The sequence below is a fragment of the Symsagittifera roscoffensis genome, chromosome 8, assembly GCF_963678635.1.
Source record: "Symsagittifera roscoffensis chromosome 8, txSymRosc1.1, whole genome shotgun sequence".
NCBI classification, from domain to species: Eukaryota; Metazoa; Xenacoelomorpha; order Acoela; family Convolutidae; genus Symsagittifera; species Symsagittifera roscoffensis.
Window position 1 is genome coordinate 47,221,576 of NC_087069.1, and position 72,089 is coordinate 47,293,664.

Sequence of the window (72,089 nt, forward strand, 5' to 3'; positions counted from 1 at the left end):
GAGAGGATCAACTGTCACAGATTACAATGCAGTAGATGAGAATGATGAAGTCCACCGAGTGATGATGGAAGTGGAACCATTGCTGGAAGCTTCGGGAAAACGTAATTGGAGGAGCATCATGTTGACACATGACGAGTTTCCTTGCCATTGCTTGCTGCAGACCTGGTGGTATCCCAAGCGTAGTAATCTGATGTTGATCTGGGACTCTGGAGAGCTGCTCTCCATGGGTTTACCAGATTCATCACAGCCCGTAACAATAGTGATAGTGGGAGTTATGATGGCGATACGATGGCTGGAAGCTCATGTGAGAGAGAATAATAGACAGGAGGCACCGACGAGAGAACAGTTGCGGAAATTAGATTGTCTAAAAGATTTAGATCTTTTTGAGACAATGTGCAAAGTTCTAAACATTCCGATGGAAGTGAAGAAGATATGGGCAAGAAAACGATTGATGCCATGGTTCAGAGCTAACATGACTGCATGGTTGTACGAGTATGCGAAAAAGCATATGTCGAAGCATGGCAGAGTGTACAGTGAATATCAGCTGGCCATTGGGGCAGGAGCTTTCAAGCGAGCTCTCGTGACTCATCGGAATGCAATGACCACCGCTGTGAAAAGAATTTCCAGGACGAATGAGCGTAATGGAAATGAGAAGGCAGAGATGCTGAAAGAAGATTTGGAGAGAAACTTGACGTTGTGTCTCCACAACAGCTTCTGCAGGAACAGAGAATCCAACGTGGATCCCCTACCTTGCTGCAAACAGAGGGTAGAAGAGCAGAAGTGTTAGAGGACGGCTTCCAGCAGCGTCAGGATAGCTAAGGACGTGTTACAGGATACGGAGACTGAGAGTGCAGAGTCAGTATCACAGGAGGAAGAAATGGAGCATTGACGAATGACCGAAAGACAAGATGAGAAAAGAAACGAAATTAGAAGAATTTAGAAGTTTTAGAACTTCTAAACGACGAAAAAAGAAGAAAACAAAGGAGTGATGAAGAAAAGTTAAAACTCAGAATTGTTTTATGTGTGTGAAAAACTCAAGTGAGAAACCAAGCAACCAAGTTGTAATTGAAAACTGAAAAATTTAGTTGAGTTTTGAAACTGTTGCATTTATAAATTTGCATTATGATTTTAGTTGAGGTGGCTTTAGAGACACTCACTTACTATTTATTTAGAAAGGCTTAAGTGAAGGAGTATATTTAAATATTCCAGCCTGCATGACTGTTTTTAATCAGCTAGGAGAACTGATCACTTTGTGGTGAAATGGAGGGCTTGAGTAATCTCTCGAAGAGGGAGATTGTTTCATTATTCTTTCTAACCACAGAGTTTCTTAGTTTTAGTATTCAGGACAATAACAAGCAAGATTTCCGAAGGGACAAGCGTAGATGGATAATTTTAGCTTGTTGGTTGGCAGGACTGTCCTGCAAGCCAACACCTTTTAAATCTAAGAGAAAAAGTTTTAATCGGGACATTGACACTGGATGTCAGAAAATATGTTTTATCTTAGGTCATATCCTCAATGTGCAGATTGGTGAAAGAATTTGAAGGCTATAGTGATGTAGTGATGTAGTATGATGCCATTTATATTCTGCAGTGAGTCGATGTGACGTGGGTAAAAGTAATTTTGGGCATTTTGTAAATTCTGTTCGATGACACTGTAACCATTTTACGAACATTGCGCGATTCAATGAGGACATTGACCGGACTGTCCGGGGAGTATGTGACATTCGACCAGAATGTGAAAAATGCAATCTGAGAAACGTCAGAAACGGCCATTTTGGCTAAAACAAGAAAGAGGAACAGAACAACATTAGCTGCGCTAACAACAACTACGAAATCGAGATCGGAAAACGACAACGAGTTACAGAGTAACAGAGAACACTCCGAGTTGCAACTATTGTGCCGCTACAATAGTTGCAAGGCCGTTGCGAACAACGGTGAAGGGTGAGAGACGGCCTTCCGGATTAAGAGGAAATCAGGATTAACGAGCTTGATCCAGTGGATTCATCAATCCGGAAGGGTAAAGAACTGAAACTTTTATCCTGTTACATAAACTTTTAGCTTCCTGTCATGTCCTGACTTGAATTTAATTAACATCTAGATTCATTTTGATAAGGATGAGAAGCTAGGAGTTGGGGGAAAGGGTTGATCCATCTTCGAAGGAGATGATGATATTCATCTACTGAACAAAAACAATAATAATATAATAAGTAGTAGTAGCCCCGTTTTCAGGAGTGACCTCGTGGTCTGGGGATACTGAGACCCAGCCATGAGCTCACTATTTCTGCATGTAATTTAGTTAATCTGAGTGTTTTGACCGAAGCCGAAAGCAGTAACATTTTGTCGACCCGATGTTAGAAAAGACCACCGAAAAGTACTGGCTTGGTAGAGACGGTGAAAAGCATGCAAAGCTCTGTTTAGACGTTAGCCAGTCGTCTTAAGACTTAATTTTGTTTTCCGTCGATATGTATCTTCCGGGCGAATGTTACATTGTTTCCGTGTTGATTTGTCATTGTTAGATACTCATCTCAAACCGACTAAATCAGAAAATTGAATTTCGAGAAATGCGAGGCTTAAAGCGAAGATTGATACAGATGATGTGGAAGTTTTTCGACGATCAATTCTCAGAACATAACAAGTGCACATGGGTCCTCTTTGTGACTGCAACATGTGCCGAAATAACGACGAAATTTTGAGAACTTTGGGGATATCATCCCATCAGTATCCTACTCAAATTTCAGAACAACAACAACTAATCTCAAACTATTTAATAAGTTTATCACAACAATTAGGTATAAGAATTTACGAGTTTGACAGGTTTTATTTGTAGCGCCATCTATTCCATATTTATGATCAGCAGTTGCCGCGACAAGAGTAATCTGTAGAAAAAATCCTACTCGTTTTTTGTGCAGATCTCATTGATATAGATTAATAATTGTTATCAATTCTTGCTTTGTTCCAACCATATGAAAAATGTGGAGGAATTTTGTATTGGGGTGTGTTTTATATTTTTTATTGAACCGGTTTGAAATTTTTATTTTTTGTCTTAATTTGAGCGAATAAAGCAAGCTAGCAGGCCTACAATAGCTGATTTATGCCTCATTTAAGACCTTCAATTTTAAGTTTAAGCTAGTAAAACTATTTTTTGAATTTAAAGTATTTTTTAGTTTTTCTAGTAATTTTTCAAAATTTTTGTCCAATTTGCCTATACTACTATGACTATCCAATATGCCTAAATTGTATTTTGCGTCAGATCCTTTGATCACACCAAGCACAAAAAACTACACTAATTTGGAAAAGAAAACTTCCTAAACCGTAGTTTTCTAAAGACCATGGTCGGAACATTCTGTGCAACTTTTAGAGGTAACCGGCTATCCGAGTTCTATTCGACCCTTTTTCATTTGATCTTCTTCTAAATTACTTTAGAATTATAGAGAATCTACCTGGCCGTATAAAATGCAGTATTCTCATGCATACTCGGCACAGAATGATAAAAACTATTTTGATGCGATAATAGAGTTGACGTCCGGAATTTTGTAAGGAAAACTATTTCAGTCAGCAACCGAAGTAGTGGAGAGATGGGTGTTACTATGGTAGGGTGGTTCCTTGAAAAAAACCTGGTCCCTTGCGAGTAAGACACCTAGGGCTCTGAAATCATTTAATACTTGTGATTTTGCAATTCAAAAAGGTGGCGCAGTATATTTTCAAACCAATTTTCTGTTTCGTTACTTCGTAGAACCCTCCCTCTTGACCATTTAAAGTTGGAAAATTCAAAAAACCGCTTTCCTTGAGTTTTGATGACAAATAAGTCAACCCCATTGTGGTTGCTTAACCGTTAAATAAATTGAAGCGAGCATATTTCTTGATATTAACTAGATAGTATGATTAATCTGAACATTTTCTGACAGCATATTTCGGAGGTTTTTGAAATGAATAATCTATGCACAAATCAGTTTTCAAAATTATAACATGCGAAATGCATGCGGGACCTGTCGATCATAGTTACTTTTTCGTGGGACCACTCTATCGGAGTGCGGTCTGTATTTAGACAACCGCGTATTCATACTCGTCAGTAAGCAGACAAATACTAAATTAGCCAATCACAATTCGGCCAAAATTTAAAAGTTTAATTGATGCTTTCAGTGTATGATTTGCGAAGAGAACTCTTTGACAATTCAGGTCGTTTCCAATGCATAGTAAATGCCAGACGATCAACCCTTTGGTGACTCTAGTTTTGAGTAAACCATGGTTTTAGTCTCTTGTGTTCGGTCACAAACACATCCCAAAAGTTTTGAGAAATAAAACAAAAAATTCAAAAATTTTTTGGTATATGAAAAAATGCTTGTCCTAAAATTTCCATAAATGAAAAAATGCTTATATTAGAGTTTTCTTACATTTCTGTATCTATGGAATTTTACAAAATTGTATGATAAGCATTTTTTCAGATATGAAAATTGTATGATAAGCATTTTTGGTCAACCCGGGATTACAGAATAGTCAGATGAGAGTATTGTGCACTAAAGCAATAGACGGAAATAACTTCCGTTAACATAAGCATTTAAAAATATACAACTTGAATTTAATGGTTTAGTTTAGCGCAGTCTTCAGGAACGTCGTTTTTTTTGCTCAAAGCTTTGTGCCAAATTTTTTGGCTTAAGAAATCTACTCAAACCTTTGCTACCTTAGCATTGAGCATAATTAGAGACCGTTTTTTCAATCAAGTGGCATTCTTCTCGTTTTTTATCCGCTAGTTTGTCATCATAAGTGTTACTAAGCTTCGCTTCGCCTCTATGTGATAGCAGCAATAAAATTGAAGTTCAATCTGTATCTGGCAAGCTAGATCATTGACATCTCATTTTGAACGAAAAGCAACCCGTTTTCAGAACGTTTGATTCAGACCTCGAATCAGAAGTTCCCTTAGGTACTACCGTTCCAACACTCTGGATGTTCAAGATTCCAGAGGTAAGAGGAAGGGTCTTTGTGATATACATTAGTGTTCAGTTCATTGGGGATGGACCGTACCCGGCGGTAGTGTAAGACCGGGACAATCCGTGGACCGGCTGAAGCAAGCTTCCTTGCCGAGTCCGAAGATCAAAAATCAGTTTAATATTGGTGCCAGGCAATGCCCAGCATGCCAGATATTAAGCTGACAAGAACAGATACTACACATGATCTTAGCCAAAAGGCCGAGAAGCGATACTATCTACCAAACCATCGACTGCTCTATTCACAGTACCGGACTTAAATCATGAAAAGAGATCTTAAAGGTGGCGATCTCAGTTATCACGAAGTCTAAAAATTGCATTTTTTGAGATTTTCGAGGTCAAAACATTGAAGGGATACAATTATTTTTTGTTGCATTAATCGTTTTCTTACACTGGAAGTCGTTTCAGAAATCCAGTTTTTTTCTCAATTTGAGAATAATTTATACACAGCTTATGCTCAGTTCTGTATGCTATAAGCAAAGATTTAAAACTTGTTAAATGCATTTTATAAAATACAACTCGACTGAGAATTACTAAGACTGCGAGATTTGACGATAAAAGGTAGACTAATAAATGCAATGGTATTCGAGTTGTATGGTCGAGTCAAATTTACGAATTGATAAAACACATAGCGAGTACCACCAACTGATATATACATATTACTTCGGAGATATTTACAAAAGACAGTCACAGCGAATGGTTGGTCGGATTAAATTGACGGATAAAAAGACACAGAGAAAGAAATACTAAAATAGAATAGATAGAGCTATATAATAGTTTTGAAATATACAGCTTGAAAATATATTCCAATGTTGCTCCCTTGAATTGTATAAGCCTTTTCCCAAAGTGTAATAGGTTCGTATTGCAATTTTGAGACTACGCAGAGTTAGTCGGCGGCGGTCCGTATATTGGGAAAATATCGGCTATGGAATTCCATTCGACAAAACTATTCGTTCTAGCAGAAAAGTAATCAAAGAATTGTTAGACATATATTGAAGTTTTCAAATAATTTTTCCATCATTTTAAGCAAGAGCCATAGTTCAAGAGCCATGATCCGTTTTTTCAACGTGGGGGAGTGATTTTTTCGGTTGTGATCAAATTATTAATTGGAGATGTTTACAAGAAATTTGTTTGGATTTCTGTTGATTTTTGTTTTATTCCATCCACACCTTATGGTGTTTTTTCGATAACGTCATGTAGTCGCCTTTAAAAGAAACTAATCATAGTTTTAAGCTTAAGGTTTGTTTTTTTTTGAAATATTATGGCCTAAATAACAAGTTTTTCTTTATATGCAAGTACCACAGAGGGCATGAAGACGTTAACTTGATCCAATTTGCGGCTTCTTATAGCCACTGGCTGATACAAAAATTAGTCGTAGCTGACATTTTCTAAAAAACTGCAATTTTAGAATATACAAACCACCTTTTCTGAGGAGCTCAATTATCTGGGATAATTTCTGTTGATACTGTAATTGTTTTTTTTTCGTGGATTAGATGGAATATTTTCATTTGGCGGTGACCGAAAATGACAAAAATGAGCTGTTATTGCTCTACGATCAATCGTTCTGTAAGTTTCAGTTAAAATTGTCTGATTGTGAGTTAAGATTATATTTCGGAAATTATAGAATAATTTGATTGATCTGTTTTTTTTTAAAGAAAACTTATAAATTTAGCAAACTGGCATAGCTTGTTCGTCATTCTTCAGTCCATTGTTAATTGGCGGTAAGATTTTGAAGTGACTCAGAGTTTGAGGCGTACTGAATGCATCTGCTTGAGTGATGAAAATAGTTCCGCCGTCTTTGATGCTTTCGTCTTCGTTCCCTTCATCAATGGTAGCCAAATCAGAATTTTCCTTAGACTCGATTTTCTCCAATTCTTCATGCTTTAACTCGTCAATTATAGATCCTTGCATCATTCCAGCTAAGAATTTGGACATTTTGCCCAGTGCCAGCTCCATTTCTACCCTGACTTCTTGAAGTTTATCTTCGGCGATGTTTTGTTCACGTTTTATGTCTTCAATTTCAGCGCAGTAGAACAAATTTCGATACTTGAAGAATTCTTTCAGGTTTCTTATGAACCTCTCTTGCAAGAACTCAACTTGACGGAGACATCTTAGAACTTGTTCAAATTCAACTTGTTGTTGATAAACAGAGTTATAATCCGTTTTCATCGCGAAGAGTTGTTGCTTCAGAGCATAATATTCGTCGGCTAAATTTTCGTTTTCCGTAACACGGTTTTCTAGCTCAATTTGCATTCTTATGTGGAAGTTTTTGCGATCTTTGTGCAATGATTTGAAATCATCTTTGCTTTCTTTAAGTCGATCCGACATATCGGCAAGTGATTGTTCTAAACCTTTGATGATTCTCTTTTTTTCGGTGATTTTGATACTCGTTTCTGCAAGTTCAACAGTCAAGTCTTCGATACTATTTTTAGTATTTCTCATAACTTTGTTCAAATGAATTGAACCTAATTTCATTTCTCGGAGTTCTCCGGTCAATTTTTCAGTCGCGTATTCCATTTGATCAAGTTGTTTACTGACCTCTAAATCCTCGGCTTTCAGTTTTTCCAGTTTTGGTTTCAGTTTTGATTTTTTATCGGTTAGTTTTGTTTCCATCTCGTGGTGTTTTTTCTGCAATTCTTCCAAAGCGTCTTTTAGAGTCTGAAGTTGTTTTTGTCGAACTTCATTTTTTTCACGCATTTTTTCCACTTGACCCGTGACCTTGTTAACTGCAGCCTCGACCTCTTCCGCTTTCTTTTCCATTCTTTCCTCCTGTTTTTTCAAATCTAGTTCCAAATTTACCAAATTGTTTTTCTCAGCGTTGATATTTGTTTGAATTTGTCCGCGTTTTGAAACCTCGTCTCGAACTTGCGCGTTTAAACTTTCAACTTGCTCGTCTAAAATTTGTTCACGCTCTTTCGACTTTTCTTCAATTTCAGCGTGTTTTTGAGTCAAAGTTTTGTTATTTAGATCCAATTCGAAAAATAAGTCTCGAATTTTATCTCGTTCGGCTTCAGTTTTCTCGATTTCCTTGTAAAGTCGCTCCATATTTTTACTATCAGCGTCACGTGCAATTTTGTTCTCCTGTATTTGGTTTTCTAAGTCTTGGTTTTCGAATCTGATGTCTCTGCTTTCCGTTTTGAGTTGGCGTTGGCGTCGTTCATTGTTGACGATGTATGCTTCGAGAGTCGCTTTTTCTTGTTCTCGTTTGTTCTGCGCGTCTTCGGATTCTTTCAGTGTCGAATCTCTTTCGGCTAAAAAAAACAGTTTTTTGATACTTTTTTTAAAAAGCAAGAATTTGTGTTGCAAACAGGTACTAGGCTATTCCCCCATAAATATCTTTGTTCGCAGGACTCATTTTCTCAAAGCCTATTTTGGCAGCAACTTTACCGCAACCGACTTATTTTGTAAACATTAGAAATTTAAGTATCTGTGCTATTCGAAGTATGCTTTTATGTTGGTTGTAAGTTTATTAACTCGTTGAAATTTCCTTTGTTTTTTTCTTGTCTTTTTTTTGGAGTTTTATATGTTTTGGGCTATTTGATATCGGCTTATTACTGGCATCGTATTGCAGCGTTAGACGAGCGGAAATTTTTTTTTGTGTATGGGTGTGTTTTGAGGTTGAGAGGAACTTAAGAACTCTTAAAGTTTAAGACTTAGAACTTTTGTCTTTTTGTCTGTTTTTTTTCTTTTTTTTGTCTGTTTTTTTTTTCTTTTTTGGCTGAGTTTATTTCAGCTTATTTTTTATCGGCTTAGTGGCGTCATTTTGCATCGGTCGATGAGCAATATTTTTGCGCCCGCGTGTGTGTGTATGCTGCGGGTGAGGAAGACTTGAGAACTTTTTAATTATTCTTAAATCTTTGATTTTTTTCGTCTTAAAGGGTTTTTGCTAAGGTGTTTTTTTTAGCTTTGTTACAGAGCTGGGTAATTTTTCTTCCTGTGCAAAATTTAATAGCATCAAATGCATTCTAATGTCCTGGTTTGGTTGTTCCAAATCTAGTTGTGTTCATTTTGATAGAGCTAGTTTTCTTGACATGTTTGAGTTTTATTTTGGACTTAGTGGTTCTCTTGTTTTGAAAAACTAATAACCAGTCGATGTTTTTCCAATAATTGGGAGGGGGTATTCACAGAGATCTATTCTTTTTTTTCTAGAATTTTTTAACAACTTGTTTGACGACAGAACCACTGAAAAAATTGTGCTGGCATGCTAGATATCTGCAATTTCAAACTTTTCCTACTAGGTGTCATTACTTGTAACTCTGGCTTAGTAAGTCTTCGTTTTCTTCATACTTTCAACGTTAGTACATATTTTAGTACCTATAATAGAAGCTCTAATTTGTATCTTAAATGTTACAGAATACTCAAAAAACTTTTTGAAGGTCCATTTCAATTTTTGAGGATTTGTGGCTGTTTTTTATACTGCTTTCTTCGCAAGACAAAAGTTATTTTTAATTAACCTAAAATTTTAATTTAGTTAAGTTTTTGTTCCGACTTTCGATACGAAAGTAACGGAATATTTGTGCTCGGGGTGGGTTTTTTTTTTCTTCAGACAAATTTCGACTTTTTAACTAGCCATTTTTGACGGAATTTTTTAATATCATTCAAAAGGTATTGTTGTCCTGAGCTTAAATTTGAAAAGATATTTCACCTGTGATCATTTTTCGTAAAGTTATGAGGGTTTAAAGATTGCCATTTTGGCCATTTTGAACAATTTGTGTCAATTAACGCGCGATATAATTCGCGCTATTAACGCGTAAGCGGAGGTTTAATCCGTCTTATAAATCGTTCCAAATTGGTTGAACGAAGCTTATTTGTCATAATTGATTTGTTACAAGGAACGAAATCTATCTTTTTGTACTTTATATGGCGTGTGGGGGGATGGTTTTCATAAAAAGTTCAAATTTTAGAGAAAAAAAATGTTCATTTTTTTTTATTTCATTTAATTTTTTAAATGTTATTACTGCTGCTCCATAAACCTTAAAAGGCAGTCGGAACATTCAGGGCTTCGCCCTGATACGAGCAGTCTTGTTGTACTTGGTTAAGAAGTTCGTTATTAAGTATTACAGTATTAAGCAGAGATATTGATTTTGACTCAATAGCTATGGAATGTAGTTTAGAGATTTTCTAATTGTGCAATTTTAGGGCTGTGATGAGTTTGAAGTTGCCAGATAATGTTCTTGAAATTATCGGCCAATACCTGGCGAAGGACTTCTTTGATGATGAGTATGATAGATTTCAAAATCGCGATATTGTTTCATTGATGCTGACGTGTAAGAAATTATATGCGATCATGAAACGACTAACATTGAAGTTTGCTATGAAAGATTTTGAGTCCTTGTCATGGGAAAAAATAGCACTCTTTGCAAACAAACCTCAGTGGAAAATAATCAGACTTGAGATGTATTATTGGACCGATGTTTTTAGTTTTATTTTTGAAAAACTGGAAGAATTGGACGCTAATTTATGGGGCCATTTGAAATCAGTTGTTCTGAGAGTTGAAATGCATGATGAATCTATGGACGATGTGTATCAGTATTTTATCGAACTGATTCAGATTTTATCATTGCTAAATAGTGATGTGAAATTTTATATTGTTCACCAAGATATTGATTTTGAATACCCAGAAGATTATTACGACCAACTGTCATTGCTGAATGTTACAAGTTTCCAATTTTTCCATAATAAATTTGTTGATATGCCGCGTAGTTGGCCCGAATATTTTACGAAAGCAGGTAGATTAAACCAACTCATCAATTTTAGCTCTTTTTTTAACGTTTCGTTCGCAAACCACTTGAGTAATTTACGCGAATTAAGGGTTCAGAGTTTGGTTATTCTGGGTACAAAAACGACTTGTAGCCTTCCAAGTCTTCAAAGTTTGAAGATTTCGAACCAAGAGAAATTATGCGAAAATTTCGGAGATTTTATTTCTCAAGTGTTCCCAAATTTGAAATTTCTCTCTGTTTTCGCTGAGTTGCTTCGTGAGCCTGTGGATATCGGCCTGGATAAATTGCCAATTTCCTGTTCAAAATTAGCGATTAACAATGATATGCTAACAGCGAATTCAAAGCTAGACAGCGTTTCTCAACTTTCGCTCCGGTTTCGCCCACATAGCAACTTCGAGTTTACATATCTTGAACAAAATACATTCGCAAATTTAGAAGTCGTGGAGTTATCTCGTTTTTATATGTTTTCCGGAAGTCTACGATTAAATCAAATGCTTGATCTGATAAAAAATGTTCTGGAATGTCAGCCGAAATTGAAGATTTTGATGTTATTTTCTACATTAGACGGGGCCATAGCAGCTCCAGGTCGTAGAGACCGTTTGATTTCGTGGCTTGATGAAATTGAGCCGCTATTCGAATCGAGTGAAATTGAATTAATCAAAGTGGGAAAAAAAAATATTTACATGAAAGATTCGTTGGGGTTCAGAACTGTTGGATTAGCGAAGGAATGGGAAAAGATGGAAACTGATTCTTGGCACATGGAAAGTCGGATTAGTTTTATCAAAGACGACGAATTTACTCCTAGTATCGTTACGAAATTCGCCAAATTGAGCCTTTCTGATGCTGGGAAAACGAAGAAAGCGTTGGAGGCTAATTAGAAGCAGCAGCGACCTTTGCTGCTGAGAAACTCAACCTTAATTTGAATTTGTTTTAAACGCTCGTTTAATTCATTAGCCGATTGTGAGAACTTCAGAAAAATAATATGTCTATTAATTTATAAAATTTATTTGAACAAATGCGAAGTCTGTTAATTCAATCTATAAAAATTATTTGAAAAAATATAAAAATAATTTGAAAAAATGTGAAGTTTGTTAATCTATAGAAAATATTTGGAAAAAATGTGAAATACATTAATCTATTAACTTGATAATCTACCAAGTTCCAGTCACCTAATTGTTTTAAATTTTGAATTTGAGTCTATGTTTTGTTTTTATTTACTTTTATTTTCAAAATGATTGATTTCGATTGTTTGTTTTTCTGTAATTGTTTTTAAAGCCTATGTAAGATAATGAATGATTTGAATAAATTGAATGACTTGAAAAAATGAATGATTTGAATAATTTGAACTAATGAATGATTTGACTAAATGAATTGATATGAATATTTTGAAGAGAATGATCAGAAAATGATGATCGAACAATTAAATTATGAATAGAATGATTCCATAAATTGTTTTCAATTCTCATTCAAGCGCAGAGTTCATTAGAAGTCCTAGTGATAGTTCATGATGAATATCTTCGATGAAGGAGAGATAGCTCGTTATAACTTAAAATAATCAGACTAATAAATTGTTTGCAATATAGATTCCACTCACTGTAAATTTTACTACATTTACAACCAAATGAAATCTCATTGCGAGAACGCCGTGGAATTTTGCAGCCCGTTTTCAGGCGCCTCAATTTGTCTTCTCGACTTTCAAATAATTGACAAGTGCAAATATTTGAAGATTAAAATCTTTTCTGCCGTTTCAAATTGAAAGGCTTGGTTGCACGTAAGTTCGAAGATAAACAAGACTGCTCGTATCAGGGCGAAGCCCTGAAAGTTCCGACTGCCTCTTAAGGTCTATGGAGCAGTAATAACTTGGAAAAATTAAATGTAAAAAATAAAAAAGAATTTTTTTTTTCATTTAAATTTGAGATTTTTCGTGAAAACATCCCCCCACACGCCATATTAAGTACAAAGGGATAGATTTTGCTCCTATTAACAAATCAATTATGGCATATAATCTTCCTTGAACCAATTTAGAACGATTTTAAAGACGGTTTAAATCTCGCTTACGCGTTAATAGCGCGAAAAATATCGCGCGTTAATTGTCCCGAAATGGCAATTTTTAAACCCTCATAACTTTACAAAAAATGATCACAGGTGAAATCTTTTTTTTCAAGTTTAAGCTCAGGAAAATAATGCTTTTCGAATGATGAAAAAAAGTTCCGTCAAACGAAAGCCGGAACAAAGATAAATGATAAGATAAGTTCGGAGATGAAGGCTTTTAGTCAAACAGTTGTGGTTTGTATTCGCAGTAAGTGTTTTTTATCTGCTGTTTTTAATGGGAATTGCAAAAAGCGTGTCATTAAAAATTCCAAAATTGGTTTTCATTAGAAGTTATTGTGATGTTCAGAGGCAAGTTTTGCCATACGAATTGATTTTTTTCAGGCTTGAAAAAGTTTTAAAGCAAATTTGAACAAAAAAAATCGAAAATTTCAGAGCGTCCTTTTTTGAAATCGTTTTTTTTGTCACATACGATGTCTACGAACATTCCACAATAATTTTTTTGGCTTTCATATCTTTTGAGAAAAATGGCTTTTGAGTTTAATAGAAACCCGGATTATATCATTGAACAGACCTGTTAAGGCCTGTTGATAACTCGTCTGTAATTCGCAGAAAAAAACAATTGTCAAATTAGCTTCTTGGTTTACTCAAACAAGTTGAATAACAGCTTTTTTATTTGATAATAAGGTAACTGCTAGGCAATTATTTCGTTTTTGAGTAAACTTGGTGCATTGGGTTTATCAAGCAAACTTGGTAAATTGCGAACCTTTTAAGATCATATTTCTAAGTGCCATATTGAACGAAATGCATACATATATTTGGTCGTGAGGATTTTTGCGTGAAAAGTGGTTCATTTTTTCTCGCTCATTTTTAGGAATGAATCTTTTTTTGATTTCTTAAGTTCAATTGAAAAGAAACAACGCTCTCCAATCACAAAGTTAAAATGGCGCAAAAAGAAAATGGTTTCTCTGATCGCTAGAAAAATTGAATGCATGCAGTAAAACCTGGCTTTTTCATACACGCAAAACTACTTTAAATCGCAATTTGATAAATTGATAGTAGATAACTGCAATCATTTGCTCTGTCGACGTAAAAAAATTGGTTCTTGAAAATGGGACATTAATAGCGTAAAATATTGAGTTTGTGTTAATCCTTCAAAAGGTTCTTTATGTTTCAAGAACGTTTACCTGATGCTTTTTTCATCGAAATTTGAAGGTTGAGTTTAACTTTTTCCATCAAATTTGTTCATTTTTTTTCAGTTTCTTCAAGTTTCTCGATTTTTTTTCAATTTTGTGTCGGCTATGTTTTTTTTTTATTTGAAAAAAGTGTATTATTTTCTTAGGTGTAATTTTTTTGTTATCATTTTTAACAATGATCCAATTAATTGACTTCCTTCTCATTTTTTATTCACTAGCTTGCACCTGTGATTCTTGTCAATCAATTTTTTTTCATCAATTTAACTGTCTGTCGGAACTTTATTTCCTAGGCTTATTTCCTACTTAAGATATTTCCTATGGTACTGGTTTTTTTGCAAAATTATGTAGGTTAAAAATTGCCTGTTTGGGATCATGTATGTATAGAAATTAAATTGACTAAGCTTTAGGGGGAAACCTGATTAATTTCTTTTTGTCTGCTTATTTTTTTCGGTTTCTTTTCCAGAACATGGATTTTTCTTCTGTATTAGGCAATTTTTCCTAAAAATGAAATTTGTTTTGTATTTCTGATTTTGTAAAATTTCCTGTTTATCAAATAATTTGGCTTATTTTATATTGGTTTGGTCGGCTTAAACGGTTGTCTGAAGGGGAAAACTATGTTCTTATGCTTTTGTATTTCAGGAGCAAGACGGTTCGGTTCGAGCATAAATGTCTCTAATTCTCTGTTCTGTTACAAGAATTTTTTTGGGATCGATGAGATTTTGGGATAGTTTTTGGCGTTAAGTGTTGTTGGCTTAATTGCAGCTCGATAAATTTGCCTGAGTGCTTTTTCAATGCAGGTATTGTATGTCTCGGTAGGTTGTCCTCTTGTTGGACATAATTTGAAACAAATGTTGAAACTTCTGCCGATGCAAATTTTTGAGCAGCTTTTTGACTTATTTTTATCAGTCTTATTTTTTATCAGCTAGCTTCTAATGGTATACTTTTAATTATTGTAAGTAAGGTGAAGCTCAACTTCTGTCAGTTTTTTAATCGAAATCTTTTTGATCGATAATAAAAAATCAATTAGAACGATGAGAAGGTTTCGCTCTGATACAAGCTGTCTTGATTGTTTTGTGCGGCAAATTTAATCAATTTTGCTATTTGAAACGTTTTAATTTAATTCATAACTGTAAAAATCATTTCCTACAGCAATTGGGATGTTTCAGCGAAAATCAAAAGAGCCGATAATAAAGCAAAAAGAGCTTATAGTAAGCAGCAAAGAAATAAAAGGAGTCAGTCTTAAGAACGGAACAATTTGCCTACAAAATAAATTACCAGTTCCCTACACTTGCGAGAGCAAGTGTCTTGTAACCGGGAACTAGATTTTTCATCCCGTAAACAACTCTTCTTATACAATTGTAATTGAAATTGATGTTGCTTTATTATCGAACCATCGCAACGTTGAGGCCCAATAGTTTTGAGCTGGAAGTAATGCAGTTTCTTTGGCAACTTATTGTCAGGGGTTTCAGTCCCGGTTAGACTCGTTTTTTTTCCAGTATGAAATTGAAATTTTTTTCTGGGAATTATTGATTTTGGGACTATAGTTAGTCGTCTTCTGTTTGTCGACCTATTTGCCACACTACGCTTGTTTTGTTTTTAACGAATTCCTATTGTAGTCTCAATTGTCGTTGATTAACTCCTGTAGTTTTCAAAGTTAAGCACCTCACTGTAGTTAAGCACCTCACTGTAGTTAAGCACCTCACTGGTATATTTCCGTTTTTTTCGCCTAGAAAGAAATTTTGTTCGGCGCAAGTGTTTCCGGCTTTTGTTTTGTCGGTTTAGTGAACTTATTTTACATCGATTTAAAGATGTAAATTGTTTTTTTTATTAAATCGGTTGTTTGGTAGTTTAAAAGATAGAAGTTAAAATATTTTTGATGTCAACAATTTCTTTTGATATTTTTGTGTTAGTGAACGCTTGAAAAATCGTAAACGCTTGTTTGATGCTAGTGGCTATGTCTTTCACCTGATTTTCTGAGTATTAGTTTTTAGTATATTTCCAAAAAAAAATGTTGATACTTGTTATGACCGCAAAATCCGTTGCCGTTTTTTTGTTCTCGGATCAGTTGGCTTCTAAAGACGTCGTTGGCTTATTGGATGCTCGAACAACACTTAGCTTGAATTTTTCGTATTTCCGAAAAAAATGCTTGATTTTTTCATGACAACAATTTCCTTTGGCTTTTTTGTTTTAGGATCAATTGGCGTCTTACAACGGGTTGTTGGCTTACTGCATGCTTGGAAATTACTAAAACATTGCTTAATGCTTGTGTTTGTATATCTCGTCTGTTTTTTTTAAACTTTCATATTAGAGATTAAACTTTCATAGAGATTAAGGATTTCATATTTCCAAAAAAAATGTTGATCTTTTCAGTTTTTTTATCGATTAAGTTATTTCCAACTCGCAGACTATGTGGTAGCTTGCAATGCTACGCTTTCGTTGCATCGCAAGTGTTTCAAAACTCTGTATAAAAAGCTTTGCCTCTGTATAAAAAGTTTTATCTTAGAAGAACACCAAAAAGGCAAGCCCTATCTACTGTCATATTTGAGCGATGTTTCTGTTTGTTGATATTACCTGTCAACTGCCTGTTGTCTTTCTGCGCCTCCTCCAACTTCTCCTCCAAGTCCCTCACTTTGGCCTCCTGCATCTTCTCGATCTCTTTGATCCTCTCCAACTTCTCAATCTGCTCATCAACCGCTTCCACTGTGTCGCTAATGGCACCTGAAACACGCCAAAAAATGACAGGTAATTGATTTCATCTTTCAAATTAAGTGCGGGTATTTTAAGAGTTGGCTTGAAAATTATGTTGAAAAATAACATGTCTAATTCCTCTGAAGACGTATAGTAGTTGAGTTTAATTTTTTACGGCCATAAACCATGTTTTCGCTGATTTTTGTTCCTTTGAAAAAATAAAATTGGTATGAATTGTAATTGGATCCAGTGTTCATCATGTCTAAAATGAGGTTTTGAAATAGTTTGTGAAAAATGTTAAAAACTTAATTTTGCAAATGATTTTTTAAAGCTTTTCTGCGCTTTTCAGCTTGCGTCCTTTTTTGGGCTAGCTGCCGTGCCATTTTATGTTGTATCGCAAGTGGTGCGAAGCTCCGCTTCGCTTCTGTGCTTCCTCTTTGATAGCAAGAGGGTTGCAACGGGTTACAATGCCGAGTTTTTTTGTGATGTAATTCTTTTTCATTTCAGTTGCAAGTGTTGTTGATTCACAACAAAGTTCTTTAACCCTGGTATAGTAATAGTATTTTATCTTTTCTTTTTTCCTCGCTTAAACTTCCTTCGGCCTAAATAGTTTCGACCTATGTTTTTTAAAATTATTTTGCTTGTTTTTTTTTCGTTCGAAGATCAAAAATTGTTTTTATAATAATCTAGGTCGATAGCGGTGTAAAAGTTCAAAATTTAATCGCTCAAACATTTTTTATAATAAATTCTTTTTTGTAGCATTTTGTGTTTTTTGGCTCAATATGCGTCTATCAACGTGTTGTCGAATTAGTGGCCGCTCGGCGAATACTCATTTCGTAGCATTTTGTGTTTTTTGGCTCAATATGCGTCTATCAACGTGTTGTCGAATTAGTGGCCGCTCGGCGAATACTCAAAGCTTTTTAACTGGTGTTTGCTTTTCTTATCTGTTTAACTTTTTTTTCGATTTGTTATTTTTGTTTGAATATCTATTCGTTGGCTTGCAAAGCTTGCTTGCGTTTATTGCTAGTGATGCGAAACTCCGCTTTGCCTCTGTGTTAGAATTAGGTTAATGCTTAGTAGAAAAACTTCACAAATTGTTTCACATACAGTTTCAAATTAAAATTTTAGTCCACCTGTTTTGAAAATTTTTGATTAATCTTTTAATCTTATTCAAGCGTTCTCTAGCATAAGCTAAAAGTAATGGAACAACAAATTTGCGTCAAATCATAGTTATTTTCACATATGATTTTTTTATGAAAAACGAAATTTCATATCTGAAATAGGTTATTCTGGAAATTATGTCACTAGCTTTTTCTCACACAATCCACAATACAACGCGAGATTGCTGGTACATTTCAGTCAGATTTCTACAAAAAGTTCCCCATAGCTCTTATTTTTGAATTGGTAGTGTTTTAATGGAAGTTACTGAAATATGCGACCAAACTGGGGTTTTAAACATTCGTACATTTTGATACGATGGAAATAAGCGTGCCACACATCAAGAAAATCTAATGAAATTTCGATGACTAGCATTTTTTCATGCTATGAAACTGTAAGACTAGCATTTATTCATAAATTTGTTTTATGAAAATGTATTACTAGCATCTTGTTTTAGAAATCATGGAATGAGTTTGCAATAAAGCTGGGTTGAATAAATAACTTTCTCAATGTAATTTTTGAGCAAAAAAGAAACTCACTTTTTGTGTCTTCGATATTTTTGATGTAGCGTGCATGAAGTTTCTCCGCTTCGCTTAAGTCGTCTCGCGCCTTTTGCAACATCTTTTTCACCCCGTCTATTTCTTTTTTCAAGTAAACTCTCTCTTTGTCCGCTTTTGCTTCGGCTTTATCTGAATCTTGCTCGCTCTTTTCTTGATCTTTCAACGTCTTCATTAATTCAGTTGCTGTTGTGTTATGTGCTTGGAGTAAATTCACTATTACTTGGTTTTCCAATTGTAGTTTTTGGCTCAACTTAGGGTCTGTATCTTGAACGTAAGTTAACTCAGTTTTGAGTTTTTCATTGAGAGTTTGAGCTAGCTGGAGTTTCGCTTTTATACGGGTTTCCTAAAGAATCAAAAGAACAATGAAATATTTACAAAAAACCAAACAAAGCACGAATGAGTGCATTCTGCAGTCTATTATTACTTTGATTTCGGAAATTAAAAGAGAGAAAAATAAATAATTAAAAAAACAGCCTGTCTCAAAAATTTCTATTTTCGTGAGTTGTTTCTTTACCTGTCGGCGTTTGAATGCGACATGCCATTGTAGTTCGACGATGTCCACAGAGCATGCCTCGTGTTCCCGTTGCACTGCAAATGGAAGTTCCTTCAGTCGCTTCTCAACAAAGTCGTCCAGCCGTTTTTGAAGTCTAAAGCAGAGAAAAAATAAGATTTAGCAGAGAAAAAATAAGATTTAGCAGAGAAAAAATAAGAATAAGCAGAGAAAAATAACATATGGAATAAATTATTTCAATGAGTAGAATGAGTGTTTATATTTTGGTTTCCAGATTTGTAAAAATGTTGTGTACAAGAAAAAGTACAAGTCTTGATTACAAGATACTTGATGGTTGTGCAAGTAGCACAGATTGTTCCGACAGATTTTTTTTTGTATTCCATTGTTCAATTGATTTGAAAAGCGGTGTTCTCTTATTTGAATTTTTCCTGGAAAACAATCCTTAATGTTACTCTACAATCATTAAAAAATCTCAATTTCTAATATTATTTTTTGACACAATTTTTGCTTGCTGCAATGTGTGAGAAATTAATTTTTGATGCCAAAAAGAGCAGTTTTGAAATAATTAACTACGTTGAGATTCGTTGACTAAACAATTTGTCATTAGCTAAATAATTCTATTGTTTTTTGTTTTGTTACCTTTGTACTTGTGATCTTTCCCGTTCTAAATCCTCTTTGATCATATGTTTGTCCTGATCCAGTTTCTTCATAATTGAGGCAATCTCAGTCAACACTGAGTGAGCATGCGTTTCAGCATCATCCGCAGTATTGGACGCACCTGAAAGAAAACAAGACTGCTCGTATATCAGGAAAAGCCCTGAATATTCCGACTGTCCCGCAATTCATATCGAATAGTTTTTGGGAAAAGAAAATATTGAAAACTTAAAAATTTTGGACAATATCCAAGTATGAAATGTTGAGTTGTACGAAATTAATACTACCGATTAGCTAGCCTCAATTCAATTTGGAACGATTTTGTTGTGCGGGATAAATCGCCGGTGACAGGACAAAGTATCCCATACGAAAGTCTCCCGTTACAAAATATCCCATACCAATATATCCCAATGGACACAATAGCCCATACCAAAATAGCCCACGTCAACTAAAATATCCCCTAGAGGATTAAAAATTAATTTACGATATAGATTACCAAAGATTGGTGCATATATCTATATCGCAATTAAAAAGAGATTTGATTCAACTGCCTCAATTATTTTGAGACCTCACATAGAGATGGTGCTAATGGTAAAAGACTCTTTTCTACGGATTAAATATTATTTTTCAACCTGTTAATGGAGTCATAATTGAGAAAATTTTGATCATGAAACACAACGCAAAGACACATCATTAAACACATAGCACCATTACAATGAACAACAATATGACAGAATTTATCTACGGTAAAACTCAACAAGGCAAAGCGTTGCTTATCTTGGACGGACACGAGTTCGCTGAAAAGCGAGACACCAAATCTACCAATCACTGGCGTTGTGCAAAATGACGTTCACATAAACGCCCAATGTCTCTAATAACTTGCGATGAAACCATTATTTCGTTCAATCACGAGCACAGCCATGAGTTTAACCCCGGTCGCGTAGAAGCAAGGCAGCTAGTTAGTCAGTTGAAAGAAACAGCAAAGTTGCAAATCAATCCTGTAAACAACCAGTTGATAGCAGCTAGCCTCAAGACTGTGGACAATAATCCGGCAATTCAGCGCTCACTTCCTTCACGTACAGCCCTGACAAGAACCCTCAATAGAAACAAAATGCAAGGACCACTCGAAGTGATTTCATCGACCGACCGTCACTTCGACATTCCCGATAAATATTTGCCTTTTTGTCTACATGATAGCGGAAAAGAAGACAGTGAGCAATTCCTTGTTCTCGGGGACATTGAAAATTCAACTCATACGTTTTTAGAAAAAATTCAGCTTGGTTCTTACAACCAGAAGTTCAATATTCTGAAAGCAACCAGCAGTACCACCAATCAAACCCGTAAAAAGTACCGAGAACTCATTGAAAAAGTCCGAATCATAACTAACTCTTATAAAACTCAGATATTGTAAATTATGTTCAAGCTCTGGCTCATTTAACACTCATCTAGATTTCTTTTTATCAAATTGTCGGCATATTTTTCACAAATCAAGAAATATATTTGATCAAGAGTCATATTCTTTAACCATATTGCCAAGTGAGCTTAGAAAGTCATATCTTTATGCTTTGATAGTTCAAAAGATTGGTAGAATTAAAATGTGCATTGAAATTTTCACGCTTTGAACTGAGTTTGATTTCACGCGTTTTTTCAAAAGTTAGCATTGCTTTGATCGGTTTGTTCAATTTTGGCATCTTGGTTTCAATTCCTTTGATTATTCTATTGCGATATTTTAATTGTTTCCATTCCTCAGATGGGATATTTTAATTAGCGTGGGCTACATCGTCCTGGGCTATTTTTACTTCTGGGATATTTTTGACTGGGATAACTTCGCCTGGGATAAAAAAGGTAAGGGATAAATTGTCATGAAACCAAATCGCCAAGCATTAATAATTCGCGTTACGCTCTCAGCAATATGAACAAATTCTTCCAAGCGCGCATAGTTTATTCCAGAACATGGTCATTTTGGCAATTATTAAACCCCCAGAACTTTACAAAAAATAATCGGAGGTAAAATATCTTTTTAAGTTTGAACTCAGGAAGTCGATATCTTCTGTGGGGTATCAAAAACTTACTATGAAAACTTTTATTTTGATCGGCAAAAATTGACTTAAAAAAATAAACCACACCGAGCTTAAGTATTCCGTTATCTTCGAAATTCAGAACAAATAGGAGTGATAATGTATTAACGGTAACATCCCAAATGGCAGAGTTCCCAAATGAAATAAAAATGAAATTTTTCCCAAATGGCATACATTTCAAGTTTTCATTGTAATTCAAACGTTTTCTATCAATTTCTAATTCTAACTTTTTGGCAGGAACGAAAACTTTTGTCTGAACAAGATTTGGAGTTAATTGCTTCCAAACAAATGTTAAGCAACAAAGTTGTCGGAAAAATTGACTACAAGAAGCTTATCAATAACCGTAAGCGTATGCTTTTCGCTTTTGATAAAAAATTCTACAATTTAAAATTAAGTCAAATTAGGTATTCTAATATGTTTTTTTTAACTAAATTCCTATTTTTGGCAAAATGTTACTAACTTGAAAAGTGTGTCGCAAGTTTTTGCCCTTGTGAATAATTGAATAATTCAAAGTTAAAAGTCTGGATTTATAAAATTAATTATCTTAATAAATGGTAATTTTACCATGTTGATGATGCTCGAGAATCAGCTGCAGCTGGTCAGCATAGTCTTTCGACCGCAACACTCCAGTCGCTGTACTCTTCAGAACCGGATGGGAGGCTCCTGAAATCAAATTAAAGCTGGTTTTTTGAAAATGCTTTGTAATGACGTAGGATTTGTCTGTTTCAATGCAAGGCGAAATCCAAAAACGACATATTTGCTCAAAAACATGACAACGTTTTTTGAGCTGAAAAACGGTTCCTGGCCCAAACAGATTTGCAGTGCTCATCGTAAGCTGCTCAGAGGCATCTCTCGATTTAGACTCTTGCGCTATTGTTTGCTATTGTTTCGCTATTGTTTGAGTGGCGTGTTGTGTTTATCAAATTATTTTCTGTAAAGATAATTTCGCTTGCGATTAGCAAGCGTTGTGTAATCAGATTTTAGACTTTTTTCGTGTTATCAACTAGTTCAACAGAATCACTTGAATCAATTCACCTTTGATTCAATTGAAATCAAAGCTTAATTTGAGCATATGGCGTAAATGTAACTCAACTGCCTATAAAGACAAAAGTGAATGGTTCGAATCCGGCCAGGATCATTTTTTTTTGCAAATGGAAAGTAGTTCGCGAGTTGAAAAATCTTAGTCGGACTTCTGTTTGTCTGCTTGTTTTTTTTTCGGCTGAGTTGACAGAGCAAATTTGCCTGAAGTTTAGACATTTCTTACTTGTATTGGGCTTTTTTGGTAGGCATGAAATTAAGTTCCAAGAAGTTTCCATTTTTTGAAGTTTTTTGCTTCTATTTAAAAAGTTTAGAATTTGTTTTCTTCATAAATTCAAGGTGTGTTCTGTGTATCTAGTGCAGATGTAAGACCATTGCTAGATACGACAAAGCCCGGAAATTCGATTACACCCGGGGTTTTTGCAAACCCTTGGTTGAGGTTGCTGGCTTTTTTCACATAACCATCTTTGTGTTCTCAGGTGTTTTTAAGTTTTTTGTTTTTTTTCCTCACAAACTCAGCTACCACAAATAAAAGTCTACCACAAATTTTCTATTTTTTTAATGAATATGTTCGTAGCATCTTGTGCTGCTAGCTTAGCAACCGGCTATCCTTGTTTTCTTATGGAAGCGCTAGAGTTGCCTTTTCAAATTATTAATTGATTTTAAAATGACGAGCAATTAAAAAAATTAATACCTGGAATGCTGCTGACATCAGATGACGCGTCATCATCATCATTCAAAGTATGTCTGGCGCCGTAGTACACATTCATACCATTATAGTCGTCGTCTCCATCATTGCCAGAAAACAGGACTTGTGGCAGCTTTTGGGTTGCAATTTGAGTCGATAATGAAGGCTGGCTGTAATCCGATTGATGGCTGAACTTAACATCTACTTCCATGGTTTAATGTTAGTTATAACCAGATTGATTTTTAAAAAATCAAAATTTTACAATATGTAAGTTTTTTTCTGAAATAGAAAAACTGGCTTAACGAAATTTTAGTCGGTCAGTTTAGGCTCAAACAATTAATGAAACAGCTATTTTTTCTTCAGTTTTAAAAATTAAGCTGATAAATTTGAGGTTCAGGTGCATTTGATATGTAAAAATCTGTAGCTTGCGTTTATTTTAATAACTGGATTTGTGCGAAACGCACGTGCCGGTTTGTATTACAGCTTTCTATTTTGATTAGTCGTTTTATCTTCGTTTTGTGGTACTTCGCTTCAGCCGTAAAAATTATTCTGTATTTTTACGCTTTTATAATGCGGCTAGAATGTTCTCTGTCCTGTAAAATATAAAAGTGAGCTTACCTGTTTAAAATAATCTTATGCGTACAGATTTTCTTACACGTGTACTAAAAATTGACTAGGATTTTTTTCTCTATATAAATGTTAGATCTTGAGAAACGTTTAAAAGGCTAAAAATCTACCGATTTAATAATCTCGATTGTGGTTAATAATATCATCATGATAAATAGTTTGTCTTATACATCAAATATTTTTACGACAGTTATTCGATGGTTTCTTTATTCGCGTCATTTATTTGATGAAAATTATCGTTATTTAAAATTCATTGCATCTTTTGAAAGAATAATGCTTAAATCAGACTGATATACGTAGAGACTTACACGTAAAAAGCACCTGTCGTATATTTCATATGTGAACATCGCAAACACTGTGCTTTAAAATTTTAAAATTGTACGTGGCATAATGTACATTGGTTAAAAATGTCCACCTTCTCATATTCTTAAATCGACATTTTGATTACCGATAGTTTGAATTCTTGGATGCAACAAATTAGCGCAACATTTTCTTAGCTGAAAGCATTCAGTTTTACCTGATCTGAACAGAAATCTTCCCTTTTAACCGACTTCATTAAATTTATTTATTGAAAATTTATTGATAGAAAACTATTAATTGAAAAATAGTTTATCAAAAAATTATTTGACAGATTTTTAATTGAACATTTCTATGATCTGGGTTACTTATGTTTCAAGGGAGCTGTAGTTCACTAGAAATTTTAGATTTGTAAAGTTGAATTTGAGCACAAATTTCATTGCAAATTTTTTTCTTTGTAATAACCAATTTTTGTTTTAAAACTGATTATTTGATTGGTGACCGCGATGGCTGATCGATACGAGAAGATTGAAAAGATAGGAGAGGGGAGTTATGGCCAAGTATGGAAAGTGAAATTGAGAGACGACCCAGCCAACTCCAAAAACAAGGTAAATTAATTTACTAACCGCTTTGACAAAATGGATTAACATCGTTTTTAATTATAAAAATGGACAGACAAGACAATATGGATTTAATTGATTTCAAATCGATTTTGAATTAATTGAATATTAAAGCTAAAAGATTGATTCAAGTCACCCGTTTTTTTTCTTTAAGTTTTAGTATATAACCATCTTTTACTCAATTTTAATCACTTTAAATTGATTCAAATGCTTTTTCGTTAGTTTATTTTATGAAAAAAAATTGAAATAAAATTCATTTAAATTAATTTAAAACCCATCGACTTGGATTTAAATCTATTTGTATTGATTTTTTCGTCCAACATCACTGAAAAGGGTTTTAATATCATGCCGCACTTGGATCCTAGACTTTCAAAATCAGACGGAAAAAACTCATCCAGTGTTATTTTTCTTTCCTACTTCGTGAAGTGGTTAGAACAAAAACCAGTATCAATGAACTTTTCCCACTAATTTTTTCAATATCCTATCGAAACTATTCCCACTGAGAATTGGCTATGTTCAGTCAGTCCTCTTGAATCTACTCTTTAAAAAATAATAGTTTTTTTTCGCCTCTAAAATCCTGCTTTTGGCTGCAAGTATTAATGAATGCAAGGAAAAACACTGAAAACCAAAAGTCGGAAAAGAAAATTTGATCTAACTTTACTTTGTATTTTGGAGTTTATTTGTTCTTTTTTAAAATTGTTTGCCTAATTTAATTCACATGAAATGCAAATAGTTAAAATGCAGATAAAATCAGGGGGAGGGGTGGTGAAGTGCTTAAATCTCCGTCTTTCAACTGAGAGTTCGAGACCCCATTGATCTGTGCTTTTTGCTTAAGGGTTACGCAACATTACACAGCCCAGAAAAACATTTAAAAACGAGCACAAGTGGTTCTGAGTAAAGAGCTGAACAGCTTGTAGATTGTTTTAACCCGTTTTTCCCTTATCGAAAGTACGCACTATCTTTAAAAAATTTTGAATATTTGCAGGTTCCGTGAAAACTGGATCCATATTTTGTTTTTAGTTCGTTCTGAAATTAATCAGGCTGGAGAAAGCGTCCAAGAAGGAAAGAGAGTATGCGGAACAAGAGGTTAAACTTCTCAAGACACTCAGTCACCCCAACATAGTCTCATTCAAGGTGGGGGTTTGATACATGCTTTGATACTAGTGGCAAAACAGAAGCAAGCTGATTTGTATGAAGACTGCCTTTGCTTTTTCGTTTTATGAATGGCTGTTTGTCTATAAAAGGTTTGAATGGTTGCGTTTACCTAGCGTTTTCGAATCGGAACATACTTTTTTCCCGTTAAACAAATTGTCTAATGTGATCCTTCAATCAATTCAATTGCTTACTTTAACAAGTAATATCTAGCGATAACATGCAGAGCAGGGGCGACAAAGTTCTCGAGTTCAAATCCCACCAGGAACTGTTTCGTTTTGCAAGCTGAAAAACTTGTCTTGAAAATTTTTTTGGGCATTCGTTTATCTGCTCACTTTGTCTGGGCATAGTTGCCACTGATGCTATTTCTTTTGGTTTGAGCAATTTTCACAATAATTAATTGTCATTTTTGATTCAGTCATGTAATTTGTAATTTTTCCAATCTGGTTTTGTATAGTTTCGTTTTTGGTTTGGTTTTTTGTTTTTTTTTGCTTCAAAGTTTTGTCTGAAATTTCAGCTTTCATTATATTACTTTAGTTACCCAATTTTGCGTTGCTTGAAAAAAAATTATTTTTCAAACTTATGTTTTTCCCGAAGAGGATTTCAAAACTTCTTAGCCCAAAATTTTGATTACAACATTTCTGTTTTCGGCTCAACTGGCGTCTACTCCAGTTTTAACGGCTTAGTTGCCGCTTGATTACGCTAGCGAGCAGCTAGTGTTTTTGTAAGAACTTTTTTTTCTAAACTAACTCGCAAAGAACTCACTTTTGTGCCTTTTTGCTATAATCACGATCTGTAGCATTGGAAATTTCATAAAATATGTTCTCGGATTTATTTGTGGCTAGTGTTAGTGATAGACTAAGCATCCGTCGCTGAGTGGTTAATGCGTGAGACTCATAACTTCTAGACCGCAGTAGGTCGTAGGGTCGAGGCTGATTTTTACTTTTTTTTATTGCACTTTTTAGAACTCTGGAGCTGCTTTTTGTCGAGTTCTCGCTAGTGTTTTCGAAGGGCAGCTTTGCCTTGTTCAAGTATTTTTGATTGATTTTTGAACGTTAACAAATGTGTTTGTCCATATTTTTTTTTAAATTTAAAATAATTCGAGACAAACGTATGAAATTTTGTAGATGTTTTTTTTGACATTTTGAAAATGTTTTAATCGATTCATTTTTTGTCCGGTAGCTATACTCTTGTGGTATCAATTTGCCTCAGTGTAAAAAAACTAAAAATCCTGCTAGCGATGTGTTGGGGAGCCTTTTTAGTAGAGCTGAATCGCAAAAATCCTTGACTACCTCACCGGCATTTAAAGGATAAAGTTTGATTATAGGGGAAAATTTTGTCTAAAATATTGTCATTTTAATTCATGATTGTTGCGAAATAAAACCATACAATCGATTATATTGTCATTGTTATCAATAATTTCTGCAACAAAAAAACATTAAAATCCAATAAAATGGATATTAATCCATTTTATATTTATTATACGTGATTATAATAGATAAAATCTCTATCTTTTTGCAAAATTATTTGCAAAACTTGCAACAACATCTGAATTACTCATGGCCTACTCGAAATTTTCGTAACGCCAATTCCGTCAGCTCTCCCTTTCTTCGTTTACGTTTACTCTGCCCTCAGTTTATTCTCCCCCATGTTTACCCCTATGTTATTTGTCCCCGCGTTTACCGCACCCACATGGAGGTGGGATAAGTGTGTGTGTGTGGGGGGGGGGGGGGGCTAAACAGAGGAAAGTAAACGAGGATGTGTAAGCGCGCGGTGGTGTAAACGTTGGGGATGCACGCGTTGAGGGGGTGGGGGGGGGGGGGTTGTCCCATGCCAAAAGGGCGACAGGGGACGTTAATTGACTGAAGTAAAGATCAGCAAATAATTGCGAATTTTAAAAATATATGAGAAAAAATTGTGAACCAAAAAACTGAAAGCAAGAGAACTATTTCCTAAGACAAAGTAAACCTAGTTTTGACTGATGTCACGTATATCAAGCCAAATTTACGAAATTTAACTGTTAGTTTTTGAATATACTGCATTGGGCTCGAAACTTTCAGAATAATTTTAAAACGATGATTATAATCCAATATAATTAATTCTAAAAAAATTAAGGTTATAATCCATTTTTAATCAATTATAATAGATTTTCTAAAAACTGTTTTTTAGAAACTGGCAATGAAAATCAAATCCAATCGATTTTTGTCCATGAACCAAACTGCAGTGCGAGTTGCGACCAAGAGATCTCATTTTTTGTTATTATGCCATTTGCTTCTGAGAAACACCCTCGTGACATCGAACAAAAATCTCTTTAGAACAGTTTGAGACTGTCGTTGAAAGATTTGAATGAGATGTGTAAATAAGTAGCCAACTCTTAGCGAGTACTTACAATTCAGGATCACTTCTGGTATGACTCGAAACAGACGCAGCTGGGGATAGTGATGAGTTTGTGTGAGGGGGGAGACCTCTACAAGGTGCTGAAGAGCAAGAAGGGAGGGGGAAAGTTAAGCGAACATGAAGTGATGCAGTGGTTCATTCAGATTGCACTCGCAGTTCAGGTAACAAATGTGACGTAATTAAAAAGGTTCCATAATATGTTACGTAACTAAAAAGGGATTCGTATTATAAGTTACGTAAGTAAAAAGGATTCGTTTGATATGTTACGTAATTTTACGGTTCTTGTAATGGTTTTGTACCTCTTTAATATGGAGTTTTTTCTCGTATTTCTAAATTATATTTTTCTTAACTTAACTTAAAATTTAATTCAGGTATCTTCAATGATGTTCTGTCAATATTCGATGATGTTCTTATAAAACGACTTGCTTGTAATTTTATTTTACTACAGGCGCTAAGATATAACAAATAAATTGAAACCGACCAGGAAAAATTTTAAGCAAAATTATAGCTTTTTTAAATTGCGGTAATTGATTTTTATTTACGAAAAAGATTAAACCGAACAGTTATTTTGTCTGCTGAAGATAAAATTAATACCATGCACAAAAAACCTTTAGATCATTTTCTCAGAAATACCTTTTTATTCATACAGTTTTATTCACGACTACACATGTTGAATGCTTTTATTAAAGTAGTTCAAAAAATATTATTAAGTTAAAAATTGATACGCCCATAGTGTTTTTACAGGCTCAAATTATTGTGCAACTGTGTTTTGACATGTTAGCAGTGACCGGCAAATACGGCGACAGCCGTCACGACGACAACCGTTTCTGATGGAACTTTTTAGACAAAGTACAATTCTGAGAAATACAAAACGCAAAATGGATTGTCTGAGAAATATAAAACAAGTTGTAACAATTAAGAACGCATTAACCATTATTTCCAGTTTTCTGGTCAAAATGAGGTCCGATAAGAAATTATCGGCAGCTAAATGTGAAAATAACTTGGCTAAAATTCTCGTTTTCAGGTGGTTCATTATCTGTAAAAATTTATTGGGGTATGGTATTGCTAGTATTTGTAGTAATTTTGGATGCCAATACATTTTTGTCGTCTTAATTTCCTGTCGCTTTATTTGCCCTACATCTTTAATTGCTTTATAAATCGGGTAAATTTTTCTTGTTTTGTTTGGTTATTTCAAAAAAAGTTACAATTCAAAAACTGATCTCATGTGATGTTGGATATCTTTAACAATATCCCCCTTTTGGAAAGGGCATATTCGTTATTAAGTTTATAATTCTCATATGCTTATCCGTTGATTCATTTTTAGTAGGGGGATATTCGTTTCTAGGTACCCGAGGGGGGATAAAGCTGAGGAGTTCCCAAAAAGTGACTTAAAAAACTGGCCATTTCAAACGAAGTGGTTAATCCGTTTTTAGGTTGTGTTTTTCCGATAAAAAATCTTAAACATTGTTCAAGCTCAGTTTTAATTTTTCGTGGTTCGACTTTTTTGGAAGGCAAATTATACTAATCATTTGACAGAAGTTCAAATGGCGGGAAAAGCGTGAATAGTTTATAGTTTAATTTTCGAATAAAACATTTACTATTGATTCTGTTTTCTTTGATTGGGTTAGTTTTTTTGATAAGAGTTTCAATCATACAAGATCGTGAAAGACGTAGTATATTGAAAAATGTTCAAATGTTTCCTCTAGATTTTTGACACTTATCCAGCTGTCTTTTGGCTATATTTACACAAGCGATGAGCAAGTTTTATCGAATCGAGTACTTGAATATTTTGTTCTTATTTGCTTGTCTAACAGAAAAGTATCTTCAGCTGTAACTTCTTGGTGTTACTATGTTAGAGTGGTCCCTGGAAAAAGCAACTATGATAGACAGGTCTCGCAAGTATTTTGCATGCAAGTAGTTTGAAAACCAATTTGTGTATAAAATATTCATTTCAAAAATCTCGCAAAATAAGTTGAGTCAGAAACATTTCAGATTGAAAATTGTAATTACTATGTTAATTATATCCAGAACTATGCTCTCCTCAACTTATTTTGCAATTTAACTACCGAAACTCGGGTAATTTGTTGTAATCAAAGAACAATCTTAGAATTTTCTTAATTTTCCAATTGAAAATGGTGAGGGGGGAGTTTTTACGCAAAAACTAATCATGAAATTTGTTTGAAAATAGACTGCAGCACCAGATTGGCAAACTTCTGTCCTCCTTCCGTTGACATTAGATGCATTGTTGGCTTGTATCACCGCTTATTGAATTGGCACGGAGCCATCTGCTTTGTTGTTGCATACTTTTTGGGGAACTTTTTTCTTCGTAACATAAACTTAATCAGTTTAAATACTATTTTAAGATACTCTAAACAACTGTTTTCTAGATAAAAAGAATTCGGCAACTGTTTTTTTTTGTGGTTCGTTGTTTGAGAATTTTTGCTAGCTGGAGATTTCATTTTTTTCTTGTAATTATGGCTGTTAAATTCAATTTGTTCACTATCAAGTGAACAATACTCAAAACTTTATTTGATTTTTAGCAATATTTGTAGACTCGTTAAAACTGAAAAATTGTGGCGAATATGTTTTTCGCTGACCAAAACGAATCACCTTTGGGTTGTAATATGTTTTCTCTGAGTTTTTTGGTTCATGAAGCGCAGTTTTGCGGACGGTTTTTTCTTCTCTTCTTCACTTTTGTTTTTCCTTTTATTTGGTTGCAGTCATACTCAATGTTTTATGTATCGCTAGTGGTGCGAAGCTCAGTTTCACCTGTGTAAAAAGTTGAAACCAATTAAATTTTTTTAAAATGAAATTTTTGTTATTACCAAAAACTTCAAGATATTTTTGTTTAATTATTGAAACTGTTGGGGCAAATTAAATTTTGAAAATGAGAAATGGTTGATGTTGAAAAATAAACAAAAATTTCGTGTATTGTGATATACATTAACAATTTTTATACTAAGATTACAGGCAGGGTAGAAATATAGCAAACGCGAATATGAGAAGACTTAATTGATTTAATTGAGTAAACAATGTTAGAAACAAGTAAACTTGAATGGTTTTTTTTTGAGATTTGATTTGGATTTTCCCCTGATGGGTTTTTTCCTTGATAGATTTTTTGACATTTGATTTGGAAACTTCATAAATGCTTCTAAAGAATTTTTTTTTCGCGCGTATCGGCTATTGAAGAAAACGGCGTAAAGGAAATTTTTAGTTCACTCATGTATATAGTGTTTTGATAATGTTAAATCGAGCCGACCTTAGTAACCAGAAACGCAGGTTTTTTTTACTGTTCCAGAAACTGGTCAATGTATAGTAATGATCTGTAATCAAGCAAAAACGAACAGGTAGAATTTTGGTATTAAGTTGTAAATTTGCCGAATATTGAAATTTAGACACACCGTAGCAGGGTTTAATATCCCAACTGAGTTGTTTTTCTTGTGTAACGACTAGATTTTCTGATATCGTGCTCAATATTCACAGCTGACTGATTGTTCTTCTCCAAGTATAATTAGTTGGTTTTGGTTTAAATTGGATGGTGCAACTTCACGAGGCGTGTGGGTGGTTTTTACGCCTTGTGCCTTATTTCAAAATGTTTGTAACCCAATTTTAATATGTTTATTGGTTGTCGATAGGGACTCCTAAATGTTTACTTTCCTTAATAAGAGGACCAATTACTTTTTAAATAGCCGTATTAGTCCGCATGGAATTTGTGTATAACAACCGCACGGTGTGAAACAAGTACAAACTTGATGTTCTGGTTTTAATTTCAGTACCTCCACAGCAAAAACATTCTGCACCGTGACCTCAAAACCCAGAACATCTTCCTCACCCGATCCAACCTAGTTAAAGTGGGGGACTTAGGGATTGCGAGGGAGTTGAAGGAGGACGAGATGGCCAGCACCCTCATAGGCACCCCATACTACATGAGTCCAGAGATATTCCAGAACATTCCCTACAGCTATAAGGTTAAGTACTGCCATGGTAAAATAAAAGTGAGATAGGCAGGTATTTTTTCTGATTTAATTTAGCGCAAAAAAATTAAAAGTAGCACATCGAAATTCGAAATCCATACGTTTTTTGTTAGCGCTCATTTTGATTCTTTACAAAAACTTTTTTTGTGTGAAGAAACTCACCAAATCGAAACGAAACAGTTGCGGACAATTTGATTGGGATGTTAAGTTTATACCTCGTATTTGCATGGTATAAGTTTCATATATTTTATAAAACTAAGCTCTACTTGAAACGTGTTTCCAGTCCGACATTTGGTCTCTTGGCTGTATCCTGTATGAGATGACGTCACTCAAACATGCCTTCACAGCCCACGCATTTAGCTCACTAGTCCATAAAATCATCAACGGAGAGGTAAAAATTATATATTTAATTTTTAAAAAAAACTTGAAGATTCATAAGTTTGGAAAGATTTTCACAGTTTTTACTAAAAGCGATGAACAGATTTTGGTTTGAGTCTATTATTTCAAGAGACAGCCTTAGTTTTGAGAGAAGAACAGTTTTTTTATCGGCAGCTAAAAATTGTTTGCTTAGTTTTTTATGAAATTTTTGCTTTGTTTGCTGTTATGAAGTATGTTTCTTGATATTGTAACAAAAGTCACGTTAATCTTTGTGGTTAAAGAGATGTGCAAAAAATGTCATTTCGACTGTTGGCAATGACTTATACGTTTTTTGGTGATTTTGAGGTTGCATTGCGGATCCAATTTTAAAATGAAAACTATGAAAAACAAAAATTGAAAAAATTAAATCTAATTATTCGAAAATTGTGAAGAGTATTGGGCGTTTCATGCAATCGGACTGATACATGTTGCAAACTTACTCATCCCAAGATACGATTTTTCTACGGAGTGAAGACACTTAATTATCTGTTTTTCATTTTTTGGGAAAAATCATTATAATTTGATAACGCTCAAAACTGATTTTTCTTGAATGAAAGAACTTGAATTCAAACTAAAAGAAAATGATTATTTTCAGTACCTGTGTACTGCTCATGTGTTTTATCCACGTGTTCTTGGAAGAAATCAAAGACATGTAGCTCATTTTTCGAGGCATCAGACTCTAAATCCAGAGGTGGCTTTTTAAAATGTTAAATGCTCATTTACTTATTCTTTTTTGCTGGTCGAAAGAACAATTTGTCTCATACTTTTTGATTGTGCTTACGAAAAGCAGCTTCGTTCCTGTGTAAAGTAGTTTATGAGCCAAAAACTTTTTCTAGAATTTTGCAAGTTTCTTGCTGTTCCCTAAACCCCGAATTTCAACTGTTGGTGTTACAAGGTAAAGTTGTGCCAGTCGGTCATATTTGGAAGTTTGACCTTGATTTGGAAGTTTAACCTTGATTTTGGGGAAAAAAATAATTTTTGTAAAATTCGAATCGACCAATGTTATGCTCAAGTTTTTTGCGACAACTGAAAATCAGAAGTTAATTATATCAGAGGAGAGAAATCAGTATTGCGGGAAAATCGATAAAAATCAGTCTAGAGTAAAATTGCTGTTCGCAATTTCACTGCAATCAACAACTCGAGTGGAGCTGTCTTGTTCCTAATAGAGAGCAAAGTGAAATCTTACGGAAGTATCATCGTTGGGCGAGAGAGAATCTTGATTGGGCAGACAGACGAGTGAAGCTGCCCAATGGTTCAGAAGACTAAACTTATTGATTTAAAATTACTTGTTACAAAAAACTTCTAGAGTTGCTTTATTTCTATTATTTGCCTAATTCTAGAGTCGCGTCACTCTGTGAAAACTTAATTTAATTTCTCGAGTGCAATTTGTATGATTATGTTGAGATTAGGCGAGTTTTAGGTTGATCCATCTGAAATGGATCAAGGGTCCACTGTCTAAAAAAAACTAATGATATTTTAGAGCTTCCGACCCTGTTTTTAGCGGCGTTCGCTTGTTTCAGGTATTTAGAGACGTAGGCATGGGGGCGTTCTTATTTCTAGAGTGGGGGGTATTTTGGTAGTGGCCTTTAAGCGGTAACACAGTTTGTAGTTTCATGTCTTACGCGAACCGAATTGGCTCCGACTGAATGTGGTATAAAAGCACAAGAGATAATGTCCCTACCTCTTGAGCCAATGTTTATAGAGCCTGTCTTCCTTAACCTCATATGCGACTTAAGTAGACGACTGTTACATAGTGTTTTTATGGCGCTCTGGAGCAACTGAAGAGAAGCTACCACAGATGACCGAAAGAGTGGAGACGACTGACAAGGAACGGCAGAAGTTTATCAAGAAAAATACGGAGGAAATAAAAAGGCGGTATGAAACCGTAAACGACAAATTATGGAATCTAGAGACGAGAATGGACACGATGAGCAGAGACCAAGCAGAGAATTCCTGTGCAATACAGTCCAAATTGGATGCGCTCTTCAGACACTCTATTACTTAAGAAAAGAACGGTATCAGACAAAACGGAGAAGCAACCCAGCACAGGGGTGGCCTTTGTGGAACCTCATGGCAAGAAACAGGAATCTACTCCATTGCCTCAGATCTATAAGAGCATAGGATCAGGGATGACAAAAACGGCAATAAAATGAGGCGCGTCGAACTCAACAAGGATACCAAGGGATTCGGGCACACACACGAGTGTAACACCGGATGCCATGACATGGGCAAACACTTGAGAAATGATGAATAGGACATAAGAAGCATTTGCAACAAGGAACACGAGTCGAGCGATAGAGGAGGAGGCGAATCTAGAAATGCCTTCCTGAAACCAAAGGAGTTTGAAGACGATTCAGGTGGTTGCATAGATACCTGGGTCTAAAGGTCACAGAAAGCGTACTCGACTTTCAATTCAAGTTCCTTTCATTTCAAATTTCTCAAGTTGGGTTAAATTTTTTGAACAAGTGTCAATCATAGGTGTTCTTGAATTTTCTTCTCGCTCTAATTAGACCTATCGCTGTTTAGCTTTTGATTTCTTCTCAGGTTATTTCTTTTTTTTCTGTGTCATAAGGAATGCAAATTCTACTTTCGAACAGCAAATGTCTAAAGGTCACAAAAAACGTAATCGACTTCTAGTTGCGACAGTGCTTTATAGTTTTCAGATTTCCATGCGGTTTAAAAATTTTACCTTCAATTCAAATTTCTCAGGTTGGGTTAAATTCATTGAACAAGTAAGTGTCAATCATAAGTGTTCTTTATACCGTTTGTGCCTCCAAAGGGCTTAAGGGCATTTTTTGTTAGCAAAGAAGCGCCAATTATAAATTGTTCTACAAATTCAAAAGCTTAAAGGGTGTCTCTCGTTTTCTGTGAAATTCGAACGTTGAGATTTTTCCCAAAACGTCAGTGTTTTTTTTTTGTTTCCCCGCGTTTTTTTTCTTTTCCAACTGCCAGTTGGCTAAATTGTAATATATCTTTTGTATTGCGCATAGCTTGAAAACAATTTTACAAGCCATGTTAACTTTCAAGATCGAAAACTTTTTTGCAGCCTCCAAAAATGCCGACTGGCTACAGTAAAGGTGTGTGTGACTTGATCTCCCGGATGCTGAACAGAGAAATAGAAGCCAGACCAAGTGCCAGGGACATCCTGCAGACACCGTTTGTACAGGAAAATATCAAGAAGTTTTTGGAGGAATCACAATCCAAACAGAAACGACCCAGCAGGTATTTTAAATTAGAAAAAGAATTTTGTGAAAAAATAGGGCTCTAGTCATGATGAAACTTGTTAAAATGAAAAATCATTGCACTAGTCATGACTTTAACAGAATCTATAATTGTCATTCAGTTTTTTTGTGCACCAGTTTTTTAAAGTAATTTACCGTCGTGGAAATGTCAATTTTTACGGATTATTTGAGAGATCAAGAACCAAACAGCTACTTTCCAGCTGTTTGGAATAACTCGCCGACGGCTTGTATTGAAAAACTGAGTTTATATTTGGTAAAGCGTTCAAAATATTTAGTGGTTAGTTACGTCTCCGCCTCTCAATCGAAAGGTCGGATGTTCAGATGTTCGAAAAATAACCAAAAAAAATTGCATGTAGTTTTTAAACAGGGGCACAACAGCAGATTGCCGTGATGAGTTAGCTGTACAGCTCTTGGGTTGGTCCTTTCCACCGTGGATAAATGGTCTTAATCTAGAATTGATTGACAAGAAATTGTTTGATACTACTTTTGTAGTCAAAAATCAGATTCGCTCCGATCAATTACAACTTGGTTTGTTCTAACAATTCCTACTTTTTTTTAGTTCCAGTGTCAAGGGCAGGCCTTCTTCTTCAAAACAGAAAGTGGTCAAAAAATATTCATCGGTAGGTCGCAAAAATAGCGAAAGCAGCGACAACAGCAAATTGCCAGCCATCAATTCAACACCTGAAAATGTGAATAACTTTGATCAAGACAATATTCCCACAATAAAGAAAGTGAACAATGTGGTTAGTCAGCAGGGAAAAAGCAACAGCGGAAGTAGTTCTAGTCTGAACAAATCGCCAGTCAAGTCGAATGTGAGAACAATTTTAGTTTGTAAATCTAAAATATGTGACGAAAATTTAAAAAGCTATAGTAAGCGACGAAAGTTATAGAGTTTTGAAATAATGACATGAGCAAAATATCTGACTTATAGATCTATTTTTAAAAGTATATTCAATTAATAATGGTGAGATCTTTAATTTACTTTTCCCATTTCTTCCGCCTCGGAAGTTTTTTTTCAACTTTTTCTTAATATCCAATTAATATAAAAAAAGGCATCAGGCTATTCAAAATAAATTTAATCTGGATACTTTAGTTCGTAAACAGATATTCTTTTTGTTTTTTTTAAGTACAAGCAGGGGGCGCCCTTTGTTTTTTAGTACACAGATATTAATAAAGAAATATTTAACCAGCAAAAAACACAGCATTGAAAATAATTTTTAGGTTTTGCCTTCCAAAGCCAAACGTACTGAGTCAGAAAGACGATCAAACGTGAGTTCCCCCAGAGCCCGAAGATCATCTCATGAATCATCAAGTATCCCATCTCCGAAAAACAACACCCCCAAAAAGAACTCATTAGGGGGGTCATTGCCACCTACACCTACTCTATTGCAAGAGCAATTACCACGACCATCCTCGAGTAAACCTAAATCAAATGTAAGGGTTCATTGTAATCATTATAAATCAATGGCTTTATTTTTTTTCAGAATTTAGCAGCTGATAACGTAAGTAGAAGCATATCTGTCGGCATGTTTATCTTGAGTTTTATTCGGAATGTTTTGCAAATCATTTGGTTTGATTTCTGTCATGTAAACTATTGTGCATGTTTTATTCAAGCGTATGGAGAACACATCTATATTTTTTTTCAAAAAAAATCTCTTAATGAAGGTTCAAAGATAGAGCATTTGTAATATTACGATTATTTTCTTCAATTTTTGGTAATTTTCTGCGTACAGTTTTCTTTCTATTCAGCAATTTACATAGCATGAGCTATATCTGCTACATTAAAGAGCATTTAATGCTGCTTGTTTTATATACGTATTATAGTGGTTTATATTTCTCAGCAATACAGTCGGAGAAAGATATGTTGTTAAGTCTTAAAGTCACGTAAAAACGGTTGTCGTTTGAAATACTGTCATTTTATTTGCCGAAAACCAAGTTTTGCCTCTCATTTTTTTAGTGCCGCTAATTGCCCGGGTTGACCAAAAATGTTTATCATACAATTCTCATAGATGGGAAATTTCTTTTCATACAATTCCATACGTACAGAAAATTGTATGAAAACTCTATAATAAACATTTTCCCCTAATTGGAAATTGTATAATAGAGGTTTTCTCCATAAACCAAAAAGTTGTTTTTTGTTTTTAAATTTATTTTCTGAAAAATTTTGGTTTGCGTTTGCAACCGAACACAAGTGACAAAGACCTTGGTTACTCAAAGCACCAAAGGTTGGACGGTCTTACATTTACAATGCATAAAACACGACTTCTTTCACAAATGATATTCCAGATTTCTTTCACAAATGATATAACAAAAGTAACAAACTTTTGATTTTTGGCAAAATTCTTCAGTGATGATTATTTTAAATTTTTGTATTTTCAAATTATCAGACATTGATCAAGGCATACATAAACACGGCATACAAAAGAAATAGGAATTTTCAGCGTTTTTGAAAAAAAAATTCAAGTGAAAAGAAGAAAAGCCAATATAATATCGTATCCAGGACTACGTTGTTCACACAAAAAATCGAAATTTGCATACAAAAAGTTTTTTTCGAAAAATGTTTGTTTGCGTACAAAATTCGATTTGCGGTTTAAAAAAAACAAAAAAATTTTTGGGGTAAATTTTCAAAATTACTTCGCCATCAAAAAATTTTAAATCAGTTTTTTTGTCACCATTCTGGTCAACTGTTCTCAAAAAGCCGCAGAAACGGTTTAATTTTTTTTCTATTGTTTTTCGAAAATGTATGAAAATTGTATGACAAGAATTTTCTCCATACACTTGATGTATGGATTTGTATGATAATGATTTTTGTTGTATGAATTGTATGATAAGAATTTTCGGCGTATGGAGGTCAACCCGGGTGAGCAAGTGTCGTTTTGTTAAAAAGCAATTGAGTATTCCTTATAGCAACAGTGGAGCCTGTATTGCCTCGTAATCAGTCAAACACGCAAAAGACTTACTAAATTTTTTTTTCTTAAATCATCCGTATCTTTTTTTTTAGTTGTTTCCGCATTTGCTTATGAGCGAGAAAAGCAATCTGGTTTTTATGCCGTTTTCGTGGTGACAAATAGGAAAAGGTATTCTGGATCTGTTTGGCAATCTGCCCCCCCCCCCTCCCGCGCCTCCGGCATCTAGTAAAGAATCTCCACCACTATCAATGAATACAGTAAATAAGCACTTGAGCTTTGTATTAGAATTTTAATTTTGCTTCAATCTGATTTGAAAAGGGAGAGATTGTTCAGTAGATCCAGTATTTTTCATTCTAGTTTTTTTCACTAGTAAATCAAAATTGCTTATCAAAGTTTGAAGACACTTTTGTAGATCGTGATTTTTTTTTCAGTTCAGTTCAAACTCTTTTACTGGCGCAAGGAAGGTAGATCATACTACTATCTAACAATTGAAGTGGAAAAGGCGCAAAAAATCATGAATGACTTCTAGTTTGTAAATGACTTGTATTTTTCTAGAATTCACAGTGAAATAAGATTTTTGATTTTTGATCCAATTTTGTGACTTTGACTTAATTATATCAAAAAAAGTCAGCCATATTAGATTCTGAAAATTGAAATATCTTTTGGGCCATGCGTTTTTGGAACTCCAAAATTAAAATTTTTTCATAATTGTCAGTCATTTTTTGAAGACTTCTTTCGTTCATTGGCACAACAGTCTGTCGGCCATGTTTATATTTACACAAGGGGAGCGATAATTGGAAGTCATTGCTGCGAGAATAGTTTTTTCTATTAGTGTTTCAGGCTTCTAAGTGGAAACTTTTTCCACCTCATCTTTGAAAAAGAATAGAACTGGAGTTTCGTTTTTAGAAGATGTACATGCATGCATTTAGAATTTTTTGGCCCAAACTCAACATAATCAGAAGAATATCTGATTTAAATAGATCCTTTATTTTCAACTCAATGTATACAAAGTATTCAACAAAAAGAGAACATTTCAGATTTAGTATACATTCGTCTTTTTCAATTCAATGTATACAATTAATTCAACAGTAAAAAGAAGCATTCAGATTTAAAACATATTCGTCTTTTTCAATTCAATGATAACAAATAAAATAATCGAAAAAAATTCAGATTAAACATTACGAAGCCAAATTGTGCATTTTGTGAATTGTAAGCAGGTTCCGCAACAAGGACGCTCCCTTTGCTTTTTTGTTCTTTCATTCTCTTTGATCATTCATACAAAACTTTATCATGTTCAAAGTTTTGCCTCTGGAAGCCAGGAGCATGCAGACACAGTTTTGTGCGCCTGTCGAGTGCATAGTTTGACCTCGTAATGAAACATAATCGTCATTTTCAACTCAATGTATTTAAATAAGTTTCTCTTTTCAGCGACCTGTGTCCGGGCGACCCCAAAGCGTGAGGAAAGTATCTGAACCCGTCAAAAGTGCAGCCACTCCGTCTCATATCAGGCTAGTCAAAGTGTTTTAAGAAGTTACTGCAAAATGTCAAGGCTTTTTAGATTATTTTTGCTGTTTGATTGCGCTCAGAAAAACTTTTTGTTGCTCCTGATCTGTCCCATTCAATCAACCCCGTGTATAACTGTGTATTTTATCGTTATAAGGCTCATATTTAATTTGATATCGTTTAAGGGTTTTTCGTATATTTTGTAACGCGTACAAAAAATTGTGGGCGTTTATTGTATAACATGAACAAAGCACTGCAATGAATGCTTCTGGAATTCAACCATTGTTGTTGTTGTTGTTCTAGGAAAAGCAGTGCTTCCTCTGTAGCTTCAGTTTCTTCAGTAGGATCAGATTCAGAAGTGGTAAGTATGTTTGTAATTCCAAAAAATTATATATTTAGAGATAAAATACAAATTAAGGTCACCTGCAAAAAAAGTATTGATCGGCAGTCGAATGTGGACAAAAGTTTAGTTGATGAATGTTAAGAATTATTAAAACAAATTATTGAAATGATTTTTTGTTGATGAATCATAATTACACTTTGCGAGCTTGTGAAGCCAAGTGTATTTGTACGAACCTTCATTTTTTCCAATTTAAGACGCAAATAAAAGTGCTACTTCTGGTGGCACTTTTGAATTGGTAGGCTGCTGCAGCTGTATCATGCATTTTTAGTTCATCAAATGAGCCGACTGAATGTTATTTGTTTCAAACAGCAGTGCAATGATAGAAAGGATCAATGTATCCAGAAAATTTTTGAAATGCATAGTTTATGCATAATTTGGCTTTATGCTTTCGAATTTATTACATTCAAAATTGTGTTTTTTTTTATTTGGTGCCACTTTTGCTAGATCGATTGGCCATTTATTAGCATATGTAGCTGCGTTTTTGGTGGCTATTTCTGGGAGTTCTAAGCGTTCGTGGCTGAGTTTTTAGTGCGTGAGACTCAAAATTGCTAGGCCACAGAGCGAATCAGACACGTAGTTTTCGCTAATTTGAGGCTTATTTCATTTTTTCTAATTTCAATTAATAGAGCTGCTTTTTTGTCATGTTCTCGCTAGTGTTTGCGAAGCGCAGCTTCGCCTCGGTGTGTAATGGTGTAATTTTAGCCTTTGAGCACGTCAGTTTGCGTGCAATCCACGTGAAGAAAAAGTTCTATCATTCGAAAGTTATGATAATTTTCTCACAGTCAATTGACCATTTTTGCCTGTTAATATAAAATCGTTAATTATCTGTGTGAAACTAACCATAACTTGATCAATCCCTCTCAAAGGTTAAAATCAGGCCTTCTCATTTTCGAAAGTCAAATATTTGATTGTTCATATAATGATTAGCAATCAAATTACAATCTGCTTGATAATTCTAAATATCAACTATTGTTCTTGTTTTATTGAGCTATAACTAATCAAACACAAAGTGAACTCGAAATAATTGATTATAATTTTCAAATGCTTAAGTCATGAAACAGAGCGGACTGCTTTTTGTTTTCAACCGTTAGATTAACCAATTTCATAACTTTTCCTAACTTATTTCAATTGATTTATTTCAGCGTCGTTCCAAAGCGCGTGAAGAAAGGTTGAGAAAGAAAGAACAAGAGTACGCCGAGAAATTAGTGAAAGGTGAAGCTAGATTTTTCAGTTTATTTTTCTTCAAAATTAGACCAGCAATTTTTTTAAAGCTTTTTGAGATGTTTGTTTGCGTTTTATTGACAGATGTTGTTTAAAGAAAAGTGAGCAACTCAGCTCAAATCTTTTCTGATTTTTTTGCATCTTATTATTGGCTCGGCCAACATCAAAATTGTATTAGTGCGTACTTTAATTGATTTTGCTTCTTGTTTTCAGACAAAATAAAAGAGAAAGTACCCGAAGAAATTACGGAGCAGGTTAGTAACAATAAAAACAAAGTCTATCTTAATTTGCTCAATTTCTTTCATGTCAATTTTATTATAACCGTCTATTTATACTGTCTAAGATGTTTTCAAGCGACAATGTGCGAATTGAGGACGCTTTTTTTAGGTCGTGTTGTTTTTTTTTGTTTTTTTTTGGAAAACTTTTTTACGCTCAAACTTGATTTTAGCGGTTTTCACTTTGTGATTTTTTAAAATCCTTTTGTTAAATTGAAGAAAAATGAGTTCTCCAATTACAAAAGTTCAAATGAAGCAAAGACCGTGAATGAATTCTAACTTCGAAAAAAGACAGTAATTTTAAGATTTCCGATAGGAAGTGATAATTTACAATTAATCTAGTTTGTTTTTTGGTTAGTTCTCTCTTAAAAGTGTCAAATAAAATTAATTCTTGAAATTCAGTGAGTTCTCGGGTTGACAAAAAGTGCTAGTCATACAATTTTTTTATGGAAAAATGCTTAGCATACAAATTCATTTGATTGCATAGAAAAAAAATGTATGAAATTAGCATGACTAGCATTTTTTTCAATTAATGGAATCGTATTGCAAGCATTTTTCTATAAGGAATTGATTGATTTGCATTTTTGTCACACTCCAGATTAGAAAACCAGGTTAAACGGCATCAAAATTGCAGACTAAACTAAGCATTGAGATATGCCAACTTAGTTAAGCTATTGAATTATACAATGTTATAAGAAAAAGTTGTATTACTTTTTGTATATCGAAACAAAGCCTCGATTTCGAAGATTCAGTGGTGAAAATTGTGGCCTGTTTTTGGACATATTTAGGTTTAGATGTTGTTATTATCCAAAATTGAAAAAAAAATTCTGACTCAGAAAACCTTCATTGTGATTTTTGATTCTTCTTTGTAAAAAAGAGAGGATCTAGTCTTTGTTATAGGCAAAAAATTGAATTTTTTGCATTCAAAAACAATTTTGTTTAGAGAAATGTTTAATTGTTTATAAAACTGGTTTACCGACTATGATGAAATTTCGGAAAACTTTCTTCAATTTTGAATTTTTTATATAAAAAAAGGCTATTATACAGTTTAAACTGGAAGTTTTCATTTTCATCAGTTTTGCAAATTAAAAGGTCTTTTATTCAAGAAAAAAAGACAATGATTTTTTCAAAAAAATAGTGAAAAACGAGTTTGAAGGATTTGGCAATTTTTGTTTGTTTGAAAAAATGCTCTTTATACAGTTTGAATAAATGGAAATTAAATGATTCGCATTTTTTAATAGACCTCATTAATGGAAGTATATGATATATCCAGGTTTTGAGGCCTTGAATTTTTTATAGTTTAAGAAATAAAAACTTCAACCAAAAAAATTAATCACTTTGTTTATCAGTTTCGTTTATCATTTTTCCAACTGTTTTTTAGCTAAGTTTCAAACATTCAAATCGACAATTTTAATTTTTTTTGTAAAATCTGAGAGAAATCTAATATTTTGAACTCTGTACGTGACGAAAATCTTGGGATTCGTGCTTTTTTCTCAAAAAATAAAGATAGTTTTTAGTCGACTGATATATCACATTGCAGCCTTTTTTAAAATAATTTTTCGAGCTGCTTCGAAAAGTTTCTTTTTATACTTCTGAGAGTCATGAAAAGACATTTTGCTTTTTTTTAGGGACGAAGTTATGGCGAGTGCGAATATAAGTGATGGATAATATTTACTATCTTTGCAATTAACTAAGCAGATATTTTACCCTCTTCGCCCAGAAAGCGTTGCACTATTTGGCCTTTCTTCCTAAGTGATGATGACCGAAGTGAGATTATACTCGAATAAGTCGTGTTTTTCGGAAAACAGGTTTATCAAAAAAATGCAATAAAATTTTTAAATGTTTTTCAGAGGGCTCTTAAGCGATGAATTTGCTGTGTGCAACTAGTTTAGAAAATAAGTTTTTTGTCATTGTTATTTTTTCTCAGTTGATACGCTTCTCTGACATTTTCATTATCCGTCTGTTGCCTCGGCTGCTTTTGATCCAAGATAATCATCTCTCACCAACAGGGTGTAAGCAACGCTTTTAGTTAAGATAGATCTAGTGTTTAAATACCTTTTTATAATTTGTGCAAAAATTGGGGTGTGCATTTAAGAGTAGCTGCCTACGAGGTCATTTTTCCTCATGTAAACACTTTTTGCACAATTTTTTCTTCGGGATTTTACAGAAATGAGAAAGTCGATGCATCATGTATATTCAAAGTTTCCTTGTTGCAAAAGCATATTCAAATTAGCCTTTGTTTGCGCTCAAATGTTTCTGGCGTTATTCTTTTTATTAAAAAACTATCAGTAAAACAGGGGCGGATCCAGGATTTTCTCGAGGGGGCGGATTTTCTTTAAAAAATCGAAAATTTTGTCGGCTTTGTTTTAGGTCGACCAAATGTGTTTTCTGAGCTCTCCCAAATCACTAAAAAGACCCATTTTGACCAATTTTTTTTTGCGCCGGAGACAAATTTTTGAATCGCGTTTTTCCGGAGCGCACTCCCCCCTCAAAATTAGTATACATTGGCGTCAAAGGCGCCTTTTGAAAGTTTTTAGTGTGCGTCACCAAAAATTGATATATCAAAATAGTACTACGTGGGGACCCTTTGGGTCGGCAGGGGGTCGAGTCCCTGAGGTGGAGGCGTCTTCCCCCCCCCCCCCTAAATCCGCTGGTGCAGAAAATAAAAACTATCTGTTCTCCCAAATCGGGTCATTTTTACCATAAAAAAGTATGCAAGATTTTGAGACTCTGAGGTCGTTTTTTCTCCCTAAAATTGCTTCTTGAATTTTTGAACATTGTATGTTGCCTTATTTTTAATGATCAAATTTTCGAAAACAACGAAGAAAAAAGGAATACTGATTTGAAACTTTTTTCACAGGAAGAAGTGTTGAAGCCTTATAGTAGCAATTCAAACGGCAACAAAGAAGTCAGCCGAAATCATTCTCCCGATGACGACGAAACAGACTCGACTTGTCCAAACAGCGAACTAGATCAGACTATAGTTCAACGGCCAGTGATATCGGACAATTGTGTACAGAACTCTTCCCCGAGTCAAGTCGAGAGTCCGCCTTCTGGGTCTCCGAGATGGGCCGAGAAGCTGCCGGTTGAGAGAAAAGAATCAGTTTCAAGTGATGTTAGCCACGAAGCAAACGTGTAAGTGACCTTTTTAAATCAAATTCGATTTTTTTCTTCAATTTTTTTCGTTGCCTTGTTTCTAAATGATCGTTGTTTGTACTTCTCAGTTCCTATGTCTTCTGAACATTCACGTTACAAAAATTGAAGTTGATTGAAAAGAAAATTAATATATTTTTTTGCTTTTTATAGTCGGAAGAGACTAAACAGTTTTTTTAGGCCGCAAAAAAAAAAACAGGTGTATGGTTCAAAAGGGGTCTAGTGATATTTAAACGCTATTTAAAGCTTTCCAAAACTTTTTGCTTATGTCGAGAAAAACGGGTTCAAAAGTTCTAGTTCAAATTTTTTGCAGGGTAATGTAATTTGTATTTTTTCCGCAAACGGCATATGATCTATCAAACACTTTTGCGCTTTTCTTTAGATCCGCTGTTTGCATTATGTTCGGTTTTTCGTGTTAAAACTGGTTCATGTTTTTGTAGTGAAGTTTAAGGTCACAATTTTTTGCCTCTTTTTTTTAAACATTGCTTATTTTAAGCATTCTTGTTTTTTGGATGTATTTTTTCTTATGATGTCATAATTATGTAAGTTGCACTATAAGCAACTTAAATTTATTGTTCGTTTCAGTGAACTGGAGGAATTTGTGAATGTTTTGAGTGAAACTCTCAACCAGCAACAACTTGACAATGAGTTCCCCGAACTTGTAAACAACCATGATCAACAAGTCAACATATCAGGTAAGATATAAAAAACGGCAAGCTTCTTTTTTTCAAGAAACAAATTGCTATGGTATAGTTTACGCCAATTATCACTGTTGAAAACCGATTTGACGCGTCTAAATGAAATTATGACTGTAGTAGGTACATCTGCGAGTTGAAGTTTCTGGACCATCGTCAAGTTTTCAGTTCTTCGAAAATGAAATTCAAATTTTGAATATGCCAATGAAAATTTGAGCATATCACAATTATTTGGAACTTTTTCGACCGTTCACGAGAAATTTGTTTGATAATAGGATAGAAATTGTTGCGAGTGACTTTTATTTTGGTTTTCGGAGTTTCTTGGCTAATTTTCATGAATATTATTTTTTACGCATAACAGTTTCAATTGTAAGATAAATTGAACAATCTCGCCAAGTTTAAAGCAAAAAATAGAGCCCAAAATTTGGGTAAACGTTTCCCTTGAACTCAAGAACGTCCAAACAAAAGGAAAAATGTTGAATTGATTTTATTTTCTATCGCCATAATTTTTGTCTCGGCAATGATTTTAAAAATCCAGTGTTCTCCCATCAAGTGATCGCCTGCTAATTTTAAATCATCTGTCTTCCAACAACTCATTTTGAAAACGCTTTTTAGAAAGTTATGCCGCTTTTAGGGGGATGGGCCACTTCATTGGTCACTAAAGGGACAAGGGGTGCTTGATTGATAGTTGACGTTTTTTCGAGTTGTTTTCAGCAAATACTCTTGAGCCTGAAATGATGCAGACGATCACTATGAGTGCGAAGCCGAAAGACAGAGTGGCAGTTATTGAGAGGGAATTGGAAAATGTGTTCGATGAAGAAAAGATTAAAGTATGCATGCAGATATTATTGAATTCAAATCCAACCGACAATGAGGAAAGCACAGAGGTAAGTAGTGCACTTTTTTTCAATATTATTATCTTCTTAATCATTTTTATTGATGATGACGATAATGACGACGATGAACTTTGTTAAACTTAAATTTGACAAAACGTTTTGTCTTCATTTTTTATTATCATAATCAGTAATTTTTCTAGAAATCTTATTTTGTTCTTAAACTTTATAGTGTTCTTTTTTTGGATGCGGTTGAAAATATGTTAAGTTGAGAATTTTTTTCATCCAATGATGTTTGGTTGATTTTTAATTTAGTTTATTCTGAATACAAACAGTTCAATGCTTACTGTTTTTGTTGTAAATTATGATGAGCTTAAAAGTTTAGAGCTATAAGTAACAAGTTATTAATTTGTATTATTGTTTGTTTGTTATGTTCATTATTGCTCTTTTTTGCAGGAAACACTGACAGACATTCTTGGTGGGAAGGAGATTTTTGAGAAGTACATCGGACGTTTCTGGCACCTCATGATTCTTTCCAAGTCTTCAGTGTCCAAATATGGAATCAATAATGCGACACTCAAGAACTAAACGGGACGAAAATTGATGTTTAAAAACTCATTTCAATGCTAAAACCCTTCCCTTGATGAATTGTCGAAGTCATTTTTATTCTTTCTTGTTGCGTTTATTTTTGAAAAAATAGTGCAGCCAATTTGGCGCGTAGGACTATCCAAGTTTTTTCTTCTTCATACGTTGTCATATCTTTGCTTTTTCTGTTAGATTCGGTTACACATATGAAAAAAAACAAATACATTTCAATTTGAAAATTTAAACTTAGCAAAATTCAATTTGATCGTGTTTAAATAATTTAGTGTTTGAGATCAATTTCATGCTATTGTTTCTAGTAGTGGTCTGACTGCAAACAGTCAGGCTTCAACAAAAATTTTCAATTAATAGTAATAAAACATGATTAGTTAGTAAGAACTATCATATTCAAAGGTAGTAGGCGAGAAGCCATAGTATAAACGAAACTCACAGTGCTCAAATAGTCAAACAGCGAGTTCGAGACGAGGCAGATAAACATATGAGGTTGTTGGAGGAGACTGTGTCGACATTGTCTTTCGTCTGTGGGGTTGTACAAAGGTTTCCTTCCATAATAAAATTTTCTGCAAAAAAATGAATTATAACAGGAGTCAATAAAATGATAGCAACCTGATCTGTGTTCGATGCTTGAGGGTTAGGCAACCTTACCCAGCCCAGAAAAATAGAAAAATTGTATATAATTCTTAAAGAGGGGCACAACAGCGGTTCGCCGTGATGAGCTGGGCTCTTTTTCCTTCCCCCCCCCCCCCACCTCACCCGAGCTTCAATATATTAGTGTAACGAGTGATTTTACGAGGTTGAGTATGAAGACCAAATATGTTTGTCATGGCCTTATTAGTCTGTACGTAAATTTTCATAACAATCGAACAATGTGGTCAACAAATTTACATGTAAAAATTTGCAGGTGGGGGAAAAGGAAAAAGAGCCATGAGCTGTACAGCTCGTATGTTATGGTCCTTTCGCTCGTGGATAAATTATCTTAACAAAGTGGTTGGCTTAGGAGATCCATGTGTCGATATATTTCACAAGTAATCTTATTAAAATGTTAGTTTATGAGTAATTTCGACTGTCATATTGAAAATCGCTTAGGCAGTTAATCTCTTGTGGGACTAGGAATGTGTTGATTATTTGGAAAGAATTGCGTTTCGTTGAAAATGAAGCATATGCAATATATTTTTCATAATAAACGTTGACAAGGTTGTGTCCAAGGCGGCAGACACCCCCCCCCCACCCCTCAGGGAATCGACCCTCTGCCGACCCAAAGGGTCTCCCCTTGTACTATTTTGAGATATCCATTTTTAGTGACGGACCCCTGATGTGGTTCCACTTTATATACTCCAACTTAGCTAACGATTACGTAACCATTCTAACTGGTCACTTAGATATGACCTTCTCTCTTTCATTTTCTCTGCTGGAGAGAATGCTCTCTTCACTTTTTAATGCTTTTACTTCAGATTAATTCACTTTTATTCTTTTAATTGTATAAAGTAGAACTAGCTGCAACAAAGTAACATTTTATCATGACGCAGTCAAATAACGAATCTAACGTGAGAGGAATACCTCCATTTTGGCAGAACCATACGGTAGACCCACTTATACCTTGGGAAGATTGGGGTGATCTCTTCCACTTGGCAATCATCGCGAAAGAAAATGTAGACATCGAAAATCTACTGAATCCTTCAGAAAGGCATCATCCACATCCACCAACTCTGGAAAATCCGACGGAAAGCGAATCGGAAAACCAAAAAAAAGCTAGGATAAAAAGAAACATCCAGGACGAAAAACGGTAGGACGATGAGGAAACGGCACCTATTAAATCAGAATCTAAGAATTTTAGGGGAATGGTAACAAAGGAGGTCGACAAGAAAGTACGTTCTAACCTGTACATAGCCCTAGGAAATGAGGAAAAGCGAATCTTCGGACAAAAGTTTACAAAGAGTTTTGGGGAGACTTAGCAACCGCTTTTGTCAGGAAAACGAACGTCACATTCGAAAGGCACAAGTTGTTAAATAGGAAACAGCGAGACAGTGAGTCACTTAAACAATTTTGGGGAGCTTTATTCGAAATTGCTAAAAAGTGTGACATAACCGCCGGAGAGAACGAATGGATAAGGGAAATCTTCATAAATAACATGAAAAATTCAGATATACAACGAAAACTCCTGACTGAAACTTTACCACCGTGGGAAGCGCTCAACGTCGCCCTAATTGATGAAAGGGGAATTTCAAACCATTTAAAATTAACAAATAATTTTAAATCCAACGGATCATCCGTACACAAACCCTACAATCGATTTAACGTCAAAAGAGAACCTACCCTGAACATTGAACGGAGCAATACCTGTATCAAATGTGGCGGGAACTTTTCAAAAGGACATCTGGCTGTTTGTCCAGCGAAGGACACATACTTGTACATCCTGTTATCTAAAGGCCACTTCACGAGACTCTGTAAATCTCTTCGTTAAAATGTAAACATTGTAAATACTCAAATTGTAAATAATGCAGATTTTAATCCGTCGGATCATCCGGATGTAAATATGGACCATATAAATAGAGAATGTTTTGGTTTGATTAACGCATGGTCAGAAACTGGACAGAGCGAAAATGACGATTATTCTGTATTAAATGTAACTACAATTTTCGACGATGATGGAAAAGAACTTAAGAAGCTATTAAATACTGACCTCGGGAAGGAAAACTAAGGATTTTTAAACATACAAGTGGACTTTTCAAGCCCGGTCAGCTTTCTCAAGAAGAACGTTCTTCACCAATTGAAGTTACGGGATCCATACCTAAAAACTTATCCAGTGGCTGAAGCAACCAAGGACTCATACTGCTGGTTCACGGACAATGTCATCAACATCTCTGGAAAAGTGATACTTTCGATCTTTTCAAATGGATGGTCACACGACGACTGCTATTTTTTTGACAGAAGGGCATTGGAGAAACAAACTCGGTAATGACAACCTGCCCAAAATGGGGATAGAAGAATCACTGAAGTGCTTTTCACACTTCCAGACAAATAAGATGTGTAAATCAATAAGTTTTATTTCCACCGCAGAAAAAGAAAATTAAATTACTAACATCGCTGGGACTTTAAAAATCTTATTCCTTCGGATTGGAAAAAAAACGTCACATGAAAATCACTCATTTTCACGAGCCGCTAAATCCCGTACAATCAAAAGGCAGACGCGTCTCTCTCCACTTTTTTGATTCAATTGAAACGAACTTAATCGACTGAAAAACGAGGGACACATTAAGAAGTTGGAAAAATGCGATGAAGACCGTTTTATCAACCCAATTGTCAATACTTGTAAAAAAGACAAATCCATCAAGTTGGCTCTAGATTCAAAGTTTTTTAACAATCAGATATACAAAAATAAATACCAAATGCCGAATATTCGCGAACTTGTAGATAACGTAGCGGCACAAATGATACCGTTGGAGAAGTTTGGTTTACTAATTTGGATTTGAAAAATGCATATAGCCAACTTGCCTTAGACAAATTTACTAGTAACCAGTGTAACTTTAGTATAGTGGGCGGCGATATTACGGGTACTTATCAGTTTTTAACTGGCTTTTATGGATTAGGCGATATGCTTAAGGAATTTCAAAGAGTCATGGACTCAACGCTAGGTACGATCCCTTTTACAAACTGTTATTTAGATCACTTTTTATTTGCATCCAAGGGAAGCTTCGTAGACCCCAAAAACCTTGTTTCCAAAGTATTATCGCTTTTAGACGATTATAAGTTTGCCGCTAAACGGTCGAAATGCAAAATCTTTCAAAAAGAACTCGATTGGCTGGGATTTTTAATCTCAAATACTGGAATTTGTCCCTTATTCGACAAAACGAAAGCAATAAAGGACTTACCCATCTCAAAAAAATTGAAGGAACTACGATCATTCTTCGGGTCTATAAACCAATACATTAATTTTTTGCCCAATCTAGCATCCTTGGGAGGCCCGTTACGTCCTTTGTCTAATAAGAATTCTATTTTCTATTGGAATTTCAATCAAACAAAAATTTTTGAGAAAATCAAAAAGTAGACAAACAATCTTACAGAATATACGCATTTCGAAGTAAAACGAATAACCAGAAAAAACACGGACGCATCACATAACGGTTAAGGAGCCTCCCTAGAACAACTCCATGGGAATGACTGGAAAAGGAATTCGTTTGCTTCTCGGTTTCTAAACCCACATGAAACCAAATATTCTACCAATGAATTAGAAATTTTGGGAGCAGTCTGGGCCGTAGAACTTAAAAATTACCTTTATGGATCAGACTTCGAAGTAATTACAGATCATAAAGCTCTACTTTCCGCCCTATCAACAAACCACGGGAATAAAACATACCACAGCAGACTAACAAGATGGGTTGATCGCTTACTACCGTTTAATTTTACGTTTAAACATCTTGCAGGAAAAGACATGGGACTCACTTATTTATTTTCAAGAATTCCTTCTGAAAAAGCCTACCCTCGTCACATTACGACAAAGAAATTGTAGTCGCCAAAATAGATAAAATTAAGAAATCAATTATTCCTTTAGAAAATCAAAGAAAGAGCTGCTCTGTTATTGGTTCAAGTCTGGAAAATTCCGATTACGCAAGATTACGTAATTACCTTTTAGCTTCAGTTCTCAAATTCATTAATTCAGTTTTCCCATTTTGCTCATCAAATCATAACCGAACTGAATTTTGTACTTCGAAATGTATTCTTTCGGATTCTTCAAACACTAATTCCTTAATAATTTCTATTTCTAATTCCGCGTTTTTATATTGTTGAATTCTCAATTGTAGCATACTTAATTCAGATTTAGATAGAAAAATTGTAAATACTGTTGTTATGGAAAATAGTAAAATTGTAATTTTTCCGTCCACTTCCGGTATTCAAGTTTTCCTGGAGTTTCTATTGTTATCTGACCACGTAAAACTTGTAAATGAATACCGAGAAAGTTTGAAGTTGCCCGATCGTCATTTGGACTTGAATACGTTATATTCTGCTACATTAGTAGCTCTCCTAAGAGAAGACGACCCAATTTTGTGCCCCATCGTAAAGGCACTTCAAAACAAAGAAGAGACGATAAAGGCAAAATAACCTTATTTCAACCTTTTTGTACGGTACTTACATGAATCCGACGCATTACTATACATTGACGGTAAACTAGCTATCCCTTTTACCCTGAGAAATGCAATGTTGAAAACTCTCCATGAAACAAATCCCGGTCAGTTTCGAAAGAAATACTTGGCTCAAAACATCTGGTGGCCCCATATTAACAGACAGATCTACTTTCACACCATAAATTGCTCAGAATGTACGAAGACGAGTAAGTTTTTAAAAAGTATAAGTCCTTATTCGCAAATTAGTGAACTTTCCACCTTACTGGAACCCAACGAAAAACGCAATCTAGACTTTGCATCGATCGAATTTCAAAATTTCCTTCGGCAAAAATTCCTACATCTACTTCGTCAAAAACAGTGATCCAATTTCTTCAAGATTACATCTTTCTTCACGGCATACCTCATTCAGTTAAAGTAGATAATGCATCCTGTTTTACAAGCCAGGATTTTAACTTTTTTTGCAATTCAAACAATATCAAATTAATGTTTTGTACAGTAGGAGATCATCGCTCCAACAGATTAGTTGAAAAATTTGTAATACTGTAAAATTTAAATTGTTGGCCATGTCTCAAGAAGCCTATAAATGAACAATACAAGACACTGGCTGAAAAATTATCTGGAAATTTCGGTAATCTCACCAATCAAAATTCAAATGCTCTCTTTTCGAAATTTGTTTTAATAGAAAACCAAACATTATTTGAAACAATTGGCTTCTGTTAAACCACTCGAATCTACTTAGCAATCTCCCCCGCGATGGTGCCTACTTAAATATCCCCGCCCCTATATATAAATACAGCAGAACAGCACTGAGTTTTATATTGAGAACTCTAATTTTGCTGCATTCTGATTGGTCAAAAAATCGACCAGTTTGGTCTACTTAACAATCTTCCCCTTTGTTGAAAGAGGCGGAGATTGTTAAGTAGATCCAACCATCCAGTGGAGTTTAAGACAAAGGAAAATCATATTGGAACTGAATTTTGTACTTAGAAATGTATTCCTTCGGATTATTCAAACACAAATTCCTTAATAATTTCTGTTTCTAATGCCTCGTTTTTATTTTTTAATTCTTAATTGTAGCATAATTAATTCAGCTTTGGATAAAAAAATTGTAAATACTTTTAATATGAAAAATAGTAAAATTGTAACTATTCCGTCTACTTCCGGCAATCAAGTTTTCCTAGAATTTCTATTGTTATCTGACCACGTAAAACTTGGAAAAAAATACCGAAAAAATTTGAAGTTGCCCGATTGTCCTTTGGATTTGATTACGTTATATAATGCTACATTAGTAGCTCTCCGAACCGAAGACGAACCAATTTTGTGCCACATCGTAAAGGAACTTCAAAACAAAGAAGAGACGATTAAGTCAAAATAACCTTATTTCAACTTTTTTGTACGGGACTTTCATGAATCCGACGGATTACTATACATAGACGGTAGATTAGTTATCCCTTTTACCCTGAGGAATGCAATGATGAAAACACTCCATGAAACACATCCGGTCAGTTTGGAACGAAATACTTGGCCCAAAACATCTGATGGCTTCATATTAACAGACAGATCTACTTGCACACCATAAATTGCTCAGAATGTACAAAGACGAGTAAGTATTTAAAAAGTATAAGTCCTTATTCGCAAATTAGTGAACTTTTCATCTTACTGGAACCCAACGAAGGACGCAATCTAGACTTTGCATCGATCGAATTTCAAAATTTCCTTCGGCAAAAATTCCTATATCTACTTCGTCAAAAACAGTGATCCAACTTCTTCAAGATTACATACCTCATTCAGTTAAAGTAGATGATGCATCCTGTTTTATAAGCCAGGATTTTAATTTTTTTGCAATTCAAACAATATCAAACTAATATTTTGTACAGTAGGAGATCATCGCTCCAACGGATTAGTTGAACAATTTGTAATACTGTAAAATTCAAATTGCTGGCCATGCCTCAAGAAGCCTAAAAATGAACAATACAAGACACTGGCTAAAAAATTATCTGGAAACTTCGGTAATCTTACCAATCAAAAATCAAATGCTCTCTTTTCGAAATCTGTTCCAATAGAAAACCAAACACTATTTGAAACAATTGGCTTCTGTTAAACCACTCGAATCTACTTAACAATCTCCCCCGCGATGGTACCTACTTAAATATCTCCGCCCCTATAAATAAATACAGCAGAACAGCACTGAGTTTCATATTGAGAACTCTAATTTTGCTGCATTCTGATTGGTCGAAAATTCGACCAGTTTGGTCTACTTAACAATCTTCCCCTTTGTTGAAAAGGGTGGAGATTGTTAAGTAGATCCAACCATCCAGTGGAGTTTAAAACAAAGAAAAATCTTATTGGAACTGAATTTTGTACTTCGAAATGTATTCCTTCGGATTATTCAAACACAAATTCCTTAATAATTTCTATTTCTAATGCCTCGTTTTTATATTTTTTAATTCTTAATTGTAGCATAAGTAATTCAGCTTTGGATAAAACAAACTGTAATTACTTTTAATATGAAAAATAGTAAAATTGTAATTATTCCGTCTATTTCCCGCATTCAAGTTTTCCTAGAATTTCCATTGTTATCTGACCACGTAAAACTTGGAAAAAAATACCGAAAAAATTTGAAGTTGCCCGATCGTCCTTTGGATTTGATTACGTTATATAATGCTACATTAGTAGCTCTCTTAACCGAAAACGACCCAATTTTGTGCCACATCGTAAAGGAACTAAAAAACAAAGAAGAGACGATTAAGTCAAAATAACCTTATTTCAACTTTTTTGTACGGGACTTTCATGAATCCGACGGATTACTATACATGGACAATAAATTAGTTATCCCTTTTATCCTGAGAAAAGCAAAAATGAAAACACTCCATGAAACACATCCGGTTAGTTTGGAATGAAATACTTGGCCCAAAACATCTGGTGGCCCCATATTAACAGACAGATCTATTTTCATGCCATAAATTGCTCAGAATGTACAAACACGGGTAAGAATTTAAAAAGTATACGTCCTAATTCACAAATTAGCGAACTTCCCAACTTTCGGGAACCCAACAAAGAGCTCAATCTGGACTTTGCCGGTCCTTTAGATTCTCACTGGGGCACGACAAAAAATATCGTACTTTGCGTCGATCGATTTTCAAAATTTTTTTTTCGGCAAAAATTAAAACATCTACTTCGTCAAAAACAGTGATCGAATTTCTTCAAGATTACTTGTTTCTTCACGTCATACCTGATTCAATTAAAGTAGATAATGCATCCTGTTTTACAAGCCAGAATTTTAAATTGTTTTGCGATTCGTACAATATCAAATTAATTTTTTGTACAGTAGGAGATCATCGCTCCAACGGATTAGTTGAAAAATTTGTATTACTGTAAAATTTAAATTGTTGGCTATGTCTCAAGAAGCCTGAAAATGTACATTACAAGACGCTGGCTAAAAAATTATCTGGAAATTTCGGTAATCTTACCAATCAAAAATCAAATGCTCTCTTTTCGAAATTTTTTTTAATAGAAAACCAAACACAATTTGAAACAATTGGCTTCTGGTAAACCACTCGAATCTACGTAACAATCTCCCCCTCGATAGTACCTACTAAAGAATCCGCCCCTATAAAAAATACAGCAAAACAGCACTGAGCTGTCTATTGAGAACTCTAATTTTGCTGCATTCTGATTGGTCGAAAAATCGACCAGTTTGGTCTACTTAACAATCTCCCCCCTTTCTTGAAAGGGTTGGAGATTGTTAAGTAGATCCAACCATCCAATGGAGTTTAAAACAAAGGAAAATCATAATCGAACTGAATTTTGTACTTCGAAATGTATTTCTTCGGATTATTCAAACACTAATTCCTTAAAAATTTCTATTTCTAATTCCTCGTTTTTTTATTTTTATTTCTTAATTGTAGCATAATTAAGTCAGCTTTAGATTTGAAAAAAATTGTAAATACTTTTAAAATAAAAAAGAGTAAAAATAGTAGTTATTTCGTCCACTTCCGGCATTCAAGTTTCCCTAGAATTTCCATTGTTATCTGACCACGTAAAACTTGGAAATAAATACCGAAAAATTTTGACGTTGCCCGATCGTCCTTTGGATTTGATTACGTTATATAATGCTACATTAGTAGCTCTCCTAACCAAAGACGACCCAATTTTGTGCCACATCGTAAAGGAACTTCAAAACAAAGAAGAGACGATTAAGTCAAAATAACCTTATTTCAACTTTTTTGTACGGGACTTTCATGAATACGACTGATTACCCTACATGGACAATAAATTAGTTATCCCTTTTACCCTGAGAAATGCAAAGATGAAAACACTCCATGAAACACATCCGGTCAGTTTGGAATGAAATACTTGGTACAAAACTTCTAGTGGCCCCATATTAACAGACAGATCTATTTTCATGCCATAAATTGCTCAGGAGGTACAAAGACGGGTAAGAATTTAAAAAGTATGCGTCTTAATTCACAAATTAGTGAACTTCCCACCTTACGGGAACCCAACGAAGATCTCAATCTAGACTTCGCCGGTCCTTTAGATTCTCACTGGGGCCCGAAAAAAATATCGTACTTTGCATCGATCGTTTTTCAAAATTTTTTTCGGCAAAAATTACTTCATCTCTTTCGTCAAAAACGGTGATCGAATTTCTTCAAGACTACATTTTTCTTCACGGCATACCTTATTCAATTAAAGTAGATAATGCATCCTGTTTTACAAGCCAGAGTTTTAAAATAATTTGCGATTCGAACAATATCAAATTAATTTTTTGTACAGTAGGAGATCATCGCTCCAACGGATTAGTTGAAAAGTTTGTATTACTGTAAAATTTAAATTGTTGGCTTTGTCTCAAGAAGCCTGAAAATGTACATTACAAGACACTGGCTAAAAATATCTGGAAACTTCGGTAATCTTACCAATCAAAAATCAAATGCTCTCTTTTCGAAATTTATTTTAATAGGAAACCAATCACAATTTGAAACAATTGGCTTCTGGTAAACCACTCGAATCTACGTAACAATCTCCCCCTCGATGGTACCTACTTAAGAATCCGCCCCTATAAAAGAAATACAGCAAAACAGCACTGAGCTTTCTATTGAGGATTTTAATTTTGCTGCATTCTGATTGGTCGAAAAATCGACCAGTTTGGTCTACTTAACAATCTCCCCTTTTTTGAAAGGGGTGGAGTTTGTTAAGTAGATCCAACCATCCAATGGAGTATCAGACAAAGGAAAATCATAGTCGAACTGAATTTTGTACTTCGAAATGTATTCCTTCGGATTATTCAAATACTAATTCCTTATTAATTTCTATTTCTAATTCCTCGTTTTTTTTTTTTTCAATTCTTAATTGTAGCATAATTACTTCAGCTTTAGATAAAAAAAATTTTAAATACTTTCAAAATGAAAAATAGTAAAAATTGTAATTATTCCATCCACTTCCGGCATTCAAGTTTCCCTAGAGTAGTAAAATTGTAAAAGTTTCCAAAAATAGTAAAATTGTAACTATTCCGTCTACTTCCGGCAATCAAGTTTTCCTAGAATTTCTATTGTTATCTGACCACGTAAAACTTGGAAAAAAATACCGAAAAAATTTGAAGTTGCCCGATTGTCCTTTGGATTTGATTACGTTATATAATGCTACATTAGTAGCTCTCCGAACCGAAGACGAACCAATTTTGTGCCACATCGTAAAGGAACTTCAAAACAAAGAAGAGACGATTAAGTCAAAATAACCTTATTTCAACTTTTTTGTACGGGACTTTCATGAATCCGACGGATTACTATACATAGACGGTAGATTAGTTATCCCTTTTACCCTGAGGAATGCAATGATGAAAACACTCCATGAAACACATCCGGTCAGTTTGGAACGAAATACTTGGCCCAAAACATCTGATGGCTTCATATTAACAGACAGATCTACTTGCACACCATAAATTGCTCAGAATGTACAAAGACGAGTAAGTATTTAAAAAGTATAAGTCCTTATTCGCAAATTAGTGAACTTTTCATCTTACTGGAACCCAACGAAGGACGCAATCTAGACTTTGCATCGATCGAATTTCAAAATTTCCTTCGGCAAAAATTCCTATATCTACTTCGTCAAAAACAGTGATCCAACTTCTTCAAGATTACATACCTCATTCAGTTAAAGTAGATGATGCATCCTGTTTTATAAGCCAGGATTTTAATTTTTTTGCAATTCAAACAATATCAAACTAATATTTTGTACAGTAGGAGATCATCGCTCCAACGGATTAGTTGAACAATTTGTAATACTGTAAAATTCAAATTGCTGGCCATGCCTCAAGAAGCCTAAAAATGAACAATACAAGACACTGGCTAAAAAATTATCTGGAAACTTCGGTAATCTTACCAATCAAAAATCAAATGCTCTCTTTTCGAAATCTGTTCCAATAGAAAACCAAACACTATTTGAAACAATTGGCTTCTGTTAAACCACTCGAATCTACTTAACAATCTCCCCCGCGATGGTACCTACTTAAATATCTCCGCCCCTATAAATAAATACAGCAGAACAGCACTGAGTTTCATATTGAGAACTCTAATTTTGCTGCATTCTGATTGGTCGAAAATTCGACCAGTTTGGTCTACTTAACAATCTTCCCCTTTGTTGAAAAGGGTGGAGATTGTTAAGTAGATCCAACCATCCAGTGGAGTTTAAAACAAAGAAAAATCTTATTGGAACTGAATTTTGTACTTCGAAATGTATTCCTTCGGATTATTCAAACACAAATTCCTTAATAATTTCTATTTCTAATGCCTCGTTTTTATATTTTTTAATTCTTAATTGTAGCATAAGTAATTCAGCTTTGGATAAAACAAACTGTAATTACTTTTAATATGAAAAATAGTAAAATTGTAATTATTCCGTCTATTTCCCGCATTCAAGTTTTCCTAGAATTTCCATTGTTATCTGACCACGTAAAACTTGGAAAAAAATACCGAAAAAATTTGAAGTTGCCCGATCGTCCTTTGGATTTGATTACGTTATATAATGCTACATTAGTAGCTCTCTTAACCGAAAACGACCCAATTTTGTGCCACATCGTAAAGGAACTAAAAAACAAAGAAGAGACGATTAAGTCAAAATAACCTTATTTCAACTTTTTTGTACGGGACTTTCATGAATCCGACGGATTACTATACATGGACAATAAATTAGTTATCCCTTTTATCCTGAGAAAAGCAAAAATGAAAACACTCCATGAAACACATCCGGTTAGTTTGGAATGAAATACTTGGCCCAAAACATCTGGTGGCCCCATATTAACAGACAGATCTATTTTCATGCCATAAATTGCTCAGAATGTACAAACACGGGTAAGAATTTAAAAAGTATACGTCCTAATTCACAAATTAGCGAACTTCCCAACTTTCGGGAACCCAACAAAGAGCTCAATCTGGACTTTGCCGGTCCTTTAGATTCTCACTGGGGCACGACAAAAAATATCGTACTTTGCGTCGATCGATTTTCAAAATTTTTTTTTCGGCAAAAATTAAAACATCTACTTCGTCAAAAACAGTGATCGAATTTCTTCAAGATTACTTGTTTCTTCACGTCATACCTGATTCAATTAAAGTAGATAATGCATCCTGTTTTACAAGCCAGAATTTTAAATTGTTTTGCGATTCGTACAATATCAAATTAATTTTTTGTACAGTAGGAGATCATCGCTCCAACGGATTAGTTGAAAAATTTGTATTACTGTAAAATTTAAATTGTTGGCTATGTCTCAAGAAGCCTGAAAATGTACATTACAAGACGCTGGCTAAAAAATTATCTGGAAATTTCGGTAATCTTACCAATCAAAAATCAAATGCTCTCTTTTCGAAATTTTTTTTAATAGAAAACCAAACACAATTTGAAACAATTGGCTTCTGGTAAACCACTCGAATCTACGTAACAATCTCCCCCTCGATAGTACCTACTAAAGAATCCGCCCCTATAAAAAATACAGCAAAACAGCACTGAGCTGTCTATTGAGAACTCTAATTTTGCTGCATTCTGATTGGTCGAAAAATCGACCAGTTTGGTCTACTTAACAATCTCCCCCCTTTCTTGAAAGGGTTGGAGATTGTTAAGTAGATCCAACCATCCAATGGAGTTTAAAACAAAGGAAAATCATAATCGAACTGAATTTTGTACTTCGAAATGTATTTCTTCGGATTATTCAAACACTAATTCCTTAAAAATTTCTATTTCTAATTCCTCGTTTTTTTATTTTTATTTCTTAATTGTAGCATAATTAAGTCAGCTTTAGATTTGAAAAAAATTGTAAATACTTTTAAAATAAAAAAGAGTAAAAATAGTAGTTATTTCGTCCACTTCCGGCATTCAAGTTTCCCTAGAATTTCCATTGTTATCTGACCACGTAAAACTTGGAAATAAATACCGAAAAATTTTGACGTTGCCCGATCGTCCTTTGGATTTGATTACGTTATATAATGCTACATTAGTAGCTCTCCTAACCAAAGACGACCCAATTTTGTGCCACATCGTAAAGGAACTTCAAAACAAAGAAGAGACGATTAAGTCAAAATAACCTTATTTCAACTTTTTTGTACGGGACTTTCATGAATACGACTGATTACCCTACATGGACAATAAATTAGTTATCCCTTTTACCCTGAGAAATGCAAAGATGAAAACACTCCATGAAACACATCCGGTCAGTTTGGAATGAAATACTTGGTACAAAACTTCTAGTGGCCCCATATTAACAGACAGATCTATTTTCATGCCATAAATTGCTCAGGAGGTACAAAGACGGGTAAGAATTTAAAAAGTATGCGTCTTAATTCACAAATTAGTGAACTTCCCACCTTACGGGAACCCAACGAAGATCTCAATCTAGACTTCGCCGGTCCTTTAGATTCTCACTGGGGCCCGAAAAAAATATCGTACTTTGCATCGATCGTTTTTCAAAATTTTTTTCGGCAAAAATTACTTCATCTCTTTCGTCAAAAACGGTGATCGAATTTCTTCAAGACTACATTTTTCTTCACGGCATACCTTATTCAATTAAAGTAGATAATGCATCCTGTTTTACAAGCCAGAGTTTTAAAATAATTTGCGATTCGAACAATATCAAATTAATTTTTTGTACAGTAGGAGATCATCGCTCCAACGGATTAGTTGAAAAGTTTGTATTACTGTAAAATTTAAATTGTTGGCTTTGTCTCAAGAAGCCTGAAAATGTACATTACAAGACACTGGCTAAAAATATCTGGAAACTTCGGTAATCTTACCAATCAAAAATCAAATGCTCTCTTTTCGAAATTTATTTTAATAGGAAACCAATCACAATTTGAAACAATTGGCTTCTGGTAAACCACTCGAATCTACGTAACAATCTCCCCCTCGATGGTACCTACTTAAGAATCCGCCCCTATAAAAGAAATACAGCAAAACAGCACTGAGCTTTCTATTGAGGATTTTAATTTTGCTGCATTCTGATTGGTCGAAAAATCGACCAGTTTGGTCTACTTAACAATCTCCCCTTTTTTGAAAGGGGTGGAGTTTGTTAAGTAGATCCAACCATCCAATGGAGTATCAGACAAAGGAAAATCATAGTCGAACTGAATTTTGTACTTCGAAATGTATTCCTTCGGATTATTCAAATACTAATTCCTTATTAATTTCTATTTCTAATTCCTCGTTTTTTTTTTTTTCAATTCTTAATTGTAGCATAATTACTTCAGCTTTAGATAAAAAAAATTTTAAATACTTTCAAAATGAAAAATAGTAAAAATTGTAATTATTCCATCCACTTCCGGCATTCAAGTTTCCCTAGAGTTTCCATTGTTATCTGACCACGTAAAACTTGGAAATAAATACCGAAAAAATTTGAAGATGCCCGATCGTCCTTTGGATTTGATTACGTTATATAATGCTACAATAGTAGCTCTCCTAGCCGAAGACGACCCAATTTTGTGCCCCATCGTAAAGGAATTTCAAAACAAAGAAGAGACGATTAAGGCAAATTAACCTTATTTCAACTTTTTTGTACGGGACTTTCATGAATCCGACGGATTACTATACATAGACGGTAGATTAGTTATCCCTTTTACCCTGAGGAATGCAACGATGAAAACACTCCATGAAACACATCCAGTCAGTTTGGAAAGAAATACTTGGCCCAAAACATCTGGTGGCTTCATATTAACAGACAGATCTATTTTCATGCCATAAATTGCTCAGAATGTACAAAGACGGGTAAGAGTTTAAAAAGTATAAGTCCTAATTCACAAATTATTGAACTTCCCATCTTACGGTAACCCAACGAAGAGCTCAATCTAGACTTCGCCTGTCCTTTAGATTCTCACTGGGGCACGAAAAAAATATCGTACTTTGCTTCGATCGATTTTCAAATTTCTTTTTCGCCAAAAATTACTACATCTACTTTGTCAAAAACAGTAATCGACTTTCTTCAAAGTTACATCTTTCTTCACGGCATACCTTATTCAAATAAATTAGATAATGCATCCTGTTTTACAAGCCAGGATTTGAAATTATTTTCCGATTCAAACAATATCAAATTAATTTTTTGTACAGTAGGAGATTATCGCTCCAACGGATTAGTTGAAAAATTTGTATTACTGTAAAATTTAAATTGTTGGCTATGTCTCAAGAAGCCTGAAATTGTACATTACAAGACACTGGCTAAAAAATCATCTGGAAACTTCGGTTATCTTACCAATCAAAAATCAAACGCTCTCTTTTGGAAATTTATTTTAATAGAAAACCAAACACTCTTTGAAACAATTGGCTTCTAGTAAACCACTCGAATCTACTTAACAATCTCCCCCTCGATGTCACCTACTTTGGAATCCGCCCCTATAAATAAATACAGCAAAACAGCTTTGAGCTTGAGTATAATTCCTAATTCACAAATTAGTGGTGAATTTCACACCTTACTGGAACCCAACGAAGAACTCAATCTAGACTTCGCCGGTCATTTAGATTCTCACTGGGGCACGAAAAAACTTATCCTACTTTGCACCGATCGATTTTCAAAATTTCCTTTGGCAAAAGTTACTACATCTACTTCGTCAAAAACAGTCACTGAATTTCTTTAAAATTACATATTTCTTCACGGCATACCTTACTCAATTTAACTTGATAACGCATCCTGCTTTAGAAGCCAGGATTGTAAATTTTTTTGCGATTCGAACAATATCAAATTAATATTTTGTACAGTAGGAGATCATCGCTCCAACGGATTAGTTGAGAAATATGTACATACTGTAAAAGTTAAAGTTGTTGGCTATGTCTCGAGAAGCCCAAAATTGTACATTACAAGATACTGGCTAAAAAATTATCTAGAACTTTTGGTAATCTCAGCAATCAAAAATCAAATGCTCTCTTTTCGAAACTTATTATAGTAGAAGACCAAACACTATTTGGAAACAATTGGCTTCTGGTAAACCACTGGAATCTACCTAACAACCTCCCACTCGATGGTACCTAATTAAGAATCTCCGCCCCTAAAAATAATTACAGAAAAACAGCACTGAGCTTTCTTGTGATAATTCTAACTTTGCTGCATTCTGATTCGTCGAAAATCGACCAGTTTGGTCCTCTTAACAATCTCCCCCCTTTCTTGAAAAGGGTGGAGATTGTTAAGTAGATCCAAACATCCAATGGAATTTCAGACAAAGGAAAATCATACTCGAACCTAATTTTGCACTTCGAATTACATTTCTTCGGATTATTCATACACTAATTACTTAATAATTTCTATTTCTAATTCGGTGTTTTTATATTTTTTAATTCTTAATTGTAGCATAATTAATTCAGCTTTAGATAGAAATTTTGTAAAGACTGTTATTATGGAGAAGGGTAAAATTGTAATTTTTTCGTCCAGTTCCGGCATTCAAGTTTCCCTAGAATTTCTATTGTTATCTGACCACATAAAACTTGTAAATAAATACTGAGAAAATTTGAAGTTGTCCGATCGTCCTTTGAATTCGAATACGTTATATAATGCTACATTAGTAGCTCTTCTTACCGAAGGCGACCCAATTTTGAGCCCCGTCGTAAAGGCACTTCAAAACAAAGAAGAGACGATTCAGGCAAAAGAACCTTATTTCAACCTTTTTGTACGGGACTTTCATGAATCCGACGGATTCCTATACATGGACAGTAAATTAGTTATCCTTTTTACCCTGAAAATGCAATGATGAAAACTCTCCATGAAACACCTCCCGGTCAATGCGGAATGAAATACTTGGTCCAATACTTCTGGTGGCACCATATTAACGGACATATCTATTTTCACGCCATAAATTGCTCAGAAAGTACAAAGATGGGTAAGAATTTAAAAAAGTTTAATTCCTAATTCACAAATTAGTGAACTTCCCACCTTACTTGAAGCCAACGAAGATTTCAATCTAGACTTCGCCCGTCCTTTAGATTCTCACTGGGGCACGAAAAAAAATATCTTACTTTGCATCGGTCGATTTTCAAAATTTCCTTTGGCAAAAATTACTACATCTACTTCGTCAAAAACAGTCATCGAATTTCTTCAAGATTACATATTTCTTCACGGCATAACTTACTTAATTTAAGTAGATAACGCATCCTTTTTTACAAGCCAGGATTTTAATTTTTTTGCGATTCAAACAACATCAAATTAATATTTTGTACAGTAGGAGATCATCGCTCCAACGGATTAGTTGAGAAATGAGTACATACTGTAAAATTTTAAGTGTTGGCATTGTCTCAAGAAGCCTGAAAATGTACATTACAAGACACTGGCTAAAAAATATCTGGAAACTTCGGTAATCTTACCAATCAAAAATCAAATGCTTTCTTTTCGAAATTTATTTTAATAGGAAACCAATCACAATTTGAATTAATTGGCTTCTGGTAAACCACTCGAATCTACGTAACAATCTCCCCCTCGATGGTACCTACTTAAGAATCCGCCCCTATAAAAGAAATACAGCAAAACAGCACTGAGCTCTCTATTGAGAACTCTAATTTTGCTGCATTCTGATTGGTCGAAAAATCGACCAGTTTGGTCTACTTAACAATCTCCCCCCTTTCTTGAAAGGGGTGGAGATTGTTAAATATATCCAACCGTCCAATGGAATTTCAGACAAAGTAAAATTTATACTTTCTAGAGAAACTGCAAAAGACTGGAACGCAGACGACAGAGTTGAGGATGGATACAAGGATACAATGATCCCCAAGAAAAACCAGATTCCCGTAGAGGAGGGATACAGATCGGACTACCCGTTCCCCTCAAAACCTTTCTCGTCTAGAATTCCCCTTCAAAGTCCATTTAAAGGTCAAATCCTTCGAAAAACGAACGAGAGCATCAATGGGAATCCGTTTTATAAGGATTTAAAGCAAAAAATCGTGAGCGTCTCTAGTACGACCGTAGAATTATCCGACGGAAAGTTGAATAGATATCGCCATTCCCCGTTGAAACTCTTCCGATCTCTCAAAGGCAACATTTTATATCGTTACTTTTTCAACCAGAATGTTGAAGTAGGTCAGAAACGCCAGAAACTCTGGAAACAAAACAATCCACAAAAACATCGACCGAAGAACAGGAAACAAATAGAATTTGGATCCTCAGACAATAACACCAGGACGCGAGTGTCGAGACCTTCTATGAACCCTTCTCGAAGACAACCTCCACGATCTAAAAAGTTGACTATTTTACCAGGTTACCTTGCTACTGACGAGTCTATGTTTATTACCTCGGTTAGTTCCAATATAAGCGATTGGGAATGTATAGCTGGAGGTTTTCCGTGTAGAGACGCAGTTAGGGAGCGAATTATTTCCGATTCCATAACTAATTTAAAACAATATAACAACACTGATAACTCTCCCGAAGCCAATGATAACATCAAGGTTGAGATTTTAGAAGATAACCAAGACGACGAGCTAATAACATCTCAGTGGCCAAACAGCATCATTCCCCCGGAATCTACTACCACCACTCAAGAAAGGGACTCAAAGAATAACTCAACAACACCACTAAAAAAGGACTCTCCAGTGAACTTCCCATTTTATGAGATAGTGGGCTCATCTGATGAAGCCCTGCCTAAGCCGAAGTCCACACCTAAACCCGGTAATGAACCACCCACGCGCCGGTCTAATAGAAATGTCGGCCCGCCAAGTTTCTATGGTAAGATATATTTCGTTAATTTTGTAGATGAGCCTCAAGTGGTTTCTGGCACGGCATCGAACCCTATCGTCCTAGACAACAACATCAGTGAACACTCTGATTTAACTCACCAAGAAACTCTTTCGGACATAGTGACTATTCAATCAGACCCTTCTTCACCAGATCTTCATTCATCTTCATCGATGGACGAATCCTGAAGAATTGCTGACGACAATTTGGACAACAACGTGGATCATGACAGCGAACTATTCAATGCTGAACTCGAAACTTTTTAATCTGCTACAGAAACTGTTAACTGAAAGCTAATCATAAAGTTACGCCTATCTGGTGGTACATGTTTTTTTCTTATTTACTACAATACTCTTTGGGTTGTTAACCACCTAGGACATCATTTAACATCCCTGCGGATCAGTACATACACTTCATCTTAATGTTTGGCTACCTTTAAAAATTAATAGTAACGCTTTATACCCTAGCACATTTAATAATATTTGAACTCAGTTACATTCGAAGGAATTCAACTTCGTAATCTTTCTGATTTCCAATTCGACGACATAATTTTTCAACCGGCGGATGTTGGGTACTTAATTTATTTCATCAGTTTTTTTTTACATCATTAACGGCCTTATTTAAATTCACTCGTTAATTTTTTTAATCTCTAATCTAGTACACTTATGGTGCTTAAATTTAATTTTGATTCCCAAAGGGGAAAAAAGGTGCAGTTAGTTAGTTAATTAGTTAATTTTTGCTATTCAATCTTTTCCTGCTCCGAGGAATGATGTGGTTCCACTTTATATACACTAGTTTAGCTAACGATTACGTAACTATTCTAACAGGTCACCTAGATATGATCTGCACTCTTCCATTCTCTCCGGCGGAGAGAATGCTCTCTGCACTTTTTAATGTTTTAACTTTAGAGTAATTCACTTTTATTTTTTCACTTGTATAAAGTAGAATTAGCTGCAATAAAGTAACATTTTATCAATCCTAAAATTTTTCTAAAGGAGCCTGCAGCGCCGATATATACAATTTTTGAGGGGGTGGGGGAGCGCGTGCAGAAAAATTGCTATTTTTTGGTCAAAATTGTCGAAAAGTGCTTTAAAACGTCTTTTCTGGCCTGTTTTGTCAAAGTTTTGCTTGCGGCGCAGAACTTTTGGCCAAAACAGGGTCTTGTTAGTGCTTTATGAGAATGAAAAATCAATTTGATTGACCTTGGAAAAAAGGGTGATAGAATTTGCGAAAACTTTTGAAAATCCACCCCCTCCCCTCGAGAAAATCCTAAATCCGCCTCTGGTTGTGTCTATTAGTAGTTAGGTTATGAAAACGTTTATCAATGGGTTTGAAAAAAATTTCAGTTAGTAAATTTTTTTATTTGCAATCTCAGTAATATTCGTTAATGTCTTGTTTAAACATTTGAATGCGATGAACTTTTCTTGCTAGAGTTCTGTGCTACTAGTCTTTTAGAAAAAAAATGAGTTTTGTGGTCGGAAAATGATATATCTACAACTAGTGTAATCTCTTGAATAACTTTTTTCTCTGGCGATGAGATTGTTTAAATTGATTGGAAACTTTGTGTTTATTTGATTTTGAAGTGTATGCTTCAGCGTGTGCTAAACAATAATCAATGAAAATTTCGTATCTATGGGTAGTTAAGTTATGAAAAACGCAATACGCAATCACTGCGTTTAAAAAACTTCTCTGTTATTTGGTTTTCATTTCGTCATAAGTGTAATATGCCTTAATAATTTGTTTAAATATATGCTTGTGACTATCAAAATATGTTATAATTTTGGTGTTAGGCTTCTCTGCTGCCTTTTCTCTTAAAATTTTGAAGTTCAGTTGTGGGAAAGTCATCTTCAGTATGTGGCTAAGAGATAATGATGGTGAGATCGATCTTCGGTTTTATATTGTTAGTGAAGTTTTTTATTTTATATTAGTGAAGTTTTATATTATAGTTTTAGATCGGTCTTCGGTTTTATATTGATAGTGAAGTTTTATATTGAGTTTTATATTATTAGTTAAGTTAATATATCAAGTCTTGCGAAGGTCAGAGTGCAATGATAAGAGTCCGAAACTATTGATTGACGGATTATTTATACTTGGGATAAACTTTTTTTTCATTCAAGTGTTAAATTATTTGACAAATTTTGTATTATAGCTAATGAAACATATTGTTGCTTTGAGCTCGATTCTAATTTACTTTTCGCTATAAATTTATTCAAAATTAGTGGCTCCGGAAACTGCTAAAACGGGCAATTTGGATGAACTTTTGCTCGATATTCTGCGTTATCAGAACACGCGTAGACGGCAGATTGAATCGATCCAAATCGAATTGAGGCAAATCATTTGGTCATATTTGAGTTTACAAGTGACAAAATACATCCATTTGAGTCTTACATAGCGTTTGGTGTGATAAAACGAAGAAAGTTTAAAAAAGGTATATTTTTCTCTTCTTTATCAAACTTTCAAGCAATAGTTTGCAGAAGTATTTGCTTTCAGTATGATTTTCAGACTAGATAAAATTTTGATTACAAACTGATATCTCACCAAATAAAACCACAAGGCCAAAAAAAATATTGAAAAACAACTCGAAAATCATTTTTGTCCTTTTTTGTTGTTCCGACTTTCAGAGAACGGAATGATGACTTTTGGATTGGTTTTTTTATTCAGTCATTTTTCAAAGTTTTTTGCCATCGCTTTTTTGACTCTTTTAATATATTTGAACCAAATGTTCTACCGAGTTAAACAGTGAAAAATATTTCACTTGAGCGATTTGTTGCGTTTTATAACACGCGTAAGTTAAATGACCCCCATTTGAATCGATGATAGCGTTTTTGTCTTCTCGGTTTTTGTCTACGAGACCTTACAAGAACTACATAGGGGAAAATTTTAATTTGCTATTCCATAATTTTGTCAAATCTCCCAAAACGAAAACATTTTATTCTTTCTGAAGTGGCACTCGGTTGAAACTGGGCTATATGCAAGCAGTCTGTGCTTCTTTTCTTTTGCCAAAAGTGTTAAATATTTAGCGTTTTTTAGCATAGGCATGGGTATACAGTTCATGTCGGCGCTAATGTTCTCGAAAAATGACAGAAATTCAAGTCGTTTAATTTGTTTATTCCGCATTGAAGTTGGTTCATGATGAACATATTAAGTTTTTAATCACCAAAATATCAACACATTGCTATAGTTTCATGATTTACTCGGAAGAGTTCTTTTTCACATACCTCGGGAACCTTTCAACTAATACAAAAAGTAATCCATGAAACTTTTGTTTTGTGGCAAAACTTTGTGTTCAGATGAGCCAAAGTGTGGCAAGACATCTCGTTTATATAGTTTTTGATTTTTACATAAAAATAATAATCCATGAGATAATTAAGTTGTACTTTTGGTGTAACAAAATTCTGAAAAATTAAGAGATTATTTTCAATTATAATGGATTATAATTGATTTTAAGTGTTTTTTGTATGAACTGAAGTCATTTATAATTGATTATAATAGATTACGATATCTTGTAAATTATCACGATTATAATCGATATAGAGTCTTTTAAACATCTAATTTTGGTAATTATAATCGCTTATAATTGTCAAAAATCATCATAATAATCCGTTATAATCGACTGCTTTCGCCTAAACTTGAATGCGGTAACCTTCAGCTTGACAATTCATACACTCAATTGGGTTGAGACATCGAAAATGTTAGGAACATTTGATTGCCAATCGATTCTTGCTAGAGTTCTGTGCTTCTAGTCTTTTAGAAAAAAAATGAGTTTTGTGGTCGGAAAATGATATATCTACAACTAGTGTAATCTCTTGAATAACTTTTTTCTCTGGCGATGAGATTGTTTAAATTGATTGGAAACTTTGTGTTTATTTGATTTTGAAGTGTATGCTTCAGCGTGTGCTAAACAATAATCAATGAAAATTTCGTATCTATGGGTAGTTAAGTTATGAAAAACGCAATACGCAATCACTGCGTTTAAAAAACTTCTCTGTTATTTGGTTTTCATTTCGTCATAAGTGTAATATGCCTTAATAATTTGTTTAAATATATGCTTGTGACTATCAAAATATGTTATAATTTTGGTGTTAGGCTTCTCTGCTGCCTTTTCTCTTAAAATTTTGAAGTTCAGTTGTGGGAAAGTCATCTTCAGTATGTGGCTAAGAGATAATGATGGTGAGATCGATCTTCGGTTTTATATTGTTAGTGAAGTTTTTTATTTTATATTAGTGAAGTTTTATATTATAGTTTTAGATCGATCTTCGGTTTTATATTGATAGTGAAGTTTTATATTGAGTTTTATATTATTAGTGAAGTTAATATATCAAGTCTTGCGAAGGTCAGAGTGCAATGATAAGAGTCCGAAACTATTGATTGACGGATTATTTATACTTGGGATAAACTTTTTTTTCATTCAAGTGTTAAATTATTTGACAAATTTTGTATTATAGCTAATGAAACATATTGTTGCTTTGAGCTCGATTCTAATTTACTTTTCGCTATAAATTTATTCAAAATTAGTGGCTCCGGAAACTGCTAAAACGGGCAATTTGGATGAACTTTTGCTCGATATTCTGCGTTATCAGAACACGCGTAGACGGCAGATTGAATCGATCCAAATCGAATTGAGGCAAATCATTTGGTCATATTTGAGTTTACAAGTGACAAAATACATCCATTTGAGTCTTACATAGCGTTTGGTGTGATAAAACGAAGAAAGTTTAAAAAAGGTATATTTTTCTCTTCTTTATCAAACTTTCAAGCAATAGTTTGCAGAAGTATTTGCTTTCAGTATGATTTTCAGACTAGATAAAATTTTGATTACAAACTGATATCTCACCAAATAAAACCACAAGGCCAAAAAAAATATTGAAAAACAACTCGAAAATCATTTTTGTCCTTTTTTGTTTTTCCGACTTTCAGAGAACGGAATGATGACTTTTGGATTGGTTTTTTTATTCAGTCATTTTTCAAAGTTTTTTGCCATCGCTTTTTTGACTCTTTTAATATATTTGAAACAAATGTTCTACCGAGTTAAACAGTGAAAAATTTTTCACTTGAGCGATTTGTTGCGTTTTATAACACGCGTAAGTTAAATGACCCCCATTTGAATCGATGATAGCGTTTTTGTCTTCTCGGTTTTTGTCTACGAG

At 34.4% G+C, this 72,089-nt stretch overlaps 2 protein-coding genes and 1 non-coding gene across 5 annotated transcripts; 1 reads left to right on the plus strand and 2 right to left on the minus strand.

Moving 5' to 3' along the window:
- Positions 1-5,003: 5,003 nt before the first annotated feature.
- On the minus strand, positions 5,004-5,195 carry LOC134853732 (U2 spliceosomal RNA). The gene has a single exon (XR_010164367.1). It is a non-coding gene; the product is annotated as a U2 spliceosomal RNA (small nuclear RNA).
- Positions 5,196-6,573: 1,378 nt separating this feature from the next.
- Positions 6,574-23,807, minus strand: LOC134853376 (coiled-coil domain-containing protein 178-like). Its single transcript, XM_063869360.1, has 7 exons — positions 23,329-23,807; positions 22,161-22,259; positions 19,504-19,642; positions 18,868-19,000; positions 18,333-18,696; positions 16,519-16,665; positions 6,574-8,233 (listed from the first exon to the last, which is right to left on the minus strand). The coding sequence occupies exons 1-7, from the start codon at positions 23,531-23,533 to the stop codon at positions 6,651-6,653; spliced, it is 2,670 nt and encodes an 889-aa protein (XP_063725430.1). The 5' UTR covers positions 23,534-23,807; the 3' UTR covers positions 6,574-6,650.
- A 346-nt stretch (positions 23,808-24,153) lies between these two features.
- Positions 24,154-47,843, plus strand: LOC134853377 (serine/threonine-protein kinase Nek4-like). Of its 3 annotated transcripts, XM_063869363.1 has the most exons (17): positions 24,154-24,854; positions 25,887-26,000; positions 28,415-28,576; positions 32,189-32,383; positions 32,673-32,780; positions 35,853-36,028; positions 36,608-36,860; positions 37,270-37,317; positions 37,533-37,550; positions 40,386-40,465; positions 40,764-40,821; positions 42,006-42,075; positions 42,298-42,338; positions 45,220-45,494; positions 46,098-46,207; positions 46,922-47,094; positions 47,497-47,843. In XM_063869363.1, the coding sequence occupies exons 1-17, from the start codon at positions 24,753-24,755 to the stop codon at positions 47,626-47,628; spliced, it is 2,115 nt and encodes a 704-aa protein (XP_063725433.1). In that variant the 5' UTR covers positions 24,154-24,752; the 3' UTR covers positions 47,629-47,843. The 3 variants fall into 3 exon arrangements, with proteins under 3 accessions (XP_063725433.1, XP_063725431.1, XP_063725434.1); XM_063869361.1 differs by lacking the exon at positions 37,533-37,550 and having other exon boundaries at positions 37,270-37,482; XM_063869364.1 differs by lacking the exon at positions 37,270-37,317 and having other exon boundaries at positions 24,164-24,854.
- The last annotated feature ends 24,246 nt before the right edge of the window (positions 47,844-72,089 follow it).

Bases quoted from the DNA above. Each gene is read 5' to 3' on its own strand.
- LOC134853376 (XM_063869360.1), bottom strand. From the start codon at position 23,533: ATGGAAGTAGATGTTAAGTTCAGCCATCAATCGGATTACAGCCAGCCT. The intron at 19,643-22,160 runs GTAAAATTACCA...GTTTTCTTTCAG, and splicing joins TCTCGAGCATCATCAACATG to GTGCGTCCAATACTGCGGAT. The intron at 18,697-18,867 runs GTAAAGAAACAA...TTGATTCTTTAG, and splicing joins TCGCATTCAAACGCCGACAG to GAAACCCGTATAAAAGCGAA.
- LOC134853377 (XM_063869361.1), top strand. From the start codon at position 24,753: ATGGCTGATCGATACGAGAAGATTGAAAAGATAGGAGAGGGGAGTTAT. The intron at 28,577-32,188 runs GTAACAAATGTG...TTTTAATTTCAG, and splicing joins AGATTGCACTCGCAGTTCAG to TACCTCCACAGCAAAAACAT. The intron at 40,466-40,763 runs GCTAGTCAAAGT...TTGTTGTTCTAG, and splicing joins GCCACTCCGTCTCATATCAG to GAAAAGCAGTGCTTCCTCTG.